Source organism: Pleurodeles waltl, chromosome 4_2, assembly GCF_031143425.1.
Source record: "Pleurodeles waltl isolate 20211129_DDA chromosome 4_2, aPleWal1.hap1.20221129, whole genome shotgun sequence".
Classification (NCBI taxonomy): domain Eukaryota; kingdom Metazoa; phylum Chordata; class Amphibia; order Caudata; family Salamandridae; genus Pleurodeles; species Pleurodeles waltl.
In genome coordinates this window covers 763,391,620-763,463,708 of record NC_090443.1, presented here as the reverse complement: position 1 = coordinate 763,463,708, position 72,089 = coordinate 763,391,620, and positions in this window count along the sequence as shown.

Genomic DNA, 72,089 nt, shown 5'->3' with positions numbered 1-72,089 from the left:
ACTATTAACCTTAGGATAAAGGCCCCAGTGAGCAAGGGACCCACGTCTCGGCATATCCTTCCCACTTAGGGCAAATTTCACAACACAAAAGGATGATGGACTTGGTTGCCCCAAGTGGGAAGGGTATGCCCAGACGTGGGTCCCGTGCTCCCCATGCCACTGGAGTCAAGCTAGCCTGGCTGATGAAGGGTGATACCCTAAAACCGGTCCTTGGATGCTTGTTTCCAGTCCAGGGAGGACCCAGTTTGGCAGTTTGGGCTGGACTGTTCCCATGGGGAGCATGGTCAAGACTGATTTGCATATAGCTGGGTCCAAACTGGAACGGCATGGGAAGCAAAAAAACAATGGATTTAGGCCCAAATCTCTGTACTGGGGGTGAATGTTTTACATTGTTCAGCATTCCATCCATCACTTGTTCTTTTTGCATCTTCACATAACCATTCCATAGCTACATATTCACATATCCCATGTAACACACAAAGAACATCACAGTGGAACACAGTACTTAAACCATACGCTAACATAAGCCCCATACCTATAGAATTGTTACTCACCTTTGTCAGCATACAGTTACCTACAACTTGGACAGCAACGTCATTATACAAACACAGATAGGTCCCAAGATCCTCACTAAGCACCCCACCCTTTGTTAAACCACATTCCATGATGCACACATGACACATGGGCCACTAACTACAAATGGTACATAATACACCATTTCACACACCCTCAACCCCACTGGTAATAGGAAAGGATTAAGAAGTCACTACCCCACTTGTATGAAGGAAGTACTAATAAGGTACCACCAACTGTACCTACATCCATGTTATCAGCTATCTGCCTGGTACACCTCTCATGTCTGTCAACAATTATCATTGCCTAATGACAATGAATATTTCAACCCTCGGTAGGTGAGCCAAACAGGAAATTGCTTTATCAGTGAGTGGAAGGAAAAGAGGATAGGAGAATGCAAGAAACATACCTCAATACTGAGTAGTCCATTACAGAAGTGTATGTTAGGATCTGATGTAACTATACATGAAATCGCAGAACATAATGTACTGTACATTTACAGTCTATCAGTCTGTATCCACAATTCACACATAGGTGTTCGAGCTCATGACTACCCACTGATGAAGCAAATCAGGAGGTGTAAGGGCAGCCATCTGCTTCAAGTTGTGCATATTCAACACATCAAAAGGTCCACTTCGCACACCTGTATTTCAGTTGAAGTACTGATTGATAAGATCTTCCCTAGAGTGACCTGCTCCTTCTTCCTCTGGCTCTTCATCACTTTCCATATCAACATTTCCAACCACAGGTCCAGCTGCCTCCCCCTCATCTACAATCAATGGTATCTGACGTCTCAGGGCTAGATTGTGAAGCATGCAGCAGGCAACGATTATTTGGCAAACCTTTTGGGGTAAGTGTATGCGGGCTCCTCCAGAGAGGTCCAGGCACCTGAAACTTGCCTTCAGGAGCCTAATGTTTGTTCGATTGCATGCCTTGTCCTCCCCTGAGCCACATTGTAACAGTGTTCACCTGGTGTTTCTGGGTACCTCACTGGTGTCAACAGTCAAGGACAATTTGGATAGTCGGAGTCACGTGTGTACAAAATGGTCGAAAAACTCAAATGTTGTATGTGGGACTGGCTAGACTGTAATGCCAGGAGATATAACTCCCAGACATACATTACAATGCAAACTTACCAGACCGTCTCTGTTTGTAGTCGTGCCATTAGATGTGAGACATTGCTGTTCTGCATGATGTAGGAATCATGTACAGATCCAGGAAATTTGGCTGTAACTTGTGAAATGTACTGGTCTGCCAGACACACCACCTGTACCTTGATTGAGTGGTAGTTCTTCCTGATCCTATACAACTGTGCATTGGCACTGGGAGGGACCAGGGCTATGTGGGTGCCATCAATGGCTCCTACCACATGAGGAATGTATCTGATATCATAAAAGTGTGCCTTCACATAAACCAAACCTGCTTATTGGGGGAACCTGACATAGCTGTCCAGGTGTTTCAACAATGCACACAGTACATCCTTCAACACCAGACTGAACCTGGGCTGAGACATCCCTACTGTTAAGGTGACATTATTCTGAAAGGACCCTGTGGCCAGGAAGTGTAGCACTGACAAGACTTGAATGATGGAAGGTTTACTATAGGGATTGCAAATGGCAGGCATCAGATCTGGCTTTAACTGAGTACAAAGATCCACGATGATATGACGATTCTGATGATATGTCTGGATGACATGTCTGTCTTCCATTGTTTCAAGGTCTACTAATGGATGGTACACTGGTGGTTGTTTTACTCTCCTCATGGCAGCATTACTATGGTGAGAGAAGTGAATATACTAAGAGTTATGCAGTATGGATACATCATGTACACATTGTATATTACCTGAGACCTAACATCTATAGAGGATGGGTAGCATTTCTGACATATACAGTACAGCCCATAGATATACACAAATTCCAGACTCATTGCTGCACATTGGCCAAAATGTAAATGGGAATGTACATATGAAACTAATGTTAGTGTACATATGTGTAAGATTCACCTGTCCTACACTATTCACACATATGTATTGTAATCGACCAATATCTACCCGTGGCCTATGTACCTCAGAGTAGCTTTACATAGTTCTCACCATATATACTCCCTCATTACGTCATTTAGTAAATATATGACCTTTAGGTTGCACATACATGATGGCACTACATATGTATACACAGCTCTTTTGGTGGAATAGGTGAATGATGCAGTTTAATAAACACATCCATTGATGAAATGTGCCCAAAATGGCAGTTGCCTGACTTACTATACTGGACAGTTGGAAGTCCACCGAGCAAATTCATCATGGCTGTATGCAGTTGCAACTGCCGTGCAACTTGCCATTGAGTAACATTGCTGCCTTTTGAGGACTTTCCCAATAGCGCTGACAGCCGTCGGTGACGGTCCTGTATGTGGCACCTGTGACCACCATTTCCAGAAGTATTGCTCACTTGACTCCTGACACTGTTGTCAGCAAGACCTCCATGATGTGAGCTGCTGTGTACTGTCTTTGGGAGCCAACATGCCACATCCTCCAGGTGATAGGGCCCTTCCCTTCACCTCAGAAGAACTTGAGAGTCTGGTGGAAGAGGTCCTACCCCTGTATAAACAGCTATGTGGGTCACCAGAGGAACAGGTAAGTCCTATGCTATAGCCATGTGTGATAGATGTTGTGTGGGAATGTGCATCGGCCATGTGCACTAATTTGGGTGTAGATGCATGCAGATGGCATGATGTGTAGGCATGTGTGCAGAGAGGACGGGTAAGGGTGCCAACTTGCTGTGACTGTTGTGCACTGATCACTCCTATTGGTATGGCGCCACTGTACATGACTTTATCCATTTGTCTGTGTCATCCATGCAGGTGAACGCCCACCAGAAGAAGGGGCTCTGGCATGCCATCGCCAAGCAAGTGCGCAACCTGGGGCTTCAGAGACGGTGGAGCACCCATTGCAGAAAACAGTGGGAGGACCTAAGATGCTGGGCCCGGAAAACTGCGGAGGCCCAGCTGGGGATGTCCTCCCAACGAGGGAGGGGTGCCCATCGGACCCTGATACCCCTAATGGCCGCATTTTGGAAGTGGCCTATACAGAGGTGGATGGGCGTTTGAGGGCAGCACAGCAGCTACAAGGGGAAAAACCATGTACTTTGTTCTGATAGCTTGGTGCTTGTTGTCACACTTTAGCAGCTGTGACAATTTAAGAGGTGCTACATGTATGTTGACTACTGGGAATACATAGTACTCTAATTGCCTGACTAAGAGATGGAGATCTGGTACTAGGCTAGCAGATGTGTACATTTATGTCACCTGTGTCAAGGTACATCTAGGTCTGCATGTGGAGATGTACATCTGACTTTGACACATGTGTGACTCCACCCAGCCATATATATGTATGAAGGCTGCTGTATCATCCTACCTGTCCTGGTCCAGAAATCAGAATATATGAATATGTAGCTCTGTGGTGTCAGACCACTCCCATCTATGTACATCATTTGTAGTTACTATACAGTGCCTGACATATGTGGTACATTGCCTAGTTACCTTTTGTCCTGGTACAGGTATTGACTCCAAGTGAGTCTGGCATATCACTCAGTCAACTGGAATGGGCAGAATCGAACTGCACATATGGGTTTATGGTGCTGTCTCCATTGTCCCTTTATCTGCATATTATGGGGGATGTCAAGGATGTAACTGAATGGCATCCAACTATGGGTGTCTGATATTGTGTATTTGGGCTTACCATGCATTTCTATACCATAGAAATGTAGTCAAATTACTGTTATCCCAATGCCTTTGTTTCAGAGGAGGTAAGTGATTAGGCAGTACTACCCTTAGACAAAGTGCAATGGGTATGCAATATGTGCCAATGGCCTACCAATACTAGTGCAACATATGGTATTGTCCACCTAAATCATGTCACAATGGTTACTTGGGGTCAGATTTTGTAGAGTGGGACAATCCTTGTTTCCCTTAGCCTAGCTGATGTGGACAGGTTGGACAGGCATTGATTTTACCTCACTTCATACTTCAAAATGTCATGGCTTGGCTGTACTACTATTTTTCATGCAGGTGTTGTTGCATATGTTGTAAGTGCAATGGCAGTTGTGTAGGTCCATGTGTGCATCATGTGAACATGTCTTTTTAGTGGAATATGTGTGTTGTGTGGCCCTAGGAACTAGTATTCACATGTCAGGATTTTAGTGAGTGATGTGGGTTTACTCATGTTATCATGTTTTGGCTTTGTATCTGCATGTAACATGGAAATTAAGTTGCCCTAATAGGTATTTGTTAGCTGTCCATTGTTTAGTTGTTGTTACAATGCTCTCTGTGATTGTCAGTGGATGTTTCATGTGTGCTAGGTAGGCCACTGTTGCCGTACATGCATGTATGGTGTGATGTGGAGTCTCTATGTAAGGTGACTGCAACTATGCCTCTAGGATTTGATACATGTAGTGATTTAGCTGTTCTCCAGACATGTATTCTAAGATTCAGATGGCACCTGAATGGGACTGCCACATGTTGTGTTTTCATCATGGATTGTATCCATAGTGTAAGATATGTACAGAGGTTTCAGCCAGGCATGTGATTGCAACGGCAGGTGCTGAGTAGTTAGTCAATAAAGTTGTCTTTACTTGCATGGTACATTGCTTATGGACATAGACAGGTCAGGATTTGAATGAGAACATGTTTGATATGGTGTTAACCATATTCTGCTGTCCCTAATGGTTATAGGAGAGATATGACCAGGATTAAGATTTCCAGCTTTAGCAAGGGCATGATGTGCATGCTGACATAGGTTTACAGGTGAATTAATGGAAGGCTCCAGTTGTGGTACTGTACATGGATTATGATATTGGTGAGAGATATGACATGAAGGGTTGGATAGAAGTGACATGTTGTGACATGAAGCAGGATATGTGGTGTTCTATATGGGATTCCATAGCCAGGAGATATATACCTACAGTTGTGGATGTTGTTATGTGTGTATGCGAAGAATGTGATGACCCTCTCTCTCCGTCTCTATCGCTCCTTCCCTCATTCTCTATTTGTGTGCATCAGCATTGGAAGGCAAAGGAGACAGGCACCTGCGAGTGGGGTGCTGCTGGCCATGGGACCCATAGTGCTGATATCAACAGTGAGGGACCTGGTGGCCTGAAGGACGAAGGGAATGCCACTGGGGAGAACGGATCTTCCACTTCATCATTTTCAGAAGCCTCCTTCAGTGGACACTACCTGGTGGTGGCTCACCCTTCTGGGACCACCCCAGCACCATCTTTGTCTGCCACCCCCTTTTCTACCACCACCCTCCCTGTAGCTCCCCACTCAGTCATCCCTGGCCGCTCATGAAAGAGGGTGGACATCTCCTTCTTCACAGGCATCTCTGCCCCTGCCCCGTCAGCCCTGCTGCGCTCACTGAGGAGGCTATTGACCTCCTGAGGTTGACCTATGTGGGTCAGTTGACAATCATGAATGTCATCTAGGGGCTGGCAACTCAAGTCCAGCAGAGTAATGCGTTCCTGGAGGGCATTCACAGTGCACTAGCTGGGCTACAGAGATACTTTCAGGCTCTGACCTCCACACTAATAGCAGTCATTTACCCTTTGTCTTCTGTCCCCCCTCCACCTTCCTCTTCCCAAACCCAAAACCCTTTTCCCCAACCCAGGCAAAACACATAGACAGACAAGCATGCATCTACCTCAACATCCAAGGGTAGCGCTGACAAACACAAGCACCACAAGACCCACAATGACCATACACACAAACAACACTCACCTGCAGACACAGCAATACTCAGTGCCTGCCCTGACACCCCCACCACCTCAGCACCACAGACATTACACCTGGAATACCTGCAGTCACCACACCAACATTCATCGATACTGCCACAACACCTATCTTACCCACAGTCATCACGACAGCCGACCCTCAGATATCCATCCCAGTCACCACATCTGCAGCCAGCACAACTACCGACACACCTACATGCAGCACATCCACCACAACTGCAGTCACCATCCCAACAGACAGTCACCCATCCACCAGGGCATCTTCCAGCGCCTCCACCCCCCTCCTGCCAAGACACATAAAGGCCCACATTCACTTACCCAACAGACACCCAGCACCCACAAGCATACCTCGCACACACATGCACCCAAGACATCTACCACATCTCTTACAACCACTACCTCTCCCTCCACTCCCAAACCCTTTTGCCATGACTGTCCCCATGTGAGTGAGAAAAATGACCTGTCAGAGTTTGCCCTTTTCCCGCCCCGTGATACCCCTAGACAGTCTGTGTCCCTCCCCAAGTCCAGCCCTTCCACTTCTAAGATCTCCCCTGCTAACTCTGCCAGCTCCCATGCCCCTCCCCCGCCAAGACGTCGACTCCTCCAAAGAGTTCCTAGACCTCCCCTAAGCATCGACCTAAATCCAAGTCCATGGATCCCCCACCTGACCCCAAGTTCAATCCCCCTCTCTAGTCCCCCCAATCATTGATGTACCTGCCTGGCCCCTTGATGCCCCAACCTGTGGGGGTTACATTGCAGTCAGGAGTCAAGTTGGGAAACACATGTGCATGTTGTGCACGTTGCACTTACATGTATTGGACTGGCCTCTGTACTTGGACATTTATTCAGATATTTTAATATTTAATATGTCACAGAACCAACCTGTTGTTGGTTTCAAGGTTGCATCTTTGTCCTGCATTTATTTACTTAGAACAGTTTTGGTCACGGCTGACACTGTATGTAAGCATTTGTGTTTGGGTGGTGGTTGTGGCAGTTCGGGCTGGACTGTTCCCATGTAGAACAGGGTCAAGACTGATTTGCATATGGCTGGGTTCAAACTGGGGTGGCATGGTGAGCAAAATAATGGATGGATTAAACCCAGATCTGTGACTGGGGGTGAATGTTTGATTGGTTCCGCATTCCGTCCATCCAGTTACGCTATCCCACAGCGTTTGTATTTTGCTTTGCTTTTGCCGCCCTAAGTGCGCCGGGTATGCCCAGACGTGGGTCCCGGGCTCACTGTGCCACTGGATTCAAGCTAGCCTGGCTGAAGAGAGGTGCAACCCCGAAACCAGTCCCAGGATGCTTGTTTCCGGTCCAGGGAGAACCTGGCCTGGCAGTTCGGGCTGGACTGTTCCCATGTGGAACAGGGTCAAGACTGATTTGCATATGGCTGGGTTCAAACTGGGGTGGCATGGTGAGCAAAATAATGGATGGATTAAACCCAGATCTGTGACTGGGGGTGAATGTTTGATTGGTTCCGCATTCCGTCCATCCAGTTACGCTATTCCACAGCGTTTGTATTTTGCTTTGCTTTTGCCGCCCTAAGTGCGCCGGGTATGCCCAGACGTGGGTCCCGGGCTCACTGTGCCACTGGATTCAAGATAGCCTGGCTGAAGAGGGGTGCAACCCCGAAACCGGTCCCAGGATGCTTGTTTCCGGTCCAGGGAGAACCTGGCCTGGCAGTTCGGGCTGGACTGTTCCCATGTGGAACAGGGTCAAGACTGATTTGCATATGGCTGGGTTCAAACTGGGGTGGCATGGTGAGCAAAATAATGGATGGATTAAACCCAGATCTGTGACTGGGGGTGAATGTTTGATTGGTTCCTCATTCCGTCCATCCAGTTACGCTATCCCACAGCGTTTGTATTTTGCTTTGCTTTTGCCGCCCTAAGTGCGCCGGGTATGCCCAGACGTGGGTCCCGGGCTCACTGTGCCACTGGATTCAAGCTAGCCTGGCTAAAGAGGGGTGCAACCCCGAAACCGGTCCCAGGATGCTTGTTTCCAGTCCAGGGAGAACCTGGCCTGGCAGTTCGGGCTGGACTGTTCCCATGTGGAACAGGGTCAAGACTGATTTGCATATGGCTGGGTTCAAACTGGGGTGGCATGGTGAGCAAAATAATGGATGGATTAAACCCAGATCTGTGACTGGGGGTGAATGTTTGATTGGTTCCGCATTCCGTCCATCCAGTTACGCTATCCCACAGCGTTTGTATTTTGCTTTGCTTTTGCCGCCCTAAGTGCGCCGGGTATGCCCAGACGTGGGTCCCGGGCTCACTGTGCCACTGGATTCAAGCTAGCCTGGCTGAAGAGGGGTGCAACCCCGAAACCGGTCCCCGGATGCTTGTTTCCGGTCCAGGGAGAACCTGGCCTGGCAGTTCGGGCTGGACTGTTCCCATGTGGAACAGGGTCAAGACTGATTTGCATATGGCTGGGTTCAACCTGGGGTGGCATGGTGAGCAAAATAACGGATGGATTAAACCCAGATCTGTGACTGGGGGTGAATGTTTGATTGGTTCCGCATTCCGTCCATCCAGTTACGCTATCCCACAGCGTTTGTATTTTGCTTTGCTTTTGCCGCCCTAAGTGCGCCGGGTATGCCCAGACGTGGGTCCCGGGCTCACTGTGCCACTGGATTCAAGCTAGCCTGGCTGAAAAGGGGTGCAACCCCGAAACCGGTCCCAGGATGCTTGTTTCCGGTCCAGGGAGAACCTGGCCTGGCAGTTCGGGCTGGACTGTTCCCATGTGGAACAGGGTCAAGACTGATTTACATATGGCTGGGTTCAAACTGGGGTGGCATGGTGAGCAAAATAATGGATGGATTAAACCCAGATCTGTGACTGGGGGTGAATGTTTGATTGGTTCCGCATTCCGTCCATCCAGTTACGCTATCCCACAGCGTTTGTATTTTGCTGTGCTACAAGCTGTGCCTGGGCTCCATGGCATTTGTCCCCCACTGATGGATGTGATGTGCAAGCTGTTATTGTGTGGTGTTTGTGTTGACATGTGTTATTTACTGTGTTGTGTGCCTTTGTGTGGTTGTACTGTGTGTCGGGATTGGCATGTCAGATCTGTTGTGATGTGTGTTTGCGGGGTATGTGTCATGACTCTTTGTTTTGGATGTGTGATTGTGTGTGTTTGTTCTCTGGGTTTGTTACATTGAGTTGTATGTATGATTTGTCAAGTGTAGGTGCCTAACAGTGTTTTGTGGTGTTGCGGTTGTGGTGTAGTTGTGTCATTTGGTGGTGTTGTTTGTTGTTGTGTGTGACTGTGCGGGTGCTGTGTATCTGGGGGTCGGTGTGTGGTTTTGGCGTGTGTGTGTGATGGCTGTACTGTGTATGTGTGGATGTGGCTGTGTGTGCCTGTCAGCATGAGGTTACGTGTAATGAACCGCTAAGACTCTCTTACTCAGACACATGCTCTCATACCCCCACTAACACCCAGGCACACTCTTTCACACCAATTCTCACACCTCAACACTCACACTCCCTCTCATAGTCAGAGACACCCTCACACCCACACAGACAGTGTCACACTCACTCTCACATCCAGCCAGGTGCTCTCACACCCACTCTCACACCCAGCCACACTCTCTCATACCCATGCTTACACCCAGGTACACACCCACTGTCACTCCCAGACAGTGACTCTCACATTCACTCTCCCACCCAAAGACACCCTGTCACACCTATTTTCACAGCCACTATCATACTCACTCTTACACCAAGACAGGTACTCTCATACCTACACTCACATCCAGAGATATCCTCTCACACACTCTCATACCCAGACACACACTCTCACACCCACATACATCCAGCCTCACACTCAGACTCTCTCACACACATTATCACACCCATACAGATATTCTCACACCCACTCTCACACCCCAAAACACCCTCTCACAAACACTGTCATACCCGGGCACACACTCTCATACACACTCTTACACACACAGACACCCTGTCACACCCAGTCTCATAGTCAGGCACACTCACACTCAGGCTCACAACCAGATACTGTTACACCTACTCTCACAATTAGAGACTGTTAGAAAGTAGCCTCTATCTAGCATGGTTACCCCCACTGTTGGACTGTTTGCGAGTGTGTTTTTATTGTCACTGGGATCCTGCTCGCTAGGACCCCAGTGCTCACAGTGAAACCACTATATGTCAGTGTGTTTTGCATGTCTTACTGGGATCCATCCTGCTAACCAGGAACCCAGTGCTCATAGTTTGTGGCCTAATGTGTGTGTTGTCAGTAGTGCTTAACTGTGTCACTGAGGCTCTGCTAACCAGAACCTCAGTGCTTATGCTCTCTCTGCTTCTAAATTTGTCACTATGGGCTAGTGACTTCATTTACCAATTCCAATTGGCACACCAGACCCCCTTTATAAGTCCCTAGTATATGGTACCTAGGTACCCAGGGCATTGGGGTTCCAGGAGATCCTTATGGGCTGCATCATTACTTTTGCCACCCATAAGGAGCTCAGACAAACCCTTTCACAGGACTGCCACTGCAGCCTGTGTAAAATAGTGCACACACTATTTCACAGCTATTTTCACTGCACTTAAGTGACATATAAGTCACCTATATGTCTTACCTTCATTTAAGGAAGGCTAGGTGCAAAGTTATTAAGTGTTAGGGCCCCCTTCCACTAGCAAAGGTGCCCCCACGCAGTCCAGGGCCGATTCCCCGAACTTTGTAAGTGCAGGGACGACATTCCATGTGTGCACTACATATAGGTTAATACCTATATGTAGCTTCACAATGGTAACTCAGAATATGGCCATGTAAGGTGTCTAAGATCATGGAATTGTCCCCCCATTCCAAATCTGGTATTGGGGAGCCCATTCCATGCATCCTGCGGGCTCCACCATGGACCCCCAGTACTGCCAAGCCAGCTTTCTGAGGATTGCACTGCAGCTACAGCTGCTGCCACCTCACAGACAGGGTTCTGCCCTCATGGGGTCTGAGCAGCTCAATCCCAGGTAGGAAGAACAAAGCATTTCCTTTGGGAGGAGGGTGTTACACCATCTCCCTTTGGAAATAGGTGTTAAAGGCTTGGGAGGGGTAGCCTCGCAGAGCCTCTGGAAATTCTTTGAAGGGCACAGATTGTGCCCACCATGCATAATCCAGTCTACACCAGTTCAGGGACCCCCAGTCCCTGCTCTGGCACAAAACTGGGCAAAGCAAAGGGGAGTGACCACTCCCCTCTCCATCACCACCCCAGGGGTGGTGCCCAGAGTTTCTCCAGTGTGTCCCAGACTTCGGCCATCTTGTTTTCCAAGGTGTGGGGACACTACAGAGGCCTCTGAGTGGCCAGAGCCAGCAGGTGATGTCACAGACCCCTCCTGATAAGGTAGCCAATTCCCCCCACAGGGCTATTTAGGGTCTCCCCTGTGGGTTTCTCTTCAGATTCTACTTGCAAGTTTCCATCAGGAATCCTCTGCAACTACTACTTCATCCTCTGACCTTGGATTGACCGCAAACTGCTCCAGGAACCACTGTAACTGTAAAAAAGTATCCAGAAGTGTTGCTTTGACTCTGCAACTTCAGCTCCAGCCAGCAACTGCAACAGTTTCCACAGTGTGCATGCTCTGGGGACTCCGTGTCTTCACCCTGCACCAGAAGGACTAAATAAATCTCCTGTGGAGTGATGGAGTCACTTCCCTGCTCCAGCAGACACCTTATAAGATGATGACCGGTTCTCTTGGACTCCTCTCCTGGCGACGAGCATGCTCCTTGGAGCACAGGTGGTGGACCCCTTCGACACAGACTGTCCTACGGTCCGGCTGTCCAAATTTGGAGGAGGTAAAAGCTTGCCTTCCCCGTTTGCAACAGTACCCCTGGGCTCCTGTCCTTCTTGGAATCTTCTGCGACTTCTGGACTCGGTCTCCTCTCTTCATAGGTCTCCAGGTCCAGGAATCCACCATTTGTTCCTTGCAGTCTTGCTTGGTTCTTGCAATAACTCTAAGCACAACTTCTAGTGTGTCCTAAGGAAACTTGCAGTACTTTACTCCTACTTTCCTGGGCTCTGGGGTGGGGTATTTTACTCACCTTTGTGGTATTCCTACTCTCCCAGGGATTCTCTACACACTACACATGCTGAGGGGGGGGGTTTTGTGATTCGCATTCCACTTTCTTAGTATATGGTTTGTGTTGCCCCTAGACCTATTTCTTCCTATTGCATTCGATTGTATTTTCTATTGTTTGCACTATCCTATGTCTAATTACTTACCTTATTTTGGTGTCTAGTGTATATATTGTGTATAATACATACCTCGAGAAAGAGTATTGCCTCTAAGATATGTTTGGACTTGTGTCACTAAAATAAACTACCTTTAACTTTGGTAACACTGAGTATTGTCTTTACTTGTGTGTAAGTACTGTGTAACTATAGTGGTATTGCAGGATCTTTGCATGTCTCCTAGTTCATCCTAAACTGTTCTGCTACAGCTACCTCTATCAGCCTAAGCTGCTAGAACACTACTACATTTCACTATTAAGGGATAACTGGACCTGGTATAAGGTGTAAGTACCCAAGGTACCCACTACAAACCAAGCCAGCCTCCTACAGAGATATCCTCTTTCAAACAGTCTCACACTCAGACACTCCCACACCCACTTTCACACCCAGAGACATCCTCTCACACCCACTTTCATTGACAGACACTCTCACACTCACTCTCATACCCAGACAGACACTTTCACACCCAATCTCACACCCAGACAAACACTCTCACACCTATTTCCACCGCCATACAGACACCCTTACACCCATACTCAGACCTAGAGACACCCTTTCACACCCATTGTAACATCTGGACAGATAGTCTCATACTCACTCACTCACTCTGACACCCAGAGACACACTCTCACACCCACTCTCACACCCAGAGACATCCTCTTATACACACTTTCATGCACACTCTTACACCAAATCTCACACCTACTCTCACAGACTCCCTCATAATCACTCTCACACACAGAGACTCTCACACTCATTCTCACAGACACTTTCTCACACACACTCTCACAATCAGCCAGACACTCTTGCATACACTCTCACACTTAGAGGAAAACTCTTACACCCACTCACATACCCAGACATATACTCTCATGCACACTCTCACACTCACACAGGTATCAATACAGTCTAGGGCGGTTTACAGCCTTGTAATCCGAATGGCAGGCTGGGGCCTGCCACCGGATTGGAGGCACTCACAGCCAGCCACGCCAGTGCAACCGCATCAGGGGGCCAGGCGGAGTTGTGGAGTCTTGGCATCTGCCAAGCCTCACAACTCGTAATGTGGTGGTCCTTACCGCCAGCTCTGCGGCAGTAGGACCTCCATTGCACGGCTGGTGGTCTAGTGACCGCCAGCCTCATAATGAGGGCCTAAGTCCCTGAGTCCTGTAATGGCTTTCATCTTGTATAATATTGCCCCAGTAATCCGTTGTGTAGAATTGAATATTTCCCCCAAAAAATCCTTATTTTTTCATTGACTGGAAATTATTTTCCATCTGCTGATCCATACTTTAAAGTGAGGGTGGATATTTTGGGTGATGATATTAAGACCTACGATTACAAGAGTGAAAGTGGAGGTGGAGCAATCTGTCTTTCAGATAGCCTAGGAAATTATGATATGCAAAAATATCAAGTTGTTTCCATGGGTGACAGAGTGGGGCCTATTTAAAAATGTAAGCTTAAACATGAGTAAATCTATATTTGTAAACTTACTCTTATACTTTGCAGTAAATTTGTACTTTAGGACATTCACCATTTCAGAGTAGATATTTACTACAAATTGTAGGCTTATATGTCTCCATTAAGGGGACAGAATCTGAACACATGTAATGTATGACTGCACAGTTTTTACAAATAACTTTCTGAATGTATTTTATGTTCTGCATACTTTATAGTACCTCAACACTAGGAGAAGATATCCACTATGGGGACAGAGACCTCATTAACCAGTGTAGAAACCTTTGCACAGGAGAGAACAGGAGCATTATGCACCTCAACATGTCATACACAAATGATACCCATTCTTTTAAACAACCAAAATATTGCACACATCATATAATTTGTTTTTTCCTCTTCATATTTCTGATCCTCCAGAATTCCAATTTTGCTTGAAGAATCCAGACCACTTTGCTAAAGAAGAAGTGAAATTTCACTGAGGACGAGACCGTCCTTGTAGTAAAACGTTTGGTAAAACACTGCACCTAATTACATGTCCTGCCTTCATTTACTCTCAGTAGAACACAGACTGCAGCATTATGGCAGGAGGTAACAGTCTCTGCTCATGCATTGTGCTAGGAGGCACTCTCCATGGGGGATATGAAATAGAAGTGGCAAGATAAAAGGAGACGTGCAAAAGAAGTTCTCCATTATTCAGTTAACTGAAATTTCTTTTTCACGGGAGAGCAACTGTATCCTGCCTTCATCTCACTCTTCAAAATGGACCATCACCTGTAATATGTGGTACCTCTTTTCATCAACCGTAATACGGTGCCAGGTAACAATGTAATCCTTTCTCTTTCTCTCGCCCTCTCCCTCTCTCTCTCAATAAAAGTAGACCTATATTCACTGACACATATCTGTCCTTCATTCATAGCTGCATTAATAGGTTCACACATTTCCCTCTCATAAAAACTCCCCAACGCAAGCCCTATACATTGTTACATGTTGTATCAATATTTACTGCTTGTACTTTTTCATACAGCTACTCTTTTGAGCTGATTGGTTTCTTCAGCAGTGGTAGGGGCATGAATAATTGCATGTGCAGCAAAGCAGCACACAGGGTCAGGTCTTCACACACAAGTATGTCCTTATGCTAACAATCTGAATTGTACTCTATAGAGGTTTTCTATCATGCATTTTCGTAAACCTAACCACTATATTCGACAGTGTATTTTTGAAGGGCTTTTAACTGTAGTCAAATGAAACCCTGATATTTATACTCTTACACTATTATATATTCATAGTCTTATTTTAACCTTTTAAGGCCCTGTACTATTGTCCCATCCATCACCTCCAACAACATCAACTTCTGCTTCTAGTAGGGTACCAAACCCAAACTGGTACCACACAGCAATTGGATGGTAAACACTGGGAACTTAAATGTTTGCTGTTTTGCCTTTGTATCTAACCTCTTCATTTATTACTTAGAGGGTAGCTGCATATCTTTTGTTACACTTCCCTGTAATCACCTTGCTCAAAACGCAATTCAATCATTTTAGCTAATGTATGTGGAATTATAAAATTGCCCCTAAACTTGTACGGGCAGCCCTATAAGATATCTCTTAGGTCTTGCCTTAACTTGCAGAGAACAATATTTAGTGGGTCTCAAAATAAGTATTTAAACCATATAAATTGCATCTTCTTATATTATTTACAATAAGTTACTACCCTATGTTTTCCTCTCTCCTGACACCTTTTGACATACAACATCCCATATTGGCCAACTTGAGGACATCCTTGCAGCAGCTATTAGGCCCTCTACCATCGGTCGGTCAGGTACATCTGGGAACCTCTGATAGCAATTTCTATACCTCACCATATGTTCTTTCAATAACTCATTTATATCAATGGGTAAGCATATCAAATGTTAAAAGTCATTTTATTGGTATTTGTTTTCCTGTCTTGCATATATCTGTAATGAATCAGCATATGTAGTCATGATGACTTTGATAGACTGACAATAATTATTGAAGATTGTCTAATCTCTATTGATACTGGACCTAGAGATACCCTGTAACCACCAACTACAAGGACACAGGTCCAGCTGCTGTCCCCATGGGTGAACTCCAGAAATAAATTATCTGTGGCTGGAGTTGGTGAATTCACATTGTTGAGACATGGTAATCCCACCTCATCCCTGTTTGCATATGAGTCTTCATGACCAGATGACACCAAGGGGGTCATTACAACATTGGCGGTAAAAGCCGCTTACCGCCGTGCAGAAGACCGCCAATACACCGCTGCGGCCGCGGAATTCAACCACAGTTATTATGACCTACAGCTCGGAATCCGCCGAAATTCAGACACCCACACAAGTCCGCCACACCAAAGGTCAGTGATAAACTGGCGAAAACAAAACCTCCACTGTCACGTCAACAGGAACACGCCCATGCTATCACGACCCATGAATCCACGCGGCGGACTTTCAACCGCGGTATTCCATTGGCGGTACACACCGCCGCGCTCAAAATACACACACATCTCCAAAACACCGCCACATTGGACAATTCGAATTACACACACCTGAGACACATACAAACACCACTCCCAAACACTCAATACAATATAAATTCGGCGGATTCCGAGCTGTGGGTCATAATAGCTATGGCGGAATTCCGCGGCCGCGGCGTTGTATTGGCGCTCTTCTGCACGGCGGTAAGCGGCTTTTACCGCTAATGTTGTAATGACCCCCTATGTATTTATGGACACAGTACTATGTGGAAATCTAAACACATTTTGACAATTTCTTCTTCCATGTACTGGGAACATAGCACAGGAGATGATGCAAAACCATCTACAAGTGGAAGACAGTAGAAGATGCAGGTAAAGAATCCAATCAACATCCAAGAATCAGTGTCAGTGGACAGCACTACTTAACATGAAGACAAGGATGAGAGCAGGAGCTGGTCAAGGAGAAGGACCTGGACAAGAAAGAGGACATAGTTTCCTCCACACAGAACATATTCAAGGATGCCATTTCGTGTTCCCCCTCAATGGCTTCTGAGGATTGCCAGTACCCAGCCCTTAGCTAAGGAGACATGGATGCTTTCTCCACCTACACAACACTCTTCTTCATTGTGCCCTCAACTAACAGGTACCTATGAGCAATCTCTTTCACACTCCTCCCATAAAGGTGTTTCTCCTGTCTTCTCTCAATCATTTAAGGGAGAGAACGGAACAGTTGAGAAACAGCTATCCCTCCTTCATCATTCTCCCCTCCACAATCACCCAGATGACATCCCTTTCCATGCTGGATAACATACTGGCCATGTCAGATGGCAACACATGCAGGAGGGGTGCTGGTATGGTCTTTTGCTGCTTTCTGGGATGATTGCTTTCACAAACAGCAGTCTAATGTTCAAGGGGGCATTCATGAAAAGGAGGCTTTTCTCTGTGAGATAACTGCCTTCTGTTAAGTGCTCCTTCAGACTATTCACAGGCAAACTTGTGCTTTGGATAACTTTGTGAAATGCCATAGCAACATGACAAAGATGTGGAAAGAAATTTTTTTAATTTTTGGGGAACACAGTGCAGAACAATATGCCTTCACCATGACGATGATGAGGTAATAAGATACCACTGCCTCTCTTCATGTCAAATGTATGCAGGCAATTCCACTAAGGCACTTCAATGCACAAAGAATACACCAACTGCCAACCTCATCTCTATGTCTCATTCCACCTGTATCACCCCCACTACCTCAAACATCAACACCAACTCAATGACCAATACCTCAGCCACCCACAACACAAGCACATTCTCAATCAATCTTGACACTAGCATAACTCCGGTAGAGTTGCTGGAGACACCACAAAATAGCTTTTGATATGTGAATAATAACAACTCCATGTCTAACAAAGTTACAGGAATGATTTATGAGTAATAAAGATCTGTAAACTATTTTGCTAACAAGCCTGTGTCTAACATTCTTCATAACGGAATGTATGATATTGCATTTACTACATAGGAGCATGTTATGTATGTTCTGTCTTATATTGCTTCATAGAGTACTTACTGCATGTAAACATTTAGTGCTTTAAAAAACTAAACATTTCTTTTGGCTGACACACCATGCAATTAATCTGCAAACTTTATAAGCAGCAAGAAATAAAACAATGTTTGAGAATTAAGTATTTTATTTGGATAATTAAAATTAAATTATTTTGAAAAACATTAAACTTTTTTGGAAAATAAACCTGTCCTTGGAAAGGTGCAAAATTAAATACAACATAGCCTTAAAACAGAAGGAAATGCTAAATTGTAATGTAGTGGACAAACAACAAAAACACTTCAGGGGACTTGAAGAGAAGTCTAAAAACAAAGGGGGAAAGAAAAGGCAAAAGCCTATAAATAGTCCAAAAAATGAGCACCCTTTCTAAAATTATGATAAAGTCTGTCACCTAAGCCAGAGTGTATGTCCGAATCAAGTTCTTGGCTTGGAGCAACAGTCCTCTCTTCATCGCAACAATATTGAAGTCCTCTTCCAACATGGATGTTAAATAGCTGGCCGTGGCAGGACCAGGCTCCCACAGGAAGAAAGAAACACAGGTATAAGAGATAAAGTTGGGAGGTCGGACCACAGGATAAGTGGTGGTTTGGGGCTGCACGCACAACACAACATCTGTTATTAAGAAGATCTTGTGGCCCCATCAGTTTGGAGCTGTTCAGTGACTGTATCTTAGAGTATACAGACATCTTCAACAAAGTACCAAATATTATGAGAGATCTCTACCTGAACCTCTCTGATTGGCGTCGGACCTCCTTGAAAGCAGTCAGGCTTAACTTAGAGGTCATGTGTAAAGTGTTTATGCAACATACATACAGTAATAAAGTGAAAGCACAACATAAGTAAAGTCTGAAACCAATTTAGAAAATTAGAGTAAGTTTTAATGCATTATATGGCACCTAAATGACAAAAGTCCAAATAGTAGAAACAGAGTAATGCATTTTTAGTAAATACTAGAGTGTTCGAAATTGGGTCTCTAGTGGCGGAACAATGTACCCTGTCCAAAAAGATAACACATTCCTAGTCAGGGTACCTGAGTTACACATCTTAAATTAACCTGTGCTCACCTTCTGGTTGCTTGGCACAGAGCAGGTAAGCTTAACTTAGGAGGAAATGTGTAAAGCATTTGTAGTGAAAATACCACAAAAAGACTCCACACCAAGTTATATTTTTATGAGAAAAGCAAGACCAAAACAACAAAATTCCAATAAGTAGTGGTTGAGAAATGAATTTTTAAAGATTAAACTGAACTGTAGTGCTTAAATGCCTAAAGCTCCAACCGGTGCTATCTGGTCACGCTAGACTGGGTAAAATCTGAATGTTCGGCCACAATTGAGCGTGAGTCGGATGCAGTTCCAGACAAGCTTGCTGAAGTTTTACCTTCGCAAAGCTGAGCCAAGAGTCTCATTTGAAGGAAAGAAGTACACAGGGGGCAAGGAGAGAGTCGCTGGTGGAGGTCCGTAGAGGCAAAGAGTAGGCCAGGTGTCCCAGCTGGAGCCTTGCATCAATGCTTGCTGTGCGAACGGATGAACTTGTGGCAAGTAGCACTGTTTCTTCATGCAAGTTGGGCGATTCCAGTGCTGGGCACTTTTGCAGTAGTGAAGAGCCCAAAACCTTGATTTCCGGAGCAACAAAAACATCTTTCAAGGGCCCAGGACTGGAGAGGCATCTCTTGGGGGTTAGGGGCTGATTGAAGCTGGGTCCAGAAGTTGTAGCAGATGTGTTGGAAGTCTTGTGTGTCCCTGAGACTTCAGAAGAACAGAAGGCAAGCCAGCATGCCATTGGAGTCACCCTGGGTTCAAGTGCGATGGGTCCAGTTCTTCTTCAGCAATGCAGAGGGCAGCAGGCAGAAGGGTAGAACAGCAGAAAAAACTTTCTTCCAGAGCAGCAGTCCAGAGTGGCAGTCGTTGTAGCAGAACGGCAGTCCTTCTTTCTGCCAGAGTTCTTCACTGGTCCAGAAGTGTACTGAGTTGGTAAGGTCAGGGGTCCAGTATTTTTACTGAGTTGTGCCTTTGAAGTAGGGGTGACGTCAAGGAAGGGTGTTTGAAGTGTACAAAGTTCCTTTCTTCCTGCCTTGGCTCTGGACCCACTACACAGGATTAAGCAGTCCATTGTGTGGGTGCAGGACATTGCCTATTCAAATGTGTAACCTCCTCCTTCCCCAGCTGCCCATGATGATCCAACACCATGCAGATGATGATTCAGTCACACCTACCCTTCCTTTGTTTGAAGCTGTCTAGAGGGTATGCAGGAAATCCGCTGCCACTTGACCCCAGATGTGAATTGGAGACAGGTTTCAGGCAGATAGGGCTAAAAGCAGGAAAATGCTAACTCCTCAGAAGTGGCATTTTTAAAATTGTATTAACAAATCCAACTTTACCTTTAAATGGTGTTTGTCATTGAAGTTCCATAGATACTAAATATGACATAGTTATTCCTCCTCAATTAGGGTTACAGTTTATTAAATGTAATAAGGAATCCCCTGTGTAAATCTATGAGAGGGTTTGACCTCCCAGTAGTGAAAAATGTGTTTGGGAGTTTTCACTACCAGGACATGTAAAACTGACAAGTTCTTGTCCCACTTTTTACTTACATGACACCCTGCTTTGTGGGCTACCTATGGCCTACCTTAGGGGTGATATATATATATATATATATAATAAATCCAAATACTATGTTATCTATACGAAAGCTGATGGATTTTTATCAGCTGAAGCTCAAGTCGGATAAATCTGAGATTGTGTCATTCAAAAACAAACACCTTTTAGTCAGCAGAAATGGGATCTTTCCCGGTGCCTAAGAACAGGGTCAAAAGCCTTGGGTTACTCATGGATGAGGATCTATCGATGAAGCCTCACATCAGCGCAGTCACCTTGGCCTACTTTTTCCAAATTCAGAAAATAAATAAAGTCTGGAAATACTTCACCATAGAAACCATTATTGAGATCATTATTACACTTTTTATGTCCACGGTTGATTACGCTAATTCTCTCTACCTGGGACTTCTGCAGAAGTTGTGCCAGAGGTTGCAAGTGGCCCAAAATCAGGCCGCCAGACTGGTGTGGCACCGGCTTTAATTTTGTCATATTACTCCTTTATAGAAAAAAAATACACTGGCTTCCAGTAGTTCCGAGGACCACACTTAAAATTGGGTGCATCATTTTAAAATATTTATACCAGGAGAGCCTCACATTTGCATCATCAAAAATCTACAAATATAGGCCCAAATGCAATTTGAGATCATTTCACCAAGACCTCCTTGAGGTCCCAAGATTTAACAGAGAGAGACTAGGTGACACCAGATTCACTGTGATGGACCCAAAGTTATGGAATTCCCTTCCCCCTGAGACTAGAGAATCCACTTCCTATATGAAATTCAGGTCTCTGTTGAAAACCTGTCTTTACAGACAGGTATATTGCTAAGTCTGTGTTCCTCTATACCACTGCTTCAACGCCATGAAACCCTAGCTTGGGTGTACATACACTTTACAAGACTGTTGTAACATATTATAACATAACATAACAGGGGAGTTTAAGGCTTGGCAATGAGTTTTAAAAAGCGAAGTCAACATGGCAGTGTAAACTACACACACAGTCTCTGCAATGGAAGGCCTCAGACATGTTTAAGGGCCTCTTGAGTGGGTAGCACAAGCATTGCTACAGTCCCATAAGTAGCATTTAATGTACATGCCTTGGGCATATGTATTGCACTGTACTAGGGACTTTCAGGTAAACTAAATGTACTAATTGTGGGAATATCAATCAACCCATGTTTAAAAGAGAGAGAGCACATGCGCTTTATCACTGGTCAGCAGTGGTAAAGTGCCCAGAGTCCTAAGGCCAACAAAAAGAATCAGCAAAAATATGAGGCAAGCAGGCACAGTATTTTGGAGAAGACCCCTCCAAGGCTGACAGGTCTAACATAGTGCCTAAAAGATCAAAGCACCAACCACTGACATCTAGACATGCAAGACTGGATCAAAGTAGAAAAATATGGCAGACCGCGATGGAGGATGGTCTGGATTCAAGAAATGGTTTGGGTCAGGTCAGCGCTTACCTTCAGACTTGAGAAAAAAATTATTGAAAAATGTTCTGAAGCCTTCTTAGGGGACAAGGCTGCCAGAGGTATGCAAAGAGGAAGCATTGTCACTGGATAGCCTTGGGTCAAAGGTGTGATGAAAATTTAAAGGTTCAGACTTACGGCCTGAGTTAGGGTTTGGTGGATGGGTTACTCCGTCACAAATGTGACGGGTATCCTATCAGCCATTTTACAATTTCCATAGAATATAATGGAATCATAATACGGCAGACAGGATATCTATCACATTTGTGATGGTGTAACCCCATCCACCAAACTCTAAATCAGGCCCTTAGTCTCTGACATGGAAGTCGAAAATTTCCAGTGGGATGAGACAGAGGACTGTAACCAAAGACAATTACCTGAGGCCAGATACCCCTTTAGAGAAGGACTGCTGAAACAGATTTGCTGCTACAGAGAAGAACATAGCAGGAGATGCATCAAAGTCAATCCGAGCAGCAATGGATGGTCTTAGGGGGTCATTCTGACCCCCGCGGGCGGCGGAAGCCGGCCGCCTGGCGGGAACCGCCAGAAGACCGTACCGCGGTCAAAAGACCACGGCGGTCATTCTGACTTTCCTGCTGGGCTGGCTGGCGACCGCCAAAAGGCCGCCCGCCCGCCCAGCGGGAAAGCACCAGCAACGAGGAAGCCGGCTCCGAATGGAGCCGGCGGAGTTGCTGGTGTGCGACGGGTGCAGTTGCACCCGTCGCGATTTTCAGTGTCTGCCAAACAGACACTGAAAATCAATGTGGGGCCCTGTTAGGGGGCCCCTGCAGTGCCCATGCCACTGGCATGGGCACTGCAGGGGCCCCCAGGGGCCCCACGACACCCGTTCCTGCCATCCTGTTTCTGGCGGTGAAAACCGCCAGAAACAGGATGGCGGGAAGGGGGTCGGAATCCCCATGGCGGCGCTGCTTGCAGCACCGCCGTGGAGGATTCCCTGGGGCCACGGGAAACCGGCGGGAAACCGCCGGTTTCCCTTTTCTGACCGCGGCTGTACCGCCGCGGTCAGAATGCCCCAGAAGCACCGCCAGCCTGTTGGCGGTGCTTCAGCAGTCGTTGGCCCTGGCGGTCCATGACCGCCAGGGTCAGAATGACCCCCTTAGTCTCCTCCTGGTTCTCAGAGCAGTTTATAGGCACTTTTTGATTTTTCCCATCTGGGCTACTTTACCACCAATTCTAAGGGTCCAGGACTGGAGGGACACCATTTTGAGGGTCAGGACTCACTCAGGCTGGGTACAGGTGCAGGTTGAAGATGGAGGGCACCTGTTCTTTCTCTAAGTCTCTGAACAGGACGCTTGTGAGTCAATCAGGAGGTCCTGGAAAAGTTGAACATCAAGTCATTGCCACCAGGCATAAGGTAGAAGAACAGCAGGAAAAACAGGGTTGCAATCCAGCAGGTCAGCAATCCTTTGGAGTAGCAGTCCAACAGTGTGGCAGTCCAGCCAGCAGCACAGCAGTCTTTCTTACTGGCAGAGTATCCACAGGTCCAGAAGTGTAATGAAGAGTTGATGTTTGAAGACCTTTTTTATACCCTGGTGCCCTCATTCTAGAAGGTGGGAGAAACTTTTAGACAGTTGTAATGCATGAAATTTCCTACCTTCCCTGGCTTCAAGTTAGCCACAGTGCAAATGTGAGGTTGTTAGACTGTTTGAGTGAAGGCAAAGCACAGGCTATTCAGTTGCAAGGAGGGTGTGCCCATCTCAACCCCCATCCTGCCAGCAAACAGCCCATTCATGCACACGTAATCACTGTATTGTGTGACTGTCTAGGTGGAATTCACATAATCAGTCAATTACACCCAGTCATGTGACCCAGGCTACAGGCACAAAAGGGCAAGAGGCAGAAAATGCCAACTTTATGAAAGTTTTGAATTTGAGTTCAATAACCCAGCTTTACTACTAAATAAGGCTTTACATTACAATTCAAAGACTTCAAACATGATATAGCTACCTGCCTCCAATCTGAAATTACAGTTTACTAAATGTAATAAGGAGTCACCAGTGTTATTGTATTGGAGGTGTAGGCCTCACAGTAGTGAAAAACAAATGTAGGAGTTGTTCGCTACCAGGACATGGAAAACTTAAAAGTACATGTTAAACCTTTTAATTACAGAGCACCTTGCCTATGGGCTACCTAGGGCTGACTTATATGTATTAAAAGGGGAGTTGAAGGCTTGGCCAAAGGGTTTTAATACTAAGTTGAGTTAGCTGCTTAAAACTGCATTCAAGCTGCAGTGGCAGGACCTAGATCAGTGGTATCCAGACTTTTTAATGCCAGACCCCCCCATTTGAAAAATAAAAATCATTGGGCCCCCCTCAGAATTTTTCACAATTATTTTATAACACTGGCAATATTTAAATATGTCTAGATGTATTTAAACATTGCAGTTAAGAACTGTTGCCGTTTAAAAAAAGCAATAACATGTTTCTGATTAAAACAAACCACTGTTATCTGTGTAATGTTTATTTTAGCCAGAGCCTGGTGCCCACCCTGGGATCACTTGAGGCCCCCCTAGGGGGGCCTCCCCCCAGTTTGAAGACCCCTGACCTAGATCATGTTTCATGGTGCTACTTATGTTGGTGGCACAATAAGTCAGGAGGGCCTATTGGTAGCATTTAATTCACAGGTCCTGTGTATATGGTCAACCACTGTAAAGAATCTTACGTGAAACCTAAGTGTGCCAAATGGGTATAAGTCAATGTACCCATCTTTGAGGCAAGTGAGCACAAGCACTTCAGCACTGGATAGCAGTGATTAAGTGCACAGAGTCCGACGGCCAACAAAAACTAATTCAACCAAAAGTGGAGAGAAAAAGGCAAAAGGCTTGGGGGTGACCCTGAAGAGCAGGCCAGTTTCAACTGAGCAGCATGGCCTGGTCTTTAGACACATTTTTCCCTCCTCTTAGCAGGCATTGTTCACATCCCCTGCCTGCTCTGTTGCATCTACATCAGCTGCTTGAGTCGTTTATTTATTGTTTCTGTATATCTCAGGACAGGTACCATACCCCTGCTGCTAGAGGCTTTCTCATCTTTGCTCATAAGTGAGCATCTTCTTCCTTGCCCCAGGTACTGCTGTGACGAACCTGGGCCAGCCTAATCCACTGAAAAAAAAAAAAAAAAAGAATTCTTATGTTCAATGCTGCACATAAACGCTACTGTATTTAAAAGGGATATTTCATCCTTGAATACAAGAGCTGCCATTGTGCAGTCCTTAACAAATGTGTCGCTATCCAATGATTTAATGCAAATAGTTGTATCCTGTAATTCTGTATTTAAAGTAAAAGAAGGTGTTTACAACTTCTTTCATAAAAAGTTTATTTGTCCAAGTCAAAAAAGCATTCTAAAGCATCATGACTTATTGTTGATATTTATACATATTTAACATATTATTAATTAATTGTGTGACTTATGAATGTAAAAGGCTAACGATATATTGTGGTTACAAAGTAAGGCATATATACACAATGGCAGCATCATGTGAACTAAGATTGACAAAAATGGAAATGTAACAGTTCACAAATGTGGAAGTTGTGTTTTATCTGGTATGTCAACTTTGAAAGCATTTCCACGACATCAGCAATTCTGCAACTACATGAATATTAGTAACGTCAGATGTTCAATACTTTCACATACAAAAATATATTGTAAATAGAACATGGCAGTTTAGATCAAAGTTCAAATTGAATATGTGGCAGGACACCACTCTCAAGACAAATCTACACTTGCGTGAAAATTAAAGATATACATTTACAGTCAGAACAGTCAGAGCTGGCTCTCAAGACACTCCTGTACAGTGCAATCATGCAGGAGTGCTAAGAATGTAGCTAGGGTGAAAGCAATAATGTTTTTAACCTTTATTTGTGTACAAAAGCAAAGGTCCTTCTAGCGTTTGTAGCAGAACTTTCCCTGTCAGGCATCAACACCCGCTGTGATGCCAGAGTTAGGCCCACGTTGCATCACTCACCTGGGTCTACAGACACCCATAAAGCTGAGGCTACTTACAAAATACTCCTCACTAATAATGTGCAACTCCTCTGCAGGAAATGTGAGTGCATTTTCATATAGTCTTTCAGCCATATCAGGGGTTACATTAGACCATGGAAAAGCAGGAGCAGTACTGTGTTATCGGGAAGAGAGAATGACTTGAAATTAATGCAAAATGCCTGACTTCCTTTTCCTGTATGTACATTTCTGATTTTTGTGGTAGGCAGAGCTCACAGGCCTGCCTGTGGAGGTCAGAGGTTCTGCATGCAGAAACTACATCTTGGAGGGAATCTTCTGCTTGAGGAGGGGGTACTTCCACACGAAGGAGGGAGATCTCTGCATTTAGCAACAACCCTAAACAAATGATAGGATCACAAACCTAAAAATACAATCGTTTTTGCATCTAATGTATGTGTGTCATCAGGCTTTAAGTATTTTTGATCAAAAACATGAGTATGATATGTGAGATTTTGTACTTAAATGTAAGTAATGATAGCTGTTTGAATGTTATACAAACTGAAGAGGTTTATTATGTTTCACTAGAGCATAGGTTTTTAGTTGATGACATGATTATGAAAGCTGTCTCAGGATGGTATATACAGACAGTGTGGTAGTAGTCCACCAAACTAGTAGCTCAAGAAACAAATTAGTTACCTAGCTGATCCCAAAACTGATGACCTGCACCTCTATTCTATACCCCACCACAGATACCTTGAGGTTGTCATACATAAATGTCTAGAGCTATATGAAAGCCTGTCACATAACAATGTTGTGCAATATGCAACAGGTAGGACAAACTGATACACAATTTCTATGGGGTGTACCAGCACCTTCCTATACAATAAATACATCAGAATCATGACTTTAGTGTGTTCAAAACATATGTAGGCCCTATTGTACCTCTGTTGAGGTAGAGTGATTGGATGTCTGTAGGGCGTGAGGAGGTGGCGAGATAGAGCATGCTCAACATCACCTGCAACAAAGATAAGTAAAATGTTTAAAAAGAAGGTCTATTATAGATTTAATACAGATTTCCTTGAAACTTTCAATGGATAACAGAGTAATGTGTGTATATTGTGCTGTAGTGATTAATGACTATATAGAGAGCCACTTCTTGAAACACATGTAGCCCCAGTATGAGGTGTTACTTACCAATGAGCTACATGTCACTGAATTCCCCAGCAACAAAGCAACGTGCAAGAAATGACTGTCGGAAGATGCCGCTTGTATGTGTTCTTCCAGGAACAGCAGCATACACTTCAGGGAAGTAGCCCGTGGCATCACACACAGCTTGCACATTGATGAAGTGACAGTGGTGTCTGTTGTGGAAGAGGTGTGCTGTATGGTGGATTGGCTGAAGTGTTATATGGGTACAGTCACTGGCATATTTTTGTAGTATTGCTAAACATACTCAAAAGAGCAGTTTGAGAATGGTCCCCATTATGTACAAGAAGTTCTATAGCCTTACCCACTGCTCGGGTCCAGTGCCTTAACATGCATTGGCTGGTACCATGAAACACAAAAAAGGTGGTAAGAAAGTAACACAATAGGTATACAGCAAGACTGAAGTGTTTAAACCTAGATAGGTAGATTAATAGATCGTTACCACACGAAAGTAAGGGTGCGTTTATTTAATTCCCCAAAGCCTCTAAAAATGTGTAAAAATGCACCACCTCAATCTGCAGCAGATCAGACAAATTAAAAATGATGCAATGTATATCCAGACATAAAAAATGTATAATCACACGAGCTGTCATTTAATAATTTGCATACACCCAAAGACCAAAAAAATAAAAAAACAATCTACATATTATTTCCATCAAATTACATGTATATCCATTTGATGTAATCAGTACCGGCATAGAATATCATCAATTAATCACACCAACATTCCTTCTTCATTTACTACAACATCAATCGTGAAGAAAAACAGGTATCACTTATTGGAACGTGTGCAGGTGTCCAACGGATGCTGCCAGGTTGCATCCTGATTAAACATGAGTGCACCATCAGTCAACTACGTTTTATTAAGCACTCGAGTTTAAATTTGAAATATGATAACATTAATCATTTGCTAATTATTTTGGTTTCAATTATGTCTTGTTTGGTAATTTGATTATGATTAACTATGCGTTTCCTCGCATTATTTACATGCAGGCTACAACGCCGGTTGTCCTTCACCCATTATAGCCCTATTTAGCCCCATTTTGCTTTGCTACTCCACTGACAGAAATTATTGAAGGACACCATGGAGGCATACAAATCTATCTCCTTTCCCCTGTACACAGAAAAAGCCTTGCAGGCAGAGGTTTCAGTTCAGCACATTCATTACCTTTTAATTGCTTCCAAATTGCTTTGTGACCTGTCCCGTCAATAGCAGAATCTATCTTATAGGAAGGAGCACAATTTGGACATCTCTTTTGGTAAAAGCTTTAATAGCAATTTCCATGTTTTCACTTACCAAACTTCACAGGGGACACTGTACCGTGCAAAGGACAGTACTATTTTGGGATGCTTGTCAATAACATATTAACCTTGTTTTGAATATTTTCAGCGTGCTTCTCGAGTTAAACAGAAGGAATAGGCATGTTGCTTTTATTGTTAAGTTACAGATTCACATGCATCACAAAATATTACACAAATCTCTATTTTTCTAAATGATTGCTGTGGACGCTTTCAACGTCAGAGTGTTATGCCTGCATTTCCTAATTCCCCTATTTTGGTTAACATTTCACGCCAGCTGTAGAGAAGGGATATGCATGAATACCTTTCAGACTGGCTCACAGCAGGTTCAGTACCACAGAACATTTTGTCTTTCCAACCACTGTGAAATCGAGGTATAGAAGCCATGGCTCCCTGAAAGACTTATTTAAATGTTTTTTACCATGGCTTACACAACATGCCGATTTATAATAGACGAGTGAGAGCGATGACTTAAGATCCGTCTTCTGCCCTCCCTCTTATAAATACTCAGAACAAAAAACATTTAACCAGATATGTGGATTGAGGTGAACAGGGCTCACTTAAGGCCTCATTTGCTTAAAAGTGGCGCTGAGTGGCGCTGCGCCAAAACTGGCAGCACAGCGCTGCGTCACTTCAGAAATGCAGAGATGCAGCATATTTACAACAATACCGTGCACCCCTGTGTTTTCCCTTGCTCTGAGTAATATACGAGGACATTAACAAAAGTGACAGTTGTCCCGCCCCGGAAATGACATCAAATCCGTTACTGGGACTTCCGGTGACCTCTGGGAGCCCGCCTCAGAACTGATAAAGGTGTAAGTGAGTCACGTGTGTTGTGACATAATGTGATGATGTGTTAGTCACGTGGTCTGTTGCTGCCCCTGGTTTCGAGGTGTATGTGTTGTGTAAAATGGTGGCCATGCAGGTGTGCGCCGTGCTTCTGCGCCTAAGAGGACAAGTCTGGGAATGGTCATGCAGTCAGGCTGGTTGGGCTGCAGTGTGGCTCCTCAGAGGGAGGTGCGGTGGAACTACAGAGACCTCACCCACTTGCCCTGAGCCTTGTATAACCTAGAGGGAATGTACGATGGTGACCTTTAAAAAAAATATATATCTTGAATCCCACAGGCACAGAAAGGGCCAAGCAGAGTGTAAACGCACAGAGAGCATGACCTTTAAAAACACAAGCCATAGTTACCTAAGGAGGGTAGCTGTGTGCAAGGGGAATGTAAGTGAGGCCTAACAGACCACGTGGGGGTATTCAGGCCGATACTTAGTTTCTAGAAGAGTTTCTGCCCACCACCCCTATTATCTTACCAGGCCTGCTTGTTACTACTTACGTAAAGCAATGAACTTTCAATCTCTGTCTTTGCCAAGTCAGAGTGACCCATACATGCTTAGCAGATGTGCAGGTGATATGTTATGAAATTCTAACCATAAAACATAATGGGGGTCATTACAACCCTGGCGGACGGTGTTAAAGCGGCGGTAAGACCGCCAACAGGCTGGCGGTCTTTTTTTTCCGTATTAGGTCCATGGCGGTTACCGCCATGGTCATCCGCCGCTTCACCGTTCGGCCCGCCAGGGCAGAGATGACCGCTGGGCTGGAGACCTGGGTCTCCAGCCCGGCGGCCATCACAATACCGCCGCCGGTATTTCGACCCGGCTTACAGCCGTGGATTTCCAGCGGTAGGAACCACCATGAAATCCATGGCGGTAAGCCCTATCAGTGCCAGGGAATTCCTTCCCTGGCACCGATAGGGGTCTCCCCCACCCCCCACCCCACCCGACTCCCTCCCCTACACCCCCCACCACCCCTGCCACCCCCCAAAGGTGGCAGGGCCCCCCTCCCCACCCCGACCCCCAACATCACATAACTCACACACACACGACACGAACGCAGGCACCACCAACACACAAACACGCACACACACCAACATACATGTCTACATCCACACACTCAGTCAGACACGCACACCCATATACAGACATACACGCACACATCCATACAGACATGCATACAGACATACACGCACTCATTCCCAACACACGCAACACACCCGCAAGCATACACGTACTCACACCCACCCTCTACATACACAGACGCACACCCCCATGCACCCACACAACACACAACACCCCCCACCCCCCTCCCCTAACGGACGATCGACTTACCTTGTCCGTCAATCCTCCAGGAGGGGACGGGAGCCATGGGGGCTGCACCGCCGACACCACACCGCCAACAGAACACCGCCGCGCCGAATCACAGGACGTGATTCGCTGGGCGGTGTTCTGTTGGCGTGGCAGTGGAGGTGGAGCAACCTCCACTTCCCCGCCGCCCGCCAGTATGGCTGTTGGTGGCTCTCCATCGTAAAAAGGACAGAGAGCAGCCAACAGTCATAATACGCCGAGCGGCAAACCGCCACTACTGGCGGTCTTCCGCACGGCGGTCCCTCGCCGGTCTTGTTAAAAGACCGCCAAGGTTGTAATGACCCCCAATATGTTTCTGAGCCCACCCCTTCACAATGCCTATCCATAATTAGCCTGGTGTAGCAAGTATAAAAGCCCCCCAAAGGTATCATATACACAAGAATCTCACAAGACTGTTTTTGGAGCTGCAAATTGAAGCTTGAAGAGAGAAGGTCTACCACAGACCATTAAGGAGAAAAATATGAAGGGCAGAGTGCAAACTGGTAATGCTATAGAGCATTTACTGAAGATAAATAACTATGGCCTGTTTGTATATTTTTGTAATGTAATTCCAGCTTGCTGTTGTCTCTAGCCCCTTTCCCTAGGATGCACAGATCATATTTGCCATGTACTTTGAATACTACTATCTAAGGCCTTGTTTTCTTTTAAATGTATTTATTATAATAATAATTAGTATTATTATTATTATTATATTCTATTTATGTGGTAGGCACAATGTGTTTTAATTATGATAAAATGGGCTAGGGGTGCCCATCACAAACCCTTGCACCCTCAGCACCCCAAGGGACTAGGCTCACTGAGGGTGGGTGCACAGAACTATGTGCATCCACACCAAGTGGCCATTACCTTAAAGGTGGGGCATACGGGTGGCTGGCATTTTGAGTGCTTTGGGTCACCACAGACCACAGAACCCAAAGGACAGGGGTAGCCTAGGGGTCGGTGCGAAGGGTTAACTGAGGAAGCTTACCATTTAAAAGCACCCAATGAAAAGTTCCTAGTGCATTCAGCCTTTAGGAAACAATAAAATTGTCAATGTACTGCTTCTGATTAATGTGCCTACTAGTGAGCGCTAGTTTTGACTCTTCAAAAAGGTGCTCTGAGGGTTAATACGTCAGCTGCAAAGAACTGAACTATATGTGGATAGCTGCCAGTATAGGTAAAGCCAGCCTTTAACTGTGCTTTACACCCATTGGGGGCTATTTTATTTCCTATTTCGCTCCCCCCCCCGGGGGCAGATCGGCCGATTTTTGGGTCAATCTGCCCCCGGGGGGGGGGGGTCCGAAAACCACTAGACAACAGGGATTTTATTTTCTTTATGTTTTTGGGCAGCGACCCCTTAGGCAAGGGTCGCTGCCCCGGGGGCAATAATTATTTATATGTTTCGCCCCCCCGGGGCTAGATCGGCTATGTTTTTGGATGATCTGACCCACGGGGGGGTCAAAACCCAAAAGACGCCAGAGATTGTGTGCTGTGTGTGTTTTGTGTGTTTGGGGGCACCCCTTGGTCAAGGGTGGCCCCCTCAAAGTGAGGATATTTCGTATTGGCTATCTCTGCCCCTCTTGGGGGCAGATGGGCCTATTTCTGTAGGCCCATCTGCCCCCAAGGAGGGCAGAAAACACCAATATGCCAGGGATTTTTATTTTTGTTCCCCTTTTTTTGTTTTCTGCTGGGGGTGCCCCCTTTGGCAAGGGTCGCCCCCTAAAGGGGGCACAGAGCTGTTGGCCATTTCTGCCCCCTTGGGGGCAGATTGGCCAATTTTATTTACGCCCATCTGCCCCCAAGAGGGACAGAATCCACTTAGGCACCAGGGATTATGTGTGTGTGTTTTGTGTGGGGGGGCGGCACCATTGGCAAGGGTCACCCCCCCCCCAAAGGGGGCACATTAGTGATGGCCATTTCTGCACACCTTGGAGGCAGATCACCCTATTTTTGTTAGGCCCATCTGCCCCCGAGATGTCAGAGATTTTTATTTTTGGTTCCCTTTGGTTTTTTTGTGCTGGGGCACTTCCATTTTCCCCCTTTGACAAGTGCCGCCCCCCCCAAATAGAGTACAGAGCTGTAGGCCATTTCTGCCCCACTTGGGGGGAGATCAGCCTATTTTTTTTTAGGCCCATCTGCCTCCTAGTGGGGCAGAAGCCACTTAGGCACCAGGAACAATTTCTAAGTTCTTGGTGGCGGGGTGTTTGTTAACTGGCGTATTTGTATTTGTGATTATAACAGTTTATTTCTTCTTTTTGTTCTAGTTCAAAGCTTTTGCTTCCTTTGCTGTGGATCCTCGCGGTTTTGGCAGTGGTTGTTCTGCAGTTTGCATAGTTGCATGTTTTAGGAAAGTGAAAGCAATTTACTCCAAAGGAGTATTGTTGACATGCATGAATGACATGTTTGTAGGTGGTAGACTAAATGCAGTATTGTGTTTGAAATTGTCCTTAGATTTGAGCACAATGATATTTGTGTTGTCATATGTATAATTTGCTTCTTTCTTTTTTCTTTTTAGTGGGATATCATTGGTAATTGCTGTGTCTGTGCAGAGTAGTTGCTGGTGAGTAGCTTTTTCAGGCAAGTGAGTGGTATAGTTTTTTAGTACATAACTCTTTGTGATAAAGCTACACTTTGTTTCTTACTTATTTAAGTGCTAGTTGTTGTTGGCAATCAATTTGTTGTTAGTGAGGATCATGGTTAGCCACAGAGTGACCGCTCAGCAGGTTGTTGGCATGCTCTTTGAGTCGTCTTCAGACCATGATTACGAGACTGACTCTGCATCTGAGGCAGAGGAGGAAGTGAGAGAAGCTACTCTCAGTGCAGATGAAGGGCCTGTGTTAGAGGAGGACATTTATGTGCCAAAAGTGCAGCAGCCTTGGGCTGCAGGGTTTCCCATTATAAGACCTGACACCTGGATTGCCCCAAACATGGAGCAACCACAGTTACCTGCATTTACTGGTCTCCCAGGCTATAGAGTCAATACGGAAAACTTTTGCCTGTCCATTTCTTTCACTTGTTTATGGACGATGTGTTTTTGGAAGAGATTGTGGAGCAGACTAATTTGTATGCAGAGCAATATTTGAGGGACAACGCTGCCAGACTTAGGCCTCAGTCTAGAGCTACTCAGTGGGTTCCCACATGTCTGGAAGAGATGAAAAAGTTTTTAGGTTTCTCTTTTTTGATGGGGTTGATCAGGAAGCCGTCACTGGCTTCTTATTGGTCTACTAGTCCCTTGATGGCAACGGCTATATTTCCTGCAACTATGACACGTAATCGCTATTTGCTTCTTCTTCATATGCTGCATTTTGTAGACAATGCTTTAGCCTTGCCACGAGATCATCCTGATTGTGACTGTCTTTTTAAGATTAGGCCTGTCCTTGATCATTTTGTAGATCGGTTTTCAGAGGTCTATGTTCCAGGCAAAGAGATAAGTGTGGAAAAGTCTTTGGTCCTTTTCAAGGGGCGTTTCGTTTTTAAGCAGTACATTCCTAGTAAGAGGGCACGGTATGGGATTAAATTGTATGTGCTGTCAGAACCCAAAGGACAGGGGTAGCCTAGGGGTCGCTGCGAAGGGTTAACTGAGGAAGCTTACCATTTAAAAGCACCCAATGAAAAGTTCCTAGTGCATTCAGCCTTTAGGAAACAATAAAATTGTCAATGTACTGCTTCTGATTAATGTGCCTACTAGTGAGCGCTAGTTTTGACTCTTCAAAAAGGTGCTCTGAGGGTTAATACGTCAGCTGCAAAGAACTGAACTATATGTGGATAGCTGCCAATATAGGTAAAGCCAGCCTTTAACTGTGCTTTACACCTTCTGAATGTATGTGAAAGGAGGACTATGGTGAGATGTGGAGTACATTGTTTTCATTGGTGGGGTGGGGGGTGCTAAAAAGACTGTCTAAGAGCTGGTCTGTTAAGTTAATAACGAGGGTCGCCGAGCACTTTGTGGCTCAGGGACCTCTGTTATTAGCATAACAGACCTGTTCTCAGAGGCTGAGTGGCCTCTGAGAACAGATCTGTTCAGTTAATGGCTGGGTCACTGAGCTCTCAGTGACCCGCGTTATTAACTTAACACACCTGGTCCCAGAGGTCACAGGCTCACGCCGCGCGGCCTCTGAGAGCACGTCTCTTAAGTTACTGGCAGAGATGGCCGAGCGTTTTGTGGCTCAGTGATCTCCGTTATTAACCTAACAGGCCTGCTCTCAGGAACCGCGTGGTGTGAGCCTGTGGCCCCCTGAGAGCAGGCCTGTTAAGTTAGTGGCTGGAGGCCTCGCACCTTGTGTTAGGCACCTTCCAAACCCTTTGGGTTAGTGGGTGTCTAGCATGAGGTGCGTGACCTCCCGCCACCATATGGAGGAGGAGGACGTGCATGGCGCGAGGTACAGGCTTGAGGGCCCGAGCCTCGCACGCTTGGGCCCTCAGACCCTCAAGACATCATTCGGCCCCAAAACAGCTGGGGCCCTTGGGCGCCGAGCACGAGGCTCAGGTCCCCAGGGGCCCACCTAGCAGTGTTTTTTTAATTTTAAAAACAAAATTAACATTTATAAATAAGATAAATAAATGCATTAAAAAAAAAAAAAATTAAAAAACACTTCAAGGGTTCATTCCATTTACCTCTGGTTGGTGTCCTGTTGTCCTGGGGAGGTGATGAGCAGAATGCAAAGGACTCCCATGATCTCTCCACAGCATGCATTATTCCAAAGGGTGCCTCGGACGAGGTGATCTCGTCCAAGGCACCGGTTCCCGGGTGCCTTGGACGAGATCACCTCGTCCTGCATCTGGCACAAGGGGGGAGCGCTAGCGCTCTCCGTGGGCCCCCCACCCACACCCCTCGGTCGTGGATGGAAGGGGAATCCCTTCCTCTTAACACCCCCGACCCCTCCCCTCAGCAATCTGATGACGTCAGCGTGGTCACAGTGCGCCGACATCATCAAGTAATGCCGGGACGCGCTGGAAGCCATTTGCTTCCAGCGCGTCGAGGGAAGAGGACACGGAAGAGGTGTGTCCTTCCCTTTTTGGGGGTTTGAGGGGGGAAAACAGACACGGGGGGAAAGGAAAGGGTTTTTCCTTTCCCCCTGTGCCTGTTTTCAGTGGATTCCTGCTCCACGAGCCAGTAATCGTGGAGCAGGAATCCCCAATAGGCACCAGGGATTTGTTTTTATCTTTAGTTTTGGGAGTGACCCCTTGGGCAAGGGTCGCACCCATTGGGGGCTATTTTATTTCCTATTTCGCCCCCCCCCCACCCCGGGGGCAGATCGGCCGATTTTTGGGTCAATCTGCCCCCAGGGGGGGGGTTCGAAAACCACTAGACACCAGGGATTTTATTTTCTTTATGTTTTTGGGCAGCGACCCCTTAGGCAACTGTCGCTGCCCCGGGGGCAATAATTATTTATATGTTTCGCCCCCCCCCGGGGCTAGATCGGCTATGTTTTTGGATGATCTGGCCCACGGGGTGGTCAAAACCCAAAAGGCGCCAGAGATTGTGTGGTGTGTGTGTTTTGTGTGTTTGGGGGCACCCCTTGGTCAAGGGTGGCCCCCTCAAAGTGAGGATATTTCGTATTGGCTATCTCTGCCCCTCTTGGGGGCAGATGGGCCTATTTCTGTAGGCCCATCTGCCCCCAAGGAGGGCAGAAACCACCAATATGCCAGGGATTTTTATTTTTGTTCCCCTTTTTTTGTTTTGTGCTGGGGGTGCCCCCTTTGGCAAGGGTCGCCCCCTAAAGGGGGCACAGAGCTGTTGGCCATTTCTGCCCCCTTGGGGGCAGATTGGCCAATTGTATTTATGCCCATCTGCCTCCAAGAGGGACAGAATCCACTTAGGCACCAGGGATTATGTGTGTGTGTTTTGTGTGGGGGGGCGGCACCTTTGGCAAGGGTCACCCCCCCCCCCAAAGGGGGCACATTAGTGATGGCCATTTCTGCACACCTTGGAGGTAGATCACCCTATTTTTGTTAGGCCCATCTGCCCCCGAGATGTCAGAGATTTTTATTTTTGGTTCCCTTTGTTTTTTTGTGCTGGGGGCACTTCCATTTTCCCCCTTTGACAAGTGCCGCCCCCCCCAAATAGAGTACAGAGCTGTAGGCTATTTCTGCCCCACTTGGGGGGAGATCAGCCTATTTTTTTTTAGGCCCATCTGCCTCCTAGTGGGGCAGAAGCCACTTAGGCACCAGGGACAATTTCTAAGTTCTTGGTGGTGGGGTGTTTGTTAACTGGCGTATTTGTATTTGTGATTATAACAGTTTATTTCTTCTTTTTGTTCTAGTTCAAAGCTTTTGCTTCCTTTGCTGTGGATCCTCGCGGTTTTGGCAGTGGTTGTTCTGCAGTTTGCATAGTTGCATGTTTTAGGTAAGTGAAAGCAATTTACTCCAAAGAAGTATTGTTGACATGCATGAATGACATGTTTGTAGGTGGTAGACTAAATGCAGTATTGTGTTTGAAATTGTCCTTAGATTTGAGCACAATGATATTTGTGTTGTCATATGTATAAATTTGCTTCTTTCTTTTTTCTTTTTAGTGGGATATCATTGGTAATTGCTGTGTCTGTGCAGAGTAGTTGCTGGTGAGTAGCTTTTTCAGGCAAGTGAGAGGTATAGTTTTTTAGTACATAACTCTTTGTGATAAAGCTACACTTTGTTTCTTACTTATTTAAGTGCTAGTTGTTGTTGGCAATCAATTTGTTGTTAGTGAGGATCATGGTTAGCCACAGAGTGACCGCTCAGCAGGTTGTTGGCATGCTCTTTGAGTCGTCTTCAGACCATGATTACGAGACTGACTCTGCATCTGAGGCAGAGGAGGAAGTGAGAGAAGCTACTCTCAGTGCAGATGAAGGGCCTGTGTTAGAGGAGGACATTTATGTCCCAAGAGTGCAGCAGCCTGGGGCTGCAGGGTTTCCCATTATAAGACCTGACACCTGGATTGCCCCAAACATGGAGCAACCACAGTTACCTGCATTTACTGGTCTCCCAGGCTATAGAGTCAATACGGAAAACTTTTTGCCTGTCCATTTCTTTCACTTGTTTATGGACGATGTGTTTTTGGAAGAGATTGTGGAGCAGACTAATTTGTATGCAGAGCAATATTTGAGGGACAACGCTGCCAGACTTAGGCCTCAGTCTAGAGCTACTCAGTGGGTTCCCACATGTCTGGAAGAGATGAAAAAGTTTATAGGTTTCTCTTTTTTGATGGGGTTGATCAGGAAGCCGTCACTGGCTTCTTATTGGTCTACTAGTCCCTTGATGGCAACGGCTATATTTCCTGCAACTATGACACGTAATCGCTATTTGCTTCTTCTTCATATGCTGCATTTTGTAGACAATGCTTTAGCCTTGCCACAAGATCATCCTGATTGTGACTGTCTTTTTAAGATTAGGCCTGTCCTTGATCATTTTGTAGATCGGTTTTCAGAGGTCTATGTTCCAGGCAAAGAGATAAGTGTGGAAAAGTCTTTGGTCCTTTTCAAGGGGAGTTTCGTTTTTAAGCAGTACATTCCTAGTAAGAGGGCACGGTATGGGATTAAATTGTATGTGCTGTCAGAAAGCAGTACAGGATATGTGTAGGGATTCCAGTATTGACCCTCCTGGTTGTCCAGCCACTTTGGGAGTTAGCGAAAAAATTGTGTGGGAACTTGGTAGACGACTGTTTAACAAAGGTCACCATTTGTACGTAGATAATTTCTACACTGGAGTGCAGTTGTTCAAGGAGTTGTTTAGAGTGGACACTGTTGCTTGTGGCACAATCCGTTCTAACCAGAAAGTCTATCCAAGGGAGCTTGTTTGTAAAATACTTGAGAGGGGGCAGTGCCTTGCGGAATAATGAGCTGCTAGCTTTGAAATTTTCAGACAGGAGGGATGTGTACATGCTATCTACCATCCATGATGGCAGTACTGTTTGGGGTCAGGTTGCGGTAGTGCGCAAACCTGCGTGCATTTTGGACTACAATAGGCACATGGGTGGTGTTGATAGAGTAGATCAGAGGTTGGAACCTTACACTGCTCTTCGTAAGTCTTACGTGTGGTATAAAAAGTTGCCCCTACATTTATTTCATTTGGCAACTTTTAATGCTTTTATAGTGTTCAAGGATTGTTCACCTGAGTCAAGGATGACATTTGTTAAATTTCAGGAGTCAGTGATAGAGAGCCTTATTGTGGTGGAACGGGCAAGAGTTCCTAGAGTAGAAGTGGTGGAGGAAGTGGCTAGATTGAAAGATCGCCACTTTCCAGATCACATTCCTCCCACTCCCAAAAAAACTTGCCCACAAAGAAATGTAGAGTATGTGCCCGGAGAGAAATCCGGAGGGAGAGCCGGATGTACTGCCCCGATTGCCTTTCAAAGCCTGGGCTCTGTGTGCCCGGCTGTTTTAGAAGTTACCACACTAGGAAACATTTTTGCGAAATACCGTGACCGTAAACTGCCTGTTTTATATTTTCATATGTTCAGTTTCACGGTTGGCTTTACTGTCATGTATTTAGTTAGAGCTTTTGTGTTTGTAGTTTTGTACTTATTTTATAATTAGTTAGTGGTTTCTTTGTTGTTTATAAACAAAAAAAAGTGATGGGGGTGTGCGTGGGGTGGCACTTGGCTGGCGGTGTGCGTGGGGTGGCGCTTGGCTGTCGGTGTGCGTGGGATGGCACTTGGCTGGCGGTGTGCGTGGTGTGGTGCTTGGCTGGCGGTGTGCGTGGGGTGGCGCTTGCCTGGTGGTGTGCTTGGGGTGGCGCTTGTCTGGTGGTGTGCGTGGGGTGGTGCTCGGCTGGCGGTATGGGTGGTGTGGCGCTTGGCTGACGGTGTGCATGGGTGGCGCTTGGCTGGTGGTGTGCGTGGGGTGGCGCTTGGCTGGCTGTATGGGTGGGGTGGCGCTTGGTTAGCGGTTCCAGCCAAATGCCAGTCCACACACTCATCAGCTGGTGAGATTGCTGTATCAGGCATGTGGGTGTATGAAAGTGATGGGCCCTTGACTGGCGCCGTCTGTTGTAATGTGCTGGGCCCGTGGCTGGCAGCGTGAATGGTCTTGTGCATGTCATGTATGAAAGGTGTGTGAATGGACTGTAAAGCGGTTGGTGCCTTGCCGTGGCTTTACAGCTCACGAGCTGTGAGTCATTGGTTCAGTTTTTTGGCCTTTCAGTTATTACCAGTGCATTTCACTTTTGAGAAATCTCTTGTTAATAAAATTTGATCTACTGAACCATCACTCACCCTCATGCCAAATCCAACCAGTATGTGTGGTCAAAACTAAAAAACCAAGTCAGGCGTCGCAGCACACTTGTGACACGCTAGGTGTCTCAGGTGGGATCCCGATGATGAAGCATGCCACCAACTTGGTTGGTGGGTGAGGGGTCTTTTTCACATAACCTAAGTGCGTTTCTTTTCACAATTTTAGTGTTTGGCACATCACAGACATATGTGGACACATCAAAATGATACATTACAAAACTACCTGTGTTTGGGGGGAAGGGGGCACCTATGTTTTTGGTCCTGGGTGCGGCCTTCATCTAGGGAAACCTACCAAACCCAGACATCTTTTTAAACTAGACACCCCAAGGAGTCCAGGGAGGTGTGGCTTGAGTGGATCCCCCAACATTTTCTTACCCAGACTCCTCTGCAAACCTCAATATTTGCTTAAAAAAGCATATTTTCCTGACTTTTGTTTGTACGATCACTGATCCAGCACAAAATTCCTACTCACCAGCGTTCCCCTCAGTCTCCCAAGTAAAATGACACCTCACTTGTGTGGGTACCAAAGCAGAGTCAGCCTGAAGATGTATAAAAGAAGAATCTGTGCTTATCAACTCGCTGTGCTATCCCAACAATCTCTACAAGTTTGTGGCCTTTTTCTGTTGCAGGCACCTGGCCCACACCCACAAGTGAGGTATCATTTTTATCGGGAGATTTAGGGGAACGCTGGGTGGAAGGAAATTTGTGGCTCCTCTCAGATTCTAGAACTTTCTGTCACCGTAATGTGAGGAAAACGTGTTTTATTAGCCAAATTTTGAGGTTTGCAAAGGATTCTGGGTAACAGAACCTTGTCAGACCTCCACAAGTCACCCCATCTTGGATTCCCCTAGGTCTCTAGTTTTCAAAAATGTACAGGTTTGGTAGGTTTCCCTAGGTGCCGGCTGAGCTAGGGGCCAAAAACTACAGGTAGGCACTTTGCAAAAAAACCACCTTTGTTTTCTGTAGAAAAATGGGATGTATCCACGGTTGTGTTTTGGGGCATTTCCTGTCGCGGGCGCTGGGCCTACCCACACAAGTGAGGTATAATTTGTATCGGGAGACTTTGGGGAACATAGAATAGCAAAACAAGTGTTATTGCCCCTTGTCTTTCTCTACATTTTTTCCTTCCAAATATAAGAGAGTGTGTAAAAAACACGTCTATTTGAGAAATGCCCTGTAATTCACATGCTAGTTTGGGCACCCTGGAATCCAGAGATGTGCAAATAACCACTGCTCCTCAACAACTTATCTTGTGCCCATTTTGGAAATACAAAGGCTTTCTTGATAGCTATTCTTCACTCTTTATATTTCAGCAAATGAATTGCTGTATACCCGGTATAGAATGAAAACCCACTGGAGGGTGCAGCTCATTTATTGGCTCTGGGTACCTAGGGTTCTTGATGAACCTACAAGCCCTATCCCGCAACCAGAAGTGTCCAGCAGATGTAACAGTATATTGCTTTAAAAAATATGACATTGCAGGAAAAAGTTACTGAGTAACACGTAGAGAAAAAGTGCTGGTTTTTTCACCTCAATTTCAATATTACTTTCTTCAGTTGTTATTTTCTGTAGGAAACCCTTGTGGGATCTACACAAATTACCCCTTGCTGAATTCAAATGTTGTCTACTTTTCAGAAATGTTTAGGTTTCTGGGATCCAGCATTGGGTTCATGCCCATTTCTGTCACTGACTGGAAGGAGGCTGAAAGCACAAAAAATCATAAAAATGGGGTATGTCCCAGTAAAATGCCAAAATTGTGTTGAAAAATTGGGTCTTCTGATTCAAAGCCTGCCTGTTCCTGAAAGCTGGGAAGCTGGTAATTTTAGCACCGCAAACCCTTTGTTGATGCCATTTTCAGGGGAAAAAACACAAGCCTTCTTCTGCAGCCCCTTTTTCCCATTTTTTTGAAAAAAACGAAATTTTCCTTCAGGGGAACCCACAAAGTCTGGGTACCTCTAGAATCCCTAGGATGTTGTAAAAAAAGGACGCAAATTTGGCGTGGGTAGCTTATGTGGACAAAAAGTTATGAGGGCCTAAGCGAGAACTATTCCAAATAGGCAAAAAAAGGCCTGGCACAGGAGGGGGAAAAGGCCTGGCAGCGAAGGGGTTAAATTATTGTGTGTTTTAGTTTTTTTAATAATTCTTGTAATTATATGAAATTATGAGGACTATGAGTAAAAGAAGGCTGCAGAGGCCCTGGAACCCAATAAATAATGCCTTATGGACAAATTCCTAGATGTTATGTTGCGCAGCAGTGCCGCCCTGTGGACTTCTAAATAAATACTGTATAGTTTTTGAGAAATGTGAACAAGTGGCTTTGTGTATTGTACCTTCATAACAATGTAAGGGGATTATTAGCTAACATCCTGAGTGAGCTTGCTCGATTGTGTATGTAATTATGTGAGTAAACACTTTTACAGTCTTATGGTATATTTATGAATGTATTATGGCGGTACCATAAAAATGAATGACTGTGTAAAATCAAGCATGACTCTTTTTGTACTTAGGATCCCCAAGAGCAAACGCCGACCCATGAGGAAATGGATACCTTTCAGCAGGCAATAGCTACCTATAGTTTTATAGTTAGAGAACCATGTCAACGACCTTGTCTTTTTACCTATTTTGCTTTATTTCTAATAATGTTTTCTGATACTTATTTTTCTTTATACAGGATATGACGCCGAAGTACAGATGGCTGTCAAAGGTGTACAGCGGATCCTAGAGGCTCAAGATTTAAAGTCTTCAGCGCAACAGGATACAGCTTATGAGTAAGTAAAATTATCAGACTCCTCAGAGAACTCTAATAGTCACAGGTTTATATTGTAAATATGACATTTTTTTTTTTTCCTATTTCTGTACAGAGCCCATTGGGGCGCACATGAGCTGCCCGTTATCGGAGCAAAAGACGGAAGATGGCATTAAAAAAAGTTGGTCAGAAAAGGAAGTCTACAGTGCCTAAACAAGAATCCTCTAGAAAGAAAGGCCCCAACCGTGGGAACATATTAGGGCCCATATTTATACTTTTTTAGCGCTGCATTTGCGTCATTTTTTTACGCAAAATCAGCACAAATATACAAAATACAATTGTGTTTTGTAAGTTTCCGCCAATTTTGCGTCAAAAAACTACACAAATGCGGTGCTAAAAAAGTATAAATATGGACCTAGGTGTGTTTTAAAAATGTAGAGCCAAAAGAATCCTAACTTCTTTCTCTCTCTCACTCTCTCTCTCTCTATCTCTCTCTACCTACTTTTTCTTTTCTCCGTCTAGGATATAGCAGTTCTAGCAATACCTAAAATTATTTTTTTTATCTTTCACATCATACAACCATCACAAAAGATCTCAGAAGGTATCTGCCATAAGACCCAGTGGTCCGTGTCGCCTTTAAAGGACGTCACAGGAGTCTTACAAAACACAAAGTCATCAACAGCCGCAGAGATCGGCGCAGAGCATCAGGACAAACAACGACCCGGGTCTACAGATAATCGTCATAGACCACGTACAGCCCTTAACCACTGCACCACTTTACAAATAAGCACTGCAACCAGTACATCAACCTTTTCTACAGAAACTAAATATCTGCAAGGGTTAGGACACACAGGCAATGGAGCTGTTACACCCGCAGACACACAACAGCAAGTACTGTTTAAAACTGCTGTGGGGGATCCCAAACAGTGTAACAAGCCTAAAATAAACCGTCTTTTCTTTAAAGAATCGTAAGAAAAAGCAACCGGTCCCTGAGCTACAAACGGTCCCTTTAGATCTCTTAGTTAAAACCCTAGTTACGCCTCTGACAGGACCCCGTAGTCCACATGGGCCTAATGTTTTTTGGCTGCAACGGGTAATGTAGAGGTAGTTCCCAACGGATCGGTCCCAAAGACTCCTATAGCTATTTTGGACTCTAGGTTTGAAAAAGATCATCCCTTAGAGGACCCTTACACCACCTGTAGAGGGCTTCTCAGGGAACTCGGGCGGGGTTGAGGGTTCTGAAACTATAGCAGCCACTGAATGCAATGGGCCTTCCAGCATAGACCCAAAGGTGCAGAAATCTTCAGGTAAAAAAAATCACCCAATCCTAGCCCTGAGCATCCCATGCATCTGCGGCCCTAAGCTATTACGATCACCATTTAAGTTCCCCATATCTAATGTCCCCAATCACACATCCAGGAGCTTATTATCCCACCGGTCCTCCATCAAGTATACACGTTCCTCAGTCTTCTCCCTCTTCAACATACCCTGATAGTAGTACGAGCAGTAGCGGATCACAAAATCTAAGATTTGGATCCCCGTCTGGCGAGGAACAGTCCTCCAAAACACCCGGGTGTTCACATTGGGGCCTGTTTTTCTGACCCATCCTGGTCCATCCATTCAGAAAGCGGGTATTGCTGTTAACAAAGAAACTGCAGCTGTTATGGCTCAGGGAAATATAAACCCCACATCTAACGCCTCAAGTAATGGCCCAGAACATGATGCTTTGGAGAGCTCTAAAGCCCTGGACTCATATATGAAAGAAATACACCAATCTGCTAAAATTCAGACTGAGCCTCAAGACTTTAAAACTCGAGCAGGAGGGTTGCGATACCACGTCCTCCAGAGCTGGCCTGAGGGCTTTAACGTAGAGGTTGGTGTTGTATTGGATGGATGTGGTCTAAGCATGTAAACTAGCCGCTGCAGACATAAGTAATATACAGGCGTGACTAGGCATGCAGGGTTGCCTATGGAGTGTAAAAACCGCAGTTAGTAATACTAGTGTCCACAAGTCTAACTATAAAAAGAGAACCATGGATATACTCACTAAAGCTCTATGGTTCTTATTAGTGCTCAAAATAAAAAAAACGCAAGAGCCACCCAACAACCCCAAAAATCAGCACCCGTAACATATAAAACAACCCCCACTAGGCCTCAAAACATAACGTTAGGAGAAAACATCACAAACATAGGGGTTTTTAAGACCTCAGGGGGTAGAGTCCAGAGCAAGGCTACCCCTGAACAACTTGCAAGACCCCAACCCGCAGTAGGCGAAGTGGCAAGGACAAAGCTTGTAAACTATTGTTCAAATAGGCTGTGGGCGGTTACCTAAAAAAAGCTGGGCTTGTGAGAAACAGAAGTGGGCTAGTAGCTTTAGAAACCATAAGCTTTTAATAAGGAAATTACAGAAAGCCAGACTAAGGGGGTCATTCCAACCCTGGCGGTCGGTGTTAAAGCGGCGGCCAACCCACAAACAGGCAGGCGGCCCAAAAAATGGAATTCCGACCCTGGCGGGAACCGCCAACACAGCCCGCCACTTTAACACTCCGACCACCACGGCGGTACAGACAAGCAGCGCAGCGGTCACCGCCAACAGACAGGCGGCAGACAATGTACCGCCCACCCTATCACAACTCACCAATCTGCCATCTTTTCCGGGGCGGGAGCCCCGCCGATAAAAACACGGCGGAAACAGACTACGAACGGGAAAACGCTCACCTCTACACACTCCACGAGGAATCTGGACAGCATGGAACCAGAACTACACATCCTACCAGCTATTGTCTACCTGCTCCTCTACCAGGAGCAGGAACGCCGGCGCAGAAGACAACGGTGAGTACTGCACCAACGACACACAGGAGGGGGGAGGAGAAAAGATTACGGGCACACACATCCGCGACACCCCCCCCAACTACCTACACACCAATGCTGAGCAACAACTCAGAGTGACACCCCCAAACCCCCCGGAAGAATGCAAAGACAAAATAATAAGTAATTGTAATACAAATATATTGTAAGGCAAAGTAAATAAGTAAGACGAACATCCCATAACTATATACACATATGTATATTGTCCCGTCAGAATTGGCTTTCTGTCATTGTACGTGGGCCAATGGTCCTCTACACATGGGCAAAGCCCACACATGAGACCCGAATCCATTGGAGAGAACACTGCAGGGGCATCAGATAGGAAAACTACAGGCACCTCAGGGGGAAGGGAAGGGGGGCCACCTCAGCCACATGAGTCCACGACGCCAGATCCACGAGGGGCCTCCACGGCCAATGTTCAATCCTGGGGAGTGCAAAGCCACAGTCTCTCAAGTCTCTACAGTGGGTGGGTTGCCCACTGTGCCATCCTGGGGAGTGCAAAGCCACAGTCTCTCAAGTCTCTACAGTGGGTGGGTTGCCCACTGTGCCATCCTGGGGAGTGCAAAGCCACAGTCTCACAAGTGGATGACAGACTCCAGCGGTACTGGAGGACTCTTGGTGCCCAGAGTGCATCGTGCAGCCCTGTCCGACACTGATCCGGGCCTGCCCCTTCTGCCAATGTGTCAGCGGTGCTTGAGATGAAGTCCCCAGCGGAGCGGTGCTTGAGATGAAGGGCCAAGCGGAGCGGTGCAGAGACGGCGGTGCCCAGCCGAGCGGTGCTTGAGATGAAGGGCCCAGCGGAGCGGTGCTTGAGATGAAGGGCCCAGCGGAGCGGTGCTTGAGATGAAGGGCCAAGCGGAGCGGTGCAGAGACGGCGGTGCCCAGCGGAGCGGTGCTTGAGATGAAGGGCCCAGCGGAGCGGTGCTTGAGATGAAGGGCCTAGCGGAGCGGTGCTTGAGATGAAGGGCCCAGCGGAGCGGTGCAAAGACGGCGGTGCCCAGCGGAGCGGTGCTTGAGATGAAGGCCCCAGCGGAGCGGTGCTTGAGATGAAGGGCCAAGCGGAGCGGTGCAGAGACGGCGGTGCCCAGCGGAGCGGTGCTTGAGATGAAGGACCCAGCGGAGCAGTGCTTGAGATGAAGGGCCCAGCGGAGCGGTGCTTGAGATGAAGGGCCAAGCGGAGCGGTGCAGAGGCGGCGGTGCCCTGTTCAGCGGTGCCTGTCTTGAAGGGCCCTGTTCAGTGGTTCTTGAGACGGCGGTGCCCTGTTCAGCGGTGCCTGTCTTGAAGGGCCCTGTTCAGCGGTTCTTGACACGGCAGTGCCCTGTTCAGCGGTGCTTGTCTTGAAGGGCCCTGTTCAGCGGTTCTTGACACGGCGGTGCCCTGTTCAGAGGTGCCTGTCTTGAAGGGCCCTGTTCAGCGGTGCTTGTCTTGAAGGGCCCTGTTCAGCGGTTCTTGACACGGCGGTGCCCTGTTCAGCGGTGCTTGTCTTGAAGGGCCCTGTTCAGCGGTTCTTGACACGGCGGTGCCCTGTTCAGCGGTGCTTGTCTTGAAGGGCCCTGTTCAGCGGTGCTTCACATGTATCTCCAGGGCACCAGATCCGGCCAATAGATGGTGTTCACTCACCATCCGACTTCTCGCTTGCTGGGCCCTCCTGTGCTGGTGGCCCGTGCCCGTGGGTGTCCTCCTTCACCCCCGGAATGGGGCTGGTGGGGCCCTCCTGGGCAGCTCGCCTGCTGCCGGACTTGTCGGCCGTGCTGCCCTTGCCATCCTTGCCTGATCCTCTGTGGCCCTTGCCTCCCTTTGGAGATGTGCCAGGTGGCACCCCACTCCCTGACGGTGCCAGGGTGGTGCATGTGGAGGCTGCCGTCTCGGTTTTCTCGCGTCGGCCCTTGGCTTTTTTTGGGTTTTTTCCAGGGGGTGGGCTGGCTGTCCCTTTGCTGCTGGCCGATGTGGCTGCCCTCGAAGGTGGGGGACTCCAATATCCCTGGACTATGGTCCTTGTAGCTCCAAGGGTTGTGGTGGCTGAGGTGCAGATTGGACTTTTACGAGATGGAGGGGGTGGGTCAGGTGATGGAAAGAGGTTAATTTTGGAGAGGAAAAACTTTTTGGGAGCAATGGGAAGGGTAGGTGCAGTGGGTATGGGAGTGGAGGAAGAGGATGTGGTTGTAGGAGAGTCAAGTGTGCTGTCTATGGGTGCAGGTGCTTGTGACGGAGGCTGTCGTGAGGTGGATGGCTGTTGGGTGGGTGGCTGCCTGCGTTTGTGTGGTTTGGAAGAGGGGGTGACAGACACACTGGGAGAGGACACAGGGGACGTGTAAATGGCAGTGGGGGTGGTGACTGCACGTGTGCGGAGTGTTCTGGTGGGTGTGCTGGTGATGGTCGTAGTGGCTGATGAAGTGGTGCATGCAAGTGTAAGTTGGGACGTCACAGGGAGGGAGGAGGGAGACGAGGAGGAGGGGGACACAGAGGAGGCAGTGGCTGTTGGCATGTCTGCATGTGGATGTTGCTTGTCTGAATGCTTCTGTGATGTGTGGTGCTTATGTTTGGATGAGCTGACCTTGGGTGTTGAGGTGTGTGCAGGCTGGTCTGTAGGTGTGTCTGGGATAGGCAGAGGAACAGGGGAGTGGGACTGGGTGGAGGGAGTTGGAGGAGGGAGGCAGGAGACAGGGACAATGGCTGCCGTCAGTGCTGAGGCCAGAGCGTTGAACGATCGCTGATGGGCAGCCTGACCCGAATGAATGCCCACCAGGTATGCATTGCTCCGATGCACCTCCCTTTCCACCCCCTGGATGGCATTCAAAAGGGTAGACTGCCCAACAATGAGCGTCCGGAGGAGGTCGATGAACTCCTCACTGAGGGCAGCAGGGGTAACTGGGGCAGGGCCTGAGGTGCCTGGGGCGAAGGAGATGCCCGCCTTGGTGTGCGAGCGGGCACGGGGCGAACGCTGAGGGGCTGCTGGGAGGGCGGAGCTGGTGCTCTGGGTGGCGGCTGTACCTGTTGTTGCGGTGGGCACGGATGTTGCCGCCACCACGAGGGAGCTCCCTTCCGAGGACGTGTCGGTGTCGCTGATGTCTCCACGTGTCCCCGTTGTGGAGCCCCCCTCGCCTTCCGTCTCACTGGTCAAATCAGAGTCCGTTGCATGGCCCTCCGGGGCCATGTGAGATGCAGCTCCCTCGTGCTCCAATGCCACTTCTCCTCCGCCAGATGATGCTAATGCACACATGAACAGGAAGAGCAGACAAAAAAAGGGGGGGGGAAATAAAGACATTTTGAGTGCATGCATTGGCAACACAGTTGGCGGAGAGGACTGACACAGAAGCCCCCTGCACTACGCCGCGCACTTGGGGTACACTACTCAATCAGTGGGACATGGCCTACAAGCCTATGGACGACAACTGCACACATAGGTGACACAGGGCCATGGATAGCTGTACTTGGCACCCTACAGAGGTGGGGGGCGGGGGCACAGGGCCATGCCTTACGGAGGGGCCTAGCCTACAGAAATCACCCTGGCCTAGGGATACCCACAGCCCTTCTCTCCCACCCAGACAAATCCACTGCGCGCATAGTCAGCAGAATGAGAGTGTACTCACCCCCTTGTGTCTGCTGTGATGTCCTCACACGCCCATCCAAATCTGGGTAGGCCACCGCCAGGATCCGAGACATCAGGGGGGGTCAATTGACGCGTGGCACCCCTCCTACGTTGGGAGGCCATCCCCAGCAGAGCCTCCGCAGTCTTTCTGCTCCCGTGGCGGATGTCCTCCCACCTCTTGCGGCAGTGGGTGCCCCGTCTGTTGTGGACCCCAGGGTCTGGACGTCCTTGGCGATGGCACGCCAAATGTCGACTTTCTGATGGGCGCTGACCTATGTGACACGTACAGGGAGAGAAAATACAATATCAGAATTTTCTGCATGCTCGATGTGAGTGTCTCCCCATCCCCACACTTGCCATGTGGCACATGCTCTCATCTGTCATTTGATGCATGCCTCATACGCTCCCCTCCGCACCATCGTTCATTCACCCCACTCAACCCAGGCATTGCCCGCAAAGCATGGTCCCAGTGTACTTACCTGTTGGTCTGGAGGACCGTAGAGTGGTGCATACTGGGGGAGGACCCCATCAACAAGTTTCTCCAATTCCTCAGATGTGAAGGCAGGGGCCCTTTCCCCAGTAGCAGCAGCCATTGTCTCTTCCAGACCGAGGTCACAGCAGCACTTGCAGTATAGGTCCTCTCCTGTGGATGATCAGGTCTCGAGTGATTAAGCAGATAGAAAATGGCGGTCACGCCCGCGGCGGTGCGTACCGCGACCGCCGGCGCACATCGTCATTGGCTCCTGAGACCCATAGGGCTCAATGTTAACCAATGCTGCTTTGCGCCGCGGTCTTCGACCGCCACGGTGTGCCATGCCAGCGCATTGACCTCACATCCCATTGTCACACTTCACAGGTCAGGCAGCCGCCATTTCAAGGGCCCACATGGCTTAATTTCTACTGCGTCACACAGGCCTAGGCGTTGCATTGCCACTCATACAAGCCATTCAATGCATAGCGAATCGTGTTCTGTGCAAGCTGTGGTTACGTACCTGTGGGTTGCTTGACTCTGTGCTCCATGTTGTCCTTCCTAGGCACCGTCCGCTGGGACTTGTGAGGAGATGGAGGAATGTTCCCGTGTACAGACCGCTGGTGGACCTGTCGACAATGGAAGAAAGACATGTCATACTGACATACAGACTTGACCGAGCCACTATACAGGAACTGTGTGCCCAGCTGGAGCCAGACCTGATGTCCCCCATTCGCCAACCCACAGGGATTCCCCCTCTGGTGCAGGTGCTGTTAGTACTCCATTTTTTGGCAAGTAGATCATTCCAAACAACAGTGGCCATATCATCAGGGATGTCTCAGCCTATGTTTTCTAAGGTTTTGTCCAGAGTGTTGTCTGCCCTGATGAAATACATGCGGAGCTACATTGTTTTCCCTGAGGTGGGCGATTTGGCTACAGTGAAGGGTGATTTCTATGCCCTTGGACATATCCCCAACATCATTGGTGCCATTGATGGGACCCATGTGGCTTTGGTTCCCCCCAGTGAAAGTGAGCAGGTGTACAGGAACTGAAAAAGTTATCATTCGATGAATGTCCAGGTGGTCTGTTTGGCTGACCAGTACATCTCTCATGTAAATGCCAAGTTCCCTGGGTCAGTGCATGACGCGTACATCATGCGAAATAGCAGCATCCCTTATGTGATGGAACAGCTACAGAGACACCGTGTGTGGCTAATTGGTGACTCTGGTTACCCCAACCTGTCGTGGCTACTGACCCCAGTGAGGAATCCCCGGACCAGGGCAGAGGAACGGTACAATGAGGCCCATGGGCGGACTAGGAGGGTGATCGAGCGGACCTTCGACTTCCTGAAGGCCAGGTTTAGGTGCCTGCATATGACAGGTGGATCCCTAATGTACTCACCAAAGAAGGTGGCCTGCTGTATGCTTCACAACCTGGCTTTGCGACGCCAGGTGCCTTTCCTGCAGGAGGATGGTCCAGATGGTGGTGTTGTAGCAGCTGTGGAGCCTGTGGAGAGTGAAGAGGAGGAAGACGACGGGGACGACACAGACAACAGGGACACAGTGATACAACAGTATTTTCAGTAGCACACAGGTACGAATCAACCACGCCATTTTACATTTACTTAAAGTCTCCTGCCTCTCTACTGTCTGTGTTTCCCCCCAGTTCCTGTTAACTGAGTTGTGACTTTCCCTTCCATTTTCAGAGCTGTGGGCCCCACTGCGTGACCTTTGCTTTGTTTGCCCATGGACTACAGCTGTGTGACAGTGGTATGTTGTCATCACAATGTAACTGAACATTTTGGCACGTTATGTCTAATACATTTTTTCAAAATACAAGCAGACTCCAGATTTTTTAAGTGCAATAAGTGATTTTGTTAAAGTGCTAAATTTAGGGACATGATTGAAAACGGTGATGGGTGATGGTGGAGTAATGTCCATGGCAGAGTCCAGTTTTCAGTCTCACAGGTGCATTGTCCATATGCCTGTGGAAGGATGGAGCAGGGGCAGTTTAAGTTTGGACAGGGTGACAATGTGGGACAGTGGGATGACATCAGGGGGTATCCTTTGCTGGCGGGGGTCTTGGCATCCTACTCTGTCTTCTTCTGAGATCTCAGGTACCGCTTGCGGGGTGGTTCTTCTTCTGCAGGAAGTGGGGTTCTGGTGGCCTGTCGTTGTGTGGGGGCCTCCTGTCCTCTAGCGCCAGCGGAGGTGGTAGCCTGGTCTGGGTCCATGCTAGTGACAGGGGCCCTTTGTGGTGCCACATGGTCCCGCAATGTGGTGACTATCTGGTTAAGAGCCACGACGATGGTCCCCATTGCGGAACTAATGTTTCTCAGTTCCTCTCTGAACCTCATTTACTGTTCCTCCTGCAGTACCTGGATCTCCTGGAACCTGGCCAGTACCGTAGCCATCGTCTCCTGGGAGCGGTGGTATGCTCACATGATGGAGGAGAGGGCCTCTTGGAGAGTCGGTTCCCTGTGCCTGTCCACCCCCTGTCGCACAGCAGCCCTCCCAGTTCCCCTGTTTCCCTGGGCCTCTGTCCCCTGGACCGTGTGCCCACTACCACTGCCCCCAGGTCCCTGTTGTTGTTGGGGTGGTGGGTCAACCTGGGTGCCCTGTAGTGGTGGACACACCGCTGATTGACGTGTCCTGGAAACAGAGGCATGGGCCCGCTGGGTGGGAGCTGTGCTGGTGTTCCCAGAGGGGGTTAGGTCTGCTGTAGCCTGTGGCTGTCTGTGGGGAACCGACTGTCCCGAGGTCCCCGATGGGCCGGGCTGGTCATCTGGGTCCAGGGAGACAGAGCTGCTGTCATCACTGGGGGCCTCTTCTGGGGGTGGGATGGACATCTCCGGACCCTCCTGGGCGGTGTGGTGGCGTTCGGGTCCTGCAAGGGTTTAAGAGTATGGTTATTGCTTCTGTGTGTGCCATTTCGTGTAATGGGTGGGTGGCCGTGTACCCCAGTGCTGGCATTCCCTTGTGGGGGCTTTTGTGATGGTGGCTTGTGGGGGAGATGGGTATGTGCAGTGGGCATGCTTTGGTGATGGGTGTCCATGCTTTGGGGACGCTTGCAGGGCTAGGTTTTGGGATGGGTGGGTTGTGATGGTGAGCCATTTGCAAGGAGTTGGTGTGATGGGGTGGGGGTATGATTTGACATGCAGGTGGGGTGGGGGGAATGAAGTAGTGAAGATTTGACTTACCAGAGTCCATTCCTCCGCCTACTCCTGCGAGGCCCTCAGGATGCAGGATGTGCAAGACTTGCTCCTCCCATGCTGTAAATTCTGGGGGAGTAGGTGGGGGTCCGCTGCCAGTCTTCTGCACCGCGATGTTGTGCCTTGATACCATGGAACGCACCTTCCCCTGTAGGTCGTTCCACCGCTTCCTGATGTCGTCCTGATTTCGTGGATGCTGTCCCACAGCATTGACCCTGTCCACTATTTTTTGCCATAGCTCCATCTTCCTGGCAATGGTGGTGTGCTGCACCTGTGTCCCGAAGAGCTGGGGCTCTACCCGAACTATTTCCTCCACCATGACCCTGAGTTCTGCGTCAGAGAATCTGGGGTGTCTTTGGGGTGCCATGGGGTGGTGTGGATGAGGTGAGGGGTGGTGTATGTGTTGTAGAGTGTGGTGAGTGTGGTGGTGTATGGTGTTTTGTACGTGGATATTGTGTGGGTGATGTTGTGATTTGCCTCTGTGTGATGGTCTACTCTATTCTGTGCTGTCTCTCTCTGTCCTTCAGTCGCAATTGTGGTCGTAAGGGTTTGTGGGTGATGTGGGTGTGTGTTTTATATTGTATTGGGTGTGTGGGAGTGGTGTGTGTATGTGTCTCAGGTGTGTGTATTTTGAATTGTCCAATGTGGTAGTGTTTTGTAAAGGTGTGTGTATTTTGACCGCGGCGGTGTGTACCGCCAATGGAATACCGCGGTTGAAAGACCGCTGCGGGGATTTGTGGGTCGGAATGGCATGGGCGTATTTCTGTTGGCGTGACGGTGGAGGTTTGGTCATCGCGAGTTTTTCGCTGGCCGTTGGTGAGGCGGAATTTTGTTGATGTCGGGTTTTTGGCGGTTTGCCAGTTGCGGGTCAGAATGACCGTGGCGGTTTACCGCGACCGCAGTGGTGTTATGGCGGTCTTCTGACCGGCGGTAAGCACCTTTTACCGCCGAGGTCAGAATGACCCCCTAAGTGTTACAAGGAGGTATAAAAATACGTCAACACCGAGCCACAGTCACCTAACAGTGAATGATACACCAGTGAACCCCCCCATCCTGCGACGATCCTCAACCTGAGGATTCAGAACAGGTGTTTTTAGGAAGTGTTAGAAGATATAGTTGTACTGTCGAGAGGTTTAACAAGACAGAGCATTATGAGGAATTCCGTGTTGTTAACCTGGATCGTATAAATTCCTCTAGTCACGGCATTATAACTATCCATGAAGCCAGATAAACGCTCATAGAAAGGCTTCTATATGATGTGGGTCCTAAGCACTTCTTTCAACTACGCTTCCAGGGGCAGGGCATTGACAGTCCCTTGTTCAACGGTTGAACACCCCGCAACTTGTTTGACGCTGTAGAATTTCTACAAAACCTCGCTAGCCTTCTACAGAGTAGGCCGAAATAGTTGCATATGGCACCTTCAGAGTCATCGCCCTCGTTGTCAGGAGTCGTGAAGGTGCTCTTTCCAGACTGTTAAAGAGCATCTTGTATAGTAAGATCATTAGTAAGAAAGAAAGATGGTTGCTCATCTTTAGCAAGTGAGCATCCAACAGGTGTCTAACTGCTAGCATAGCGGGGTTACTGATGGAACGTGCTACACCCGATGCTCACATTCTGTCTAGAGATGCTGAAGCCCATAGGGCCCTTGAAATACAACACAACAGCATGGTCGGTTTTGAGGACATAGGTCTTTTTGAGAACTATTTTGCCATTATGTTAAAAGGTCTTTACCACAACGGTTCCTGGAAGTACTTCACGACCGGGTAGCAGACGAAAAACAAGACCATGTATGTTCTCATCATGAAAATCACTTTTAAGGTATTTTGAACCTGATGGGTTTTCTAGGAGCCAATTGCATGTGCACCCATTACGACCATATTTACAACACACAGACAGCTCACGAGTGTGAAATGCACTGTAAAATGTGCCAGAGAGACAGGTGTATTGAGATCAAGGAGAAGAAGGTATAGTGCCGTACGTGTAATATGTTTTGTTACTCGCAAAACTGCTTGAGCATACCTAACAGACTTGTTCGCTGTGTCTCTAAAGATGACTGCAGGAGATGCAAGCACTACCTTGCCTGTGAGCATAAATGCAAAGGTATGGAATGTCCCAGATGTGAGGTATATTGTCACACGGGGACAGAACACAAGTGTTACATGGTTTCCTAACCACTTTCATGCAACCGAAATTCTATGGGTACAGTATTCTGGCTCATAACTCGAAAGCGTACAACTCCCTCTTTATGTTGCAGACCATGATTGGTGAAAAGATGGTTGTAGAACTCATCACCCAGGGTTCCACACTGATGTTGTTAAAGGTGATGCCTTTTCAAATAAGGTTCAATAATACCCCAAATTTTCTACCCATAAAATTGCACAAATTACCAAAAATCTTTGTTTTCCCATGGTGCAAAGGTTATTTCCCCCACTTTTTCAATACCTAGGCCAGTCAGAATTATGAAGGTCCCATGCCACCATCCGACAGCTACGGTGTCGAGTATATGGTGCCGGCTGAGAAAGAAAGCTTTCTACAGTGGTAGAATGAAAACTGTGAAAATCACTTTAATTTTCACAGAGTTGAAAGCCCACTGTCAAGCAGATGTAATGGTATTATGAAAAGCCTGCAACCTTTTCAGAGACATGGTGATGGAAATTACCAAAAGGGTTAAGGTTTTGAAGTGCAATACCTGAACGGTAAACAAGACCGTACACTATATAGACCTCTTCCAAAATATCACACTGGCTTCCATGTGTATGTCTATCTACAAACACATGTTTCTGAAGCCCTGCACCAGAGCTCTAGTACTGCCTGACCTCTATAATGGCAAACAGAAGCACTATTCAACCCTCTCCATCCAATGGCTCATGTATGTCTCTGACAAGGAAAACATCTTCATTCAACATGCCTTACAGGGCGGTGAATACCGAGTGGGGCCTTATTATCCAGACGGCTAAGCTATGATCAATGGTGTGTCTACGGCTTTTGAGTACAATGGTTGTTTTTACCATGGGTGTCCCCGCTGTTAAGAGGCCCACCAGTTTATCAGACTGTTGGGCACCAAGTTTGAAAACTTACACCACCGTACTCTGATGAAGGCTGAATATGTTGAAAGCCGTGGCTTTGTAATGCGAACCCTATGGGAACATGAGTGGCTAGACATGCTTGCTTTGGATGCGTAACTCGCATCTTTTATTCAGAGGTGACAGTTACCCGAGCCTTTGGAACTCCGCGATGGCCTGTTTGGCAGCCGTACAAACGCTAAACAGTTGTACAGGGCTACGGGCAAGGGCAGAAAAATACACTATTATGACTTCAAGAGCTTGTACCCGTTTGTGAACAAACAGAAGTTATACCCTATATGCCACCCCACCGTCATCTATAGGGACAGAGTTGACGGCAAACTCATGTTTCTGTTGTGTCGAACTTGCCCCGAAAGTAAAGAGAATAATCAGTACAGACACAACGACGAGCAGAGGATGCTCATCGGTACCTGGTGCAGCACTGAGGTACATACAGCCCTTCAGAAATGCTACAGATTGTGTAAAATAGTGGAGGTATAGCGCTTTGAAAGAAAATCAACACGTCTCTTTTCTAAGTATATCAACTTGTTTCTGAGAGACAAACAGGAGGCTTTGGGCTTTCCTGAATGGTGTGTTGATCTGACCTCTAAGCAAAAGTATATCAATGATTACCACGCTCACGAAGGCAAAAGATTGAGACCCAAGTTCATTGAAGTCAACCACAACAGGCGCCAGTTAGTCAAGCTCTGCCTAAACTCCTTATGGGGAAAATGTGCCCAATGTACAAACCTGCCAAATAATACCACAATAACAGATCCTGAAAAGTTGTTTTAGTACCTTTTTTTACCTAGTTGTGATGTGTCCAGCTGCAAGTTTATCGATGATAAGACTGCCGCTCTCTGCTGGAAATACGCTAAAGAATACCCCCCAACCTGTAACAATATAAATATTTGCATAGCCTGTTTCACAACAGCTTACGCTCGTTTAGAGCTTTACAGGGTGCTGTGTAAACTTCAGGAGCACTGCCTGTGTCACAATACCGACTCTGTTATTTTATGAGTAAGCATGGTGATGAAGACCCACCCATAGGTGATTATATAGGAGATTTGACTAGCAAATTAGATAAGGACGACTACATAGTAGAATTCACTTCAGCGGAACCCAAGACATATTCCTACAAAACAGCAAACAATGCTGTGTGTATGAAAGTGAAAGGTATCACCTCAAATGTTTATAACACAGTTAAAATCAATTTTGACAATTTGAAGGATTTGGTGAACGAATACGCTATAATGAAAGATGGCGATAATAATAAAACCATTGTTGTACAACAGCCTGTCATACTGCGGTCCAAAAAGCGGTGGGAAATTACAACCCAGCCTTTACATAAAACCTTACAGGTAGTGTTTGATAAAAGGGTGATCAGTATAGGGAAAGGTGCGGAAGACATTGTGACCTGAAGGGTTAATTAGCTTGAGCAGTGTAGATGAGCGTGATGCCTGCTGAAACCCGAACAACGTGGAAAAGTTCACAATGTTATTTGTGTAGGAGACTCCATCTCAACCTTGAGAATGAGAGTACAGGGAGAAGAGGGAATGAAAACAAAGGCTGGGGAAGGGCAGAGCAGCCAAGAGACAAGTGCTGATAACATAGCTAGAAAATGCCAGAAAGGGGTAGAATCCAAGCTTCGAGTTATTTAAGCACTGAAGTGCGGGTGAGGGATTTGAAGCTCGCAGATGGGGTTGTGATAGCTGCCATCTCCAGGCCCAGCGCTGCCTCCCTGTTTGCTGTTCGGAGACCGTGACGCTTGAGGGAGAGAGAGGTCCAAGCGGGCGGTAGAGGGCTTCCCAGCATTTTGTGGACTAAGTTAAGTTCCACACAGGGATGAAAGGCCTTTGTTTCTCTGCTCTATTATTATGATTGATTATTATGCTTGCACTGTGTTTATACTCTGAAGTATTCAGCTTGTTTATATTTTGCTTTCTGAACATCGTAGTGTGAGCTTGCTGCAGTTATTGAAACATGCAGTTTGGTATGCAGTTACTCAAAGCTTATCTGAAGTATTCAGCTCGTTTATATTTTTCTTCCTGAACATCTTTGCTTATATATATATATATATAAATGCTCTTTGTAGTGTACTCATATATAAATAGATGCTATTTTTATTCTACCATTGTTGATGTGCTAAATGCATACATTTACCTGAAATTCTAGTAAAGCTAAATTGTATTCATAATTGGCGTGTAGTCCTTCATTGAGCGTCCTTATTGACTTATACCGAACAGGTGTCAACCAGTCACCTGGATAAGACAAAGGGTCCTTACTAAAGATTACAAAACCCTGCCGCATGGTTACTAAAGCAGCATTAGAATACCGAATCCCACGACTATGGACACAAGATTCCAACACCCGTTCTCCTGCATTTTAGCAGGACCTTCGAATTGCGAAGTTGTTAGAAAACGCTCCGGGAGTTTTATCCCAGACCCCAAACAATATTGTATTGTTTTATTGATGCTGGCAAGATCTTTACATAGAACTATCCCCATGGTTCCCCCACATGAAATTATTAGAAGGCAAACCTGACACTCTCATCCACAATGCCTTGTTACCTAAACACCTTATAAACATGGTGATTGTAGATGATCTTATGCGTGATGGGAGGGACCATCCCGAAATAGAAAAAGCTTTTATCCAATATTCACACCATTGTAATCTAAGCATATGCTACATCATGCAGAACTTGTTTTACAAGGGTAAGAGCAGTCGTTCTATAGCTCTAAATGCCTCCTACCTCATCCTATTTAAAAACCCCATGACAAACAGCAGATATCTATCATCGCTAAACCGATGTACCCCGGAAACACAGAGTTTTCTTTGGAAGCCTTTAACGGCACCACCACTGAACCTCATGGCTACCTGTTGGTAGATTTGATACCCAACACTCTAGAAGACTACAGACTAAGGGCCAGATGTATGAAAAAGGCCTTTTGCGATTCAGAAATAATGATTTTTAAGAAATCGCTATTTCTGATTCGCAAAATGCAATGTATCATATTTGCGATTCGGTAATAGCGATTTCTTAAAAATCGCAAACGCTATTACCAAATCGCAAATTGTGATACAGCCCCCATTCGCATCTATGGGCCTATCGGCCCATATTTGCAAATATTTTGCATGTCCCAAATTGCGAATTCCTAACTGGAATTCGCAATTTTCGGAAATGCAAAGTCCATGGTGTTAGGGGCCTAAGGCCCCCTCTGCTGCACCCCATAACATTTTTTAACAACATGTAAGGTGCACACATGCCAAAAGGGCATGTGTGCTTTACATGTAAATTTTAAAAATGCATTTTAAATGCATTTTTAAAATTTGCACATGGTTACCACCTAGTTCAACTTGGTGGTAATAGCGATTCCTTAATGCCCAATTCACATTAAGGAATTGCTTCATACATGTGCTTTAGAAATCGCAAATAAGGATTGCTTATTTGCGATTTGTTATTTAGAGAGTCTAAACAGGGTCGCAATTTTAAGGAATCGCTATTTTAGCGATTCCTTAAAATTGCATTCAGAATGCCTTTGATACATTCTGAAATAGCTTTTTGCATTTGCAAACGGGCATTCGCACCGTTTGCGAATGCAAAAAGCTTTGATACATCTGGCCCTTAGTGCTGATATTTTCCCACCGACCTCCCGGTGGCTTACATACCAAAAACAAAACCTAAATCACATAAAAAGAATTGTTATAAAGACTTTTGAACATTTACACTCCTATCCTTATAATATAAGGTACTGACCATGTTCACGCGTCTGCGCCATAATTTAGCCCTCCCAAAAATGCTGGTCACAGCTAGCCCCCAGCAAAGAAAGGCCATCCTTTGCTCGGTTTCGGATGACTTAGTGGCTGCTATTTCAGAAATCGCCCTAAACACTCTAAAAGGCAATGTCCCTGTATCAGAGAGCCAGTACCGTGTGCTGAAGATGAAGTGTAACTTTATCAGAAAGCTTAGTAATAAAAGGACTTCCCTCGTGACTAAGAAAAAACTTGTAAAACAGTTGGCCGGCTTTATAGGAGCGCTTCTGGGCATATCAATTCCTTTAATTACAAACCTCGTAGCTGGGAACTAATGGGTTATGCTCAAAAGATGTACTTGGTACTGCGCCAACAGCTGGAACAGTTGGGTCCTTCTACGAGCGACGCTTGGTATATATGAAAAAATTAAACACTACGCCCAGGTGCTGAAATTAAAAACATTTTAAACCGGACTGATTTAAAAACTTACGACAAAGCCGATATTCACTCCAGAGTTCTTCAAAATGTTCTACATTATTACAAGCAATGGCAGTCAGAAAAAAACACGCTGACTCTATATACCCCCGACTCTGATCCGCCACCACTAGTCCTCGCCGTGTCTCAGGCTAAACAGCTCCCCCATCTGGTGGTCCCATCACCACCACCCACAGACGTCTTTGTTGAAGAACTTTTAAAAAATATGTCAGAGGTACAGAGGTGCGGCGCAAATGTTACCAAGTAAAATGGCAACTTCTAAAGATCTAACCTCGTGGAACGTTCGGGGGGAATTCCTATGCAAAGGACAGCCAATTGTTGGGTCACATGTATGTGACCTCATCAAAGGTTTCACACACCCCAAAACCCTATCACTCCAGAAAGTGCCTAGAGGCTGGGACCAGTTTCTGCAGGCCGCTGCAGAACTCAACGTTCCTTTTTAGATCATCGGTAATGGTGAACACAGACGGGTGTTTGAAAGTTTGAAAGATCCTACTTACAGCCCTCCAAGTACTCCAATGTATGTTGTTTTTAAATCTGGCCCTTCAGAGCCCGCCCAGCTCTCCCCCTTATGGAATACATCACCTCTGCCTTTGGAGCCTAAAAAGACATCGTCCAAAAGGAGCACTTGGTTAAATGTTTGTACTTCCACTTTTTGAACCTATGTATATGTTTTACACTGTCTGTGTATATAGTTTTACACCGATTAATGTATTTAATGATTTCTTTCATCATCTATTTTCTTAAGTATGTTTGGTTGCTTAGTGCTTGTACTAAAATAATGCGTGATAAATACTTTTTAACCTTTTCACCACTCTTCTGTCAGCTTTTTAACGTATGGTCCCTGTTGGAAGAATGAAAATGTATAGTCTGATTTCAATTTTAAATTATGTTATTGTAGACAATTATAGATGCACATACATAAACATTATAGGGCCTTACACTTTTGACAAACGTATTCTCTTTTAACAACAATCGCCGTAGACCCTGCATTTTCTTTTACATACTTGACAACCATATGGTTGTTATTTACTAGATCGCACAAATATAGATTTCGAAAATTTCTAAATGTCATACTCTCAGACATTTTACTAATAAAATATATACAGTGTTCCCCACATGTGACTGATAAAGAATCCTGCACCCGCATCTTGTTATACTTGACCCCACCAGCAGCTTTTGTTATATACTTGAATATGGGTTTTGTATAGATGGTATGCTCAGGGAATGCTACTGAACTGTCAAATACTGTAACCTTGTCAATATTCAAAAACATTCCCACCCAGTGTGTTCCACACTTGTAAGGTGAATCTGCGTTAAAAACTAGCGAGTGTGGTCTTTCTACAACAGCTTCTTCGGGTAGCCTATCGCTCAGAAAAACATCTAAAAAGTATTTATTTGCGTATTTATGCCTCCTTAAGAACTCACGTATCTGCACAGTGTCCATTGTACAATATTTTAAAGATAGTCAAACATGATTTGGCGGGCACGGCTGACCTGGATGAGGCAGTCGAACACCGTGAATACAATCATGTTCATATCGGTAGCCAAGGGTTGACTAAAACATATCTCAGATTTTAGATTTCTTTTTTTTATCAGATTATAAACTTCCATGTCAGGCGTCAGATCAAAAGCGAACAACGTGTAGCCATCCCCATATCCTTCTCTTGATATGAAGACTCACTAGTCCCTAATATGTTTTCCTGTTATCGAAACCAGACCAAGATACTCCCTGATAAAATTTGATGTTCCAAAACTGGGTGTGTGCAGTTTCGCAGGAATCACAGCCCCTCGTGTACCAGCACCGATTAGTTGATGTCATATGTTTAAAATTGAATGGGTTTGAGGTATTCTGACCGCTAAAAGCTGTATTGTCCACAAATCCAATAATAGTACATTTTCGGTAGCTGTCTCAGAAATACATTTTGCTGCAGAGTTAATCTGGTACCCGTTAGAATGCTATATGTCTTCAGGGCTACTCTTTCCACAGTGTACTTGGTGTTCAATAGTTGTAAGGCCTCGGCGTGAGTCAGTCTGATGCTTGGTGAAACTTTCACTCTCTTTACAAACAAATTGGTGGACAGTATAACTAGTTTGTACTGTTCCCCACTCCCACTGATGAGACAAAATAAGTCCTTGTTGCAGGTTAGTTTGATCTTAAGATTGATGCCGTTGACGAGTAGTTTATCTTGGTAGAAAAGGTCGAGTGTATGCGACCTAAAAGGTTGAACTGCCTACTGCCGGTGGCGAAACTCACTCTTTTTACAAAATCCTGATTGCGACCGTCCAGATCAGTAGCTTCAAAATGACCGTAAGTAACTTTGTAGAAGAGACCCGCTGAAAGCTGTGTGCCCAGGGCATTGCTTCTGTAATTAAGAATACTCTCAATGTATGCCCCATATACGTACATGTTAACACTTTGCATGATAAGGCGATCATCGAGAGTAATGTCCACCTAATTAAACATGGTTGCTACAGGGTAAGCTATTGTTGCCACTTTAGCATTGTTCGCTATACTGAAATTATTAGACCTGACAGCCTTAGGGTGGTCACCCCTAACTTTTTGCCTGCCTCCCTCCATCAGCTTTTACAATTTTACAGATGAGGGGCAGCAGCATGTTGCTGAGATCCAAATACATATCCATGGACACATAAAACTCTATTGGCGCCAAAGGTGTTAAAGTGGCTAGCGGCGATACCTCCATGAAAAAACTGTTTTCGGTGCTAGTCTCTGTCGGTTTTAGAGAAAACAGGTCTAAAGCTGATTTAGCGCATTCACCCCATGTGCAATGTACGAAGGCCATGTTTGCAGGTCATCGGCTTTTAAAAAAATATTTACATTAGCAACACTTCTCTTTTTCTTCTTTGAAGCTCTCTTCCGACTTACAGATCTTCGTTTGTGAGCACTTTTTGAAGATCAATATCTTTTTTTATAGGGGGCCGGCGGGTCCCTGCGCTTTGAAGCACGTGTTTCATTTTAACAGGTGTGCGAGACTTGTACACCAACCCCGCTTCTTCTTCAGGTTGCTTATTCATACGTTCAACAACCGCAGACGTCACGTAACCTACCACATCCTGCGCAATGTTCGTAGCAGGCGCTTTAACGTACAGTTTCGCAATTTCATATCCTCTTTCCAAGAACGGTCTAGCTCTTCTAAACAAACTACGGATGAAACCCCCCAACCCTGCCCCATACATAACCGGGACCCCTGGAAAGTACGGTGGCTGGGCTCCATATCCAGCCTGGTTTCTGTAATAATCCCTATACATAGAGGGGTCGCTGTATGTTTTCATAATCACCATGATGATGCGTAAACAGACGCTCTCGCGTAGCAGTCTTAAATGAAGCTTAACAATAACTTTGCCGTATTTAAAGGACGCCAGCTCTGCCTGATCATCATAGATCATGATCGTAATGGTGTCAAAATGGTTTTTAGAAATTGATACGCATTCTGATTTGTTGTATTGTATATTAACCATTGTGTTATTTTCACCATTTACCTCGACCCATTTCAGCAACGGTGAATAACTATCCCCTATCCTCTGCGACTCTATGATATCACTATACACGTAGAGTGTATAGAAACCGCCGTTGATACCGGGGCATGATTCGTCCAGTTCTACGTGACTTCTGATATGCTGCACTGTTCCTAAAACCCTTTTTAATTCACCTGAACAGTTAAACACCACATCGCGATTTGGAGCTTCAAGGAACACCTTCCATCTAATGTTATCTAAAACTAACTGAATATTCATTCGCACACAACTCAATGCTGGCTATGGTTTTGTTGATGGCTCCAACCACCAAGGCCACAGGTGGGTAATATCTGTAAGGAAACCTGATATGAATGGTCAAATTGTCCTGAGCACGCTTTATATTAAATATGGCTTTGTACATAGAAAACATGTTCCATGTTCTGGGGTACTGGATTTCTGTTAGGGCTACCTCCCAATCATCTTTCAGGTCTACAGGTTTAGCCAATTTCACTGTATAATTAGAAATTCTATTGCCAGGGAACATGTCCTTTGAGGCGTTGGACGGCGGAGTGATACAAAATGTTACTGTATCCATCCTCACGTCTACAACAATCCCTGCTGTACTCACACAACCTGCACGAAACTGCCCAGTACCCAACTGCTAAATTTCTCGGGCCACCCCCACCATTTGACAAGAATCTTTTCAACCCTGTACACCCTGTGCATATCATTAGGTACCTTCTGTAGCTCCTCCTTGTAAAAGACACCTGAGACCTTTTCCTCGTCATAGTCCTTTAGCCTGCAAATATATACATCCTCTTTAAGATCCATAGTTTCGACTATGAATATCTTGTCACTAAAAGTCTGTTGGTAGCCCTTCGTAAAGACCCCTTTCAGTCTTGAAACCCTAACATGGTCACCTTCTTTTAAAAGTGGCTTCTTTACATCTGTAGTGATTTGACTCCTGTACAGAGTTCACCACACCTTTAACAAATGATCAACTGTTTCATATAGGGGGATCATTTTGATGGTTCTGAGGAAAGTGGCGTTACAAACATCTGTAAAACATCCACGTACCGATAGGTGTTAAAAGCTGTGAAATATCTCCACATCTTAGACATTAGGGATCTGTTAAAACGCTCTATAACAGATGCTTTTACCTCCGTGTGCATTACAAAATTTTTAACATTATGCTGCTTTAAACATTTCTGAAACACTTTGTTTAAAACTTCTTTTCCTGTATCTGTTTGTAGTTTTTGAGGGGTTTGCCCTTCCCTGAAAATTGCCTTAAAGGATTCAGTTACACCGGAACCACTTTTATCGCTTAGCGCTTCTGCATTGGACAATACATATACAACCGTTAATATGTAGCAAGCACCGTTTATTATGCTTTGCTAAATCTTGAAGACTGATTATGTCCTTCTGCCATTGAAAATCTACTTGTGCATTAACAACGGTAGGTCATCTCTTAAAACGTTTCCTGGCGGGCTTATGGAGTGAATACGCCTCTTCCCCAGATAACCACATCTTCACCAGTGCTCTGTTTACCAGTTCATTTTCAACTAGAGCCCTTCTAAACAGTGCTTTGGCACCCCGAAGCTACCAACCCCTCTTGTATTGTCATAAAGCTTCCTTAATCCATCACTCAACATGTTGTCATCTGTTACAAACCATGAAATAAAAGACACCGGTTTTGTGTAATGCTGTTTTATTAAAAATAAAAAAATGTTAGCACAGAATAAACCAATATAGTTTACATTTCTAAATATAGATCTTATGGTGTGGTATTGTGGGACATTAGGCTGTCTTTTGACTACGTGTACATACTACTACACTCCCTACATACATTACTAGGCGCCATGCCACTAATCGACCTCAGCGTCACAAGTTTTGCTATTTGTATAGATGTACACTCTATAACTCTAGACACAACTACCCTCCCACCCCTCCTATAACTTTGCATAAACAGGATACTGACAGAATTCATAAGTACCACAGTTCAAGGTCCGACAATACTAAACCCTTCTTTGTGAAATAATCATCTGCCAGAAGCTCCAAGGCTGTGCGTAACGCGTTCGTCAGCAAAAGTCTTAACTCGTGCATACACCTTTTGTACACGCTCCAATGCTATTTGGTTATGCATTCAGGACTGTCGCACATCATTGTAGCGGAAGGCTCAGAAATGTTCAAATAATGCAGAGTTACATGGTGTATTTCAGCCATTCTTTCTTTAATCAGCACATATACCATTCTGCCAATGCATATGTATCCGGGGTGTAACTCATAGACATCTTGCACCTCGACATTCTGATACACGTCAGAAGAGTGAGTAAGTATGTACGTTAAATAACAGCGTGATGACCCTCTACCCATGACTCTACATTTTTTTTCAAAACAGTCTTCGCAGGCCTAATGGACCGATTCTTCTATTTTTAAAATAAACATCACACAGACGTCTTCCTACAACCCTTTCTGTCATCTTTCTATCAAAATACGTATACAACCCCTGCATATGCTCCAGTTTTGAATCTGGTTCATTCGAGTATTGGATCTCTTTGAGTGCTGCTGCTACGATCTTAACCATATCGGGGTGTACATTTTTCTTTTCTTCTGACATCTCGTACACAACTCTCATCATTTTATACACCTTGTACTGGTCTAGCCTGCTACATATATGTTGAATTGTTCTTGGTGTGTACAACTCATATAGACACTCGTGAGCCTCCTGTTGTGGTTTGTTAATTTTATGACCATAACAAAGATTATAATAGTCGCATTTCACACACGTGTTCACAACAGTTGCTGCAAAACCTTTAACAGCCCATACCGAATCTTGCTGGATGCCCTTATTTTCCTTTTTGAAAACACCGCCATTATAGGTACAAACACAATTCTTACACAGCTCTTTGTTCTTGTTTGTAGAACTTTCAGATTGGTTTGAACAACTCAAGCAGTAAAAATGTACATTGTTAGCTTTTGATGATGACCCTTCTCCCAAAACGCTTTTTGTTGATGTTTTCTACTGTTCAATCAGAAAGAAAAACATACTATTAGTTAAAGGTAACAAAATATACACATATATGCGTTGTGTCTATATCGTACTTTTAACTAACCTCTTCATTTTCTTTACACTCTGCAGCACCTCTGAAATCTTGAGAATTGTTCAGATCCATCGATGTGTAACTGTCGTTGGTGTTTAGACATGGTTGCTGCCATGGTTACTACGTTGATGCCTTTTCCTCCAGAAAACCCATATCTTCATAAACAGGGGAGTTCGGAGGCGGTATAGATTCTACATCATCAATGTCAGTGAAAATGTTTCCAACATTTTACTCTTCACTCGATGCATCCCCACGGTTGCTGTCACACTTAATAGGGGATATCAGCTGCAGTAAATCCTTGAGGCTGAGCTTTCAAGCCGATGGCAAAGATCCTCTTGAAATCCCATAGCATTGCACCCCTTGTCTTTAGGAATGCCCTGCTGCGCATTCTCATCCAATACCAAAGGTTTTAGGGTTCGATAATATTTGTCAATAGTGTTCAAGCAACCCTCTGAGGCTGCCTTTTTGATGACGGGGTTGTATCTCTTCATAATGACAGAATAATCTCTTCCCGCTTGATGCTCCTGGTTTAGCGCATTATATGCATTCTACACGTCAGAAAGGGCGTATTCCTCTACAACATGATAAATGCTCTCCAAAGGGACTCTTATTGGCTCAAAACCCTGCCCCCTGTATTAGGACCTAGCCAGATGCCTAACACGTGTTCAGCCTATGTCACAATTCCTTTGACCCTCCTACACCTACATCAGTTCCAGGGCTGGTATGCAAGGCTTGGGGAGGGTGAGTGGGGGCTCTGTAGCTCCACTGCACCTCCCTCTGAGGAGCTACACTGCAGCCCAACCAGCCTGACGGCATGAACATGCCAGACTTGTCCTCTTAGGTGCAGAAACACAGCATACACCTGCACGGCCTCCATTTTACTCAACACATATACCTAGACACCAGGGGCTGCAAGAGGGCACGTGACTAACACATCATCACACGATGTCACAACACACGTGACTCTCCTACACCAACGTCAGTTCATGGGCGGGCTCCCAGGGGTCACCAGAAGTCCCAGTAATGGATGTGATGTCATTTTGCGGGGCAGGACAACTGTCACTTTTTGAATGATAAGGCAAGGTATCCCCGTATACTACTGCTACGGCACTCAAATTAGCTGCCTTGTGCAAACACAGGGACTCTTGCACTATAGTGTAAGGGTGCCTGCATTTCAGGGAATCATCGTTTATGTGCTGCAGCCCACATAGGAAGAGCAAAAATGAGGAGAAATAAATGTATTTTTCCTCATACTGCCATGCTAACACCACCCCTAAATCTGGGGCAGCGTCAAAATGCAATGGGTGTTGCAGTTGAATGCCCATTGCGTGCCCCTCTGCCACAGAAAACTGCTTCGGGGGGGCACATATTTTCAAGGCAGCATTAGGCCACACAAAGTGGCTTAAAGCCACCGTGTAAATATGAAAAGTGGCACAGCGCAACCGGAGCCTCACTAAAAGTGATTCTCCTGTGGCCCTAGGGCATCGTAAATGAGGCCCTAGGTTCAAAAACGAGGTTTTAGGGCTCTCCTGTTTAAAAGGGCACAAAACCATCACCCATAAGTTCAGCATGCTTCTTCATTACGTTTCTTAGACCTCGCTGGTGTCTGAAATTGGTTCCTAGTCATAGGCAGTATGGTGATGTAGGGAGGTGTCGTCATAAAATGAAATAACATCAAAAATAATGTAATTAGTTTCATATTGAATTATAATTATTTTTAAGTTTCATCCATTATTTCACCATAAACAGTGTCACATTTAAGAAACTCATTAAGATAAAAAAGAAAAAAATATGTTTTTTTTTTTTACGTCAGACTTACAAACATTGCACTACAATATAAAGCACTAAGGGCCAGATGTAGCAAAGTTTTTTCCCCATTCGGTGTCTATGGGAAAAAGTGTTCGTACATATGGCCCTAAGGGTCTCATTTCAAGGCCCTAGCGACACACTGTGCCACCGGAGTGTCATTTTATTTATGCTCTAGCGGCAAAGTGTGCTAGCCCATATTAACAAGGCCATGCAAAGCCTCCTGGAAATGCATCAAACTCCTACCTCACCTGAGGGGTGGTGTAAGAATGATGCAAATATCTTTGTTTCTCCACATTCATAAAAAATATAATGGTAGTGCACCACTTTTCCAAATAAACAAATTCTGTATTGAAAAGTCCAATCCTTTTGAGGTAAAGATGTGATAAATCTTCTCTTTATTTTCTTCCTCTTTTTCTCAATGATGTATAAAAGCCAACGCGTTTCATCCTCCAACATAGGACTTCTTCAGGGCTGTAACATAACACATATAGTACACATTGAAAGCACAAACAACAATAGACAGATACCCACATATTGCATATTCAAAAAGTATGATTTATCTACACATATAGACAAATATAAATATAGATAGTGAAATACATTCATACAAACAAACAAATAAAAACATAACAACAAGAAAGACTGGCAAGAGAGTTCGACAGATAATCCCTAAAATAGTAACCAAATAATATATAATCACAAAAAATACCTAATGTGACCAGCTAATAAATTAATTTATTTATATTAAAAGTGACCTATATATAAGCAATGTGTGTGAGTCCCATATATGCCAATTTAGACATACCTAATCCATTTCTGACTGGTTTGTTATTTTATATATTTCCTCATACCCTTGGATTCAGCCATTGCACATCTGGTGTAAAAAGAAAACAACACCACTGAACAACTTTGAGAATGTTTACTAGACAAGAGTGCTGACATCACAAAATTACATTTAGTAATCTCAATGGTAAGTGCCAAGTCCAACAGTAGACAATATTCCATAATGAAATTACCTGTTTCAACTAACTCTGAAATTACCTGTTTCAACTAACTCTTCAAATCATCCATGAAAGAAAGTGTATATTTATACTTTGAACAATTTTAAGTTCATCTAATTTAAAACCGCTTGGTCAAAGTTACACTCTCATTTTCCATAAAGGTATGAAGTCTAAATTATGCAAACCTAATATAGTCATCAAAATCAACCTCCACCAACTTGAAACCCGGATGCAAAACAATTTTAAATAAGTCCATACACTATACAACAAGGCATTCAGTTGTACAAGCAACAAAAGTACCTTCTCAAATCTCCCAGAAAAGTGCAGTCGATACAAGAACTCCTGTCATTAGCGAAGTCTCATAGTTGCTCCCATTCCTGGATCGGCACAGAGATCGAAAAGTAAACCAAATCTCACAGGTACAGCCCGAATTTAAATATACCGCTGATTTCAGCATCTTCAGGTGCAGGCACTCACTAAGCGAGCCGTCTCAACCCGGAAGAACAGTCCGTAGGTCGAAAGACGTGCCTCATTGGTATTAATAATGATTACGGCGGCCATCTTAAAGTGTATACAAAGCATAAATATCACGCAGTATACGGACGAATTAAACTCATTATTCGCTACGGTTGTGCCCTGTGTTGATTCCCACAAGTCCACATGTTCCTTACAATAAAAACAAAAGAGCGCCCACTGAATATTAAACGATCGATAAAAACCACAGTGGCCATCTTGAAGTGTGTAGGAACAAAAATATCTCTCAATATACAAACAAAGTAAAAGATTTGTTTGTCACCAGGGCCATACATATATTTTTTATGTATGTGTGTTTCCCCTTTTTCTCACAAAAGGTTTACACCTTAGCAGCAGGTGTTTGGTTGAGGTGCACACAGAGAATAATACAATATTTAGTTCAGGACTTAGTTGAAGATATATTGGGATAGGTGCGCGTTCTATTAGCCTGCTGCGTTATTGGTTTGGGAGATCTTTGTTTCTCCCTATATCTATGCATTCTGCAGCACTCAACAAAAAAGGAAAATACCTCTTGTGATTGTTTTTGTACAGGAAGGTCAACCTTCCTACTGTCGCGTAGGCTCTTATTATTCTAATGAGACTACTGGATTTGGAGAAGCAGGATCGTCCGCGATGTGGGAGACTGAGTCTAACCCACTGCAGGTGACACCTGTCGCTCTAAATCCGGGTTTTGCTCCGGCTAACTAGCAGTGCCTCATCCCTACATAGGATAGTGATGATTAGGCAGCAGAGCGCATGACATACTAGGCTTCTCAGGGAAGTCGTGGTCACTCAGGTCACATCCAGTTCTCCCATTTACAACTCAGTCTCATATATAAATGACAAACAGAAGCAGTATATGTTTCAATGATTAGTTTAATAAAACAACTGCATCTTAGATAGCAAAGTGTGAGCTGCAATAACCAGGACAACACAACATGACAGTATTAAAATGGTGACGAGAAGAGTGAAGCATAAAAACAACACTATCATATTGTCACTATAATCGAGGGTCTATTTCCTATCTAGGTTATAATTTGAGCACAGCATGTTAAGCTTTAATTCTGCCTTTCAGGTTCCCCTGGTAAAACATCAACCCCCATAACTAAGCAAAGGCCTGTGGTCTGCGCTAGCATTTGTAGCGAAACATTCAGAAATCAGCATACAGTTGTGGTTCCCTGGCTGGAATCTCACTCTAAAATGTAAGGGACAAGGAAGTGTTTATATAACAACACAGCTGATATTCTGAGAAAATGTCCATACGTAAGGATGTGTATTTTCTACGAATGTTGGAGACTAAGGGGGTCATTCCGACCCTGGCGGTCCATGACCGCCAGGGCCGGGGACCGCGGAAGCACCGCCAACAGGCTGGTGGTGCTTCCTGTGCCATTCTGACCGCGGCGGTAAAGCCGCGGTCAGAAAAGGGGAACCAGCGGTTTCCCGCCGGTTTTCCTCTGGCCCAGGGAATCCTCCATGGCGGCGCTGCTTGCAGCGCCGCCATGGGGATTCCGACCCCCTTCCCGACATACAGGAAGGCGGGAAAGGGTGTCGTGGGGCCCCTGGGTGCCCCTGCACTGCCCATGCCACCGGCATGGGCAGTGCAGGGGCCCCCTAACAGGGCCCCATAATGATTTTCAGTGTCTGCTTTGCAATTTGTGTGCCAGCACAGTAGGAGAGGACAGAAATGCTCCACATCTTTTAGATACAGTGTATTTCTGACCTTCCCCGGTGGTGCATGGCGGCCCAGCAAGCCACTTGCTGCGCCACCCAGCAGCACAAGACTTGTAAATGAGGCCCTAACTGGTTATTAATTTTCATATTGTCCACATATGTGTAATTATATCCTATGACGGGCATTACTTACTTGTGGAAGACGAGTGGTACAAATAATGTCTTTAACTAATATATTATTAAATGTAAAAATCATCCACATTCAAGGAAAAGCAGCCTTAATGTTAATTTT